This window comes from Erigeron canadensis, chromosome 3 (assembly GCF_010389155.1).
Source record: "Erigeron canadensis isolate Cc75 chromosome 3, C_canadensis_v1, whole genome shotgun sequence".
NCBI lineage: Eukaryota > Viridiplantae > Streptophyta > Magnoliopsida > Asterales > Asteraceae > Erigeron > Erigeron canadensis.
This window is the reverse complement of record NC_057763.1, coordinates 29,481,006-29,553,094: the sequence shown is the minus strand read 5'-3', so window position 1 is coordinate 29,553,094 and position 72,089 is coordinate 29,481,006. Positions and strand designations below refer to the sequence as shown.

The 72,089-nt window shown below is 32.8% G+C and overlaps 2 protein-coding genes and 2 long non-coding RNA genes across 5 annotated transcripts; 2 read left to right on the top strand and 2 right to left on the bottom strand.

The window, feature by feature from the left end:
• Positions 1 to 3,964: 3,964 nt before the first annotated feature.
• Positions 3,965 to 4,420, top strand: LOC122591867. Its single transcript, XM_043764096.1, has one exon. It carries the CDS (start codon positions 3,965 to 3,967, stop codon positions 4,418 to 4,420), a length of 456 nt encoding a protein of 151 aa, XP_043620031.1.
• A 12,224-nt stretch (positions 4,421 to 16,644) lies between these two features.
• On the top strand, positions 16,645 to 19,959 carry LOC122592813 (peptidyl-prolyl cis-trans isomerase CYP40-like). Of its 2 annotated transcripts, XM_043765126.1 has the most exons (10): positions 16,645 to 16,726; positions 16,834 to 17,020; positions 17,920 to 18,420; positions 18,528 to 18,615; positions 18,741 to 18,793; positions 18,907 to 19,011; positions 19,140 to 19,215; positions 19,309 to 19,346; positions 19,437 to 19,523; positions 19,601 to 19,959. In XM_043765126.1, exons 2-9 carry the CDS (start codon positions 16,850 to 16,852, stop codon positions 19,491 to 19,493), a joined length of 1,089 nt encoding a protein of 362 aa, XP_043621061.1. In that variant the 5' UTR covers positions 16,645 to 16,726; positions 16,834 to 16,849; the 3' UTR covers positions 19,494 to 19,523; positions 19,601 to 19,959. The 2 variants fall into 2 exon arrangements, with proteins under 2 accessions (XP_043621061.1, XP_043621062.1); XM_043765127.1 differs by lacking the exon at positions 16,645 to 16,726 and having other exon boundaries at positions 16,814 to 17,020.
• Positions 19,960 to 49,182: 29,223 nt separating this feature from the next.
• LOC122590575 lies at positions 49,183 to 62,404 on the bottom strand. The gene is made up of 3 exons (XR_006322538.1): positions 62,335 to 62,404; positions 49,625 to 49,680; positions 49,183 to 49,219 (listed from the first exon to the last, which is right to left on the bottom strand). It is a non-coding gene; the product is annotated as an uncharacterized LOC122590575 (long non-coding RNA).
• A 255-nt stretch (positions 62,405 to 62,659) lies between these two features.
• Positions 62,660 to 70,425, bottom strand: LOC122590648. Its single transcript, XR_006322571.1, has 4 exons — positions 70,291 to 70,425; positions 68,685 to 68,735; positions 63,722 to 63,809; positions 62,660 to 62,849 (listed from the first exon to the last, which is right to left on the bottom strand). It is a non-coding gene; the product is annotated as an uncharacterized LOC122590648 (long non-coding RNA).
• Between the last annotated feature and the right edge of the window lie 1,664 nt (positions 70,426 to 72,089).

The window sequence follows — 72,089 nt, the reverse complement described above, 5'->3', positions numbered from 1 at the left end:
ATTCTCAAATTTTCAACTCCAATTACTTATATTTACTTATAAAGAGTTATTAACACACTACAAATAATGTTGCATTTGTCCACAATTTTAAATTTTAATTAGTGTGAACAAATTAAAATTTTTGTCACGTTTTTATGTGTATAAAAATATGTAGAATTAAAGGTGTGTAGAAATTTTTTCACAATGTAACATGGACAAATGAGGTGTTACAAAATAATTATGAAAGTCCACACTAAAAGTGTGTATTTTTAATTTTGCACACTTTTTAATGTGGAGAAATTTCTACATATTTTTAATTATATATATTTTTACACACATAAAAGCGTGACAAAATTTTTAATTTGTTCACACTCACTAAAAGTGTGAACAAATGTAACATTATTTGTAGTGACATGAAGACTTCATAAATTTAAGTTTACGATCCAAAATCAAAAGGCTATTTGTCGTCATCCAATATGCTTACAAGTTCCGATTTTGATGTGATTATAAAAATTTAAGATGAATCCAAACTCTAATTAAACATATGTTATCTTTATCACTACTGTTTATTATAATTTAGATTCGATCATCGGCTTATTTTAACCACAATTTATTTCGTGCTCACAAAGCATGTAAGACACATATTTGAATTTCTTTATGATACAATATATATAGTTACCGTATATCGTATGAGTATTGAAACTGGTGAATGAATAAAACATGGTTCTAAGTGTTGTGGTTTATGATGATACCCTTTTAAACGAAATAAACCATATCCGTTCATTACCAACACACACGAGATAGTTTTGACGGTTTAACCGTAATCACAATTCATAACCCGCTATCATGTTGAGATACAGAGAAATTTATAAAAACTAATAACAATGTTTACATCGTGGTGTTCACTTAATTTCAAGCATTTAGTGAATAATAATCCGCGTGAAAAAGTTGTTCAGCATAATAGATAAAAGATGATGTATGTTTTCATACGGTTTATTATACAACTTTATAATTAATATAGAAATCGCCACATCAGCTTTTTTTTTTTTTGGAAAGGCAATTTTCATTCAACACCAACAAAAATTACAAATAAAGTTTTTGTAATATAACACGAGACGGGGTGCCCGCGCGATGCAGCGGTGATGGTGGTAACGACAAAGGTGTGGTTGCGGCAATTGTGGCGATGATGTGCGGCGGTAAGGGTTAATATGGTTATTTAAGGATTGGAGAATCTATGTTGTAGTTTATTTTATTAAGGGTATTATAGGTATATAGGTAAAGATGTTTAAATTAGTGAATAAATAAGAAGGGTAATATGGTCATTTCAGGTTCTTAATTACTTAAAGGGGAAGGACAGTTTGCTTTATATAGTAGTATAGATAATAATAATAATAATAATAATAATAATAATAATGATAAATAGATAAAAATAAAAAACAACAATGAATTTACACGACTTTAAAGCATCTCCAGTCATTCCACTCCTGGTTAAACTTAGAGGCTCGATTCGTTAGCCATAAGAAACCCAAAGCTTGAACATCTTGTACAATTTGTTGTGCCACATTAGCTAATTTGATTATTTTTTTCACGTAAAGTAATTGGAGGCATAGAATAAAGAACGAATTGCATTTTTGGTCCTTGTGGTATCACACATTTTGCAAGTTTGATACAAACATGTGTAAAGTCGCGAAACGCATCCATGTCATATCACACCTGTTGCATCCTTGGTCCAAAGGAGAATGCCATGAAGTGGATCCAGGTGAAGTATGAAGGAGTTATTCTCAACAAATCGGTACTTAAATGCATCTTTATGGTGTGTTGTCTTTGGGTGGTTAATCTTGAATTGGCGCATCAGAGATTGAACATTACTAATTATGATGTTATTAGTATTATTCAGAATCTGAGATACTGTTTCAACCAAAAAAGAAATAAAAAGAAATAAAAAATTAGGTAATATACAGGTTGTATGATGATGATGGATTGGTGTAAAGGGAATATATTTTATACTGCTGGTAATTTTTATTTTAGTAGTACCTAATAATTTTGTGTTCAAGATTTTCCAGGTATATGATTGATATAGATATGAGTGATGTAATATATATATAATATCTGTGTGTGTGTTTGATGATGATGAAGATGATGAGATATGTATTTTGTTATTGCGGAAATAGTCCTAGTTTATATGAAAAGACAGTATTACCCCTCACGTGAGGGGTACATGATGTATTTAATGGTAAAAATAGACGGAATGTTACTGTTGGATCAAAATTGCAACAGGTATAATATGACAGGGATGCGTTTCACGACTTTGCACATATTTGTATCAAACTTGTAAAAGGTGTGATAATACAGGGACCAAAAATGCAATTCGTTCTAGAATAAAAGATGATGGAGCAGCGTTCCTTTTCCTGCAAGAGCAAGAGGTCAGATGGACTGCCAACAATACATAGATTCCCCTTACTCTCCAGTCTTCCCCAAGATTCGGTAACATACAAATCTTCACCATTCTCCTTTTGACCTTTTCTTTTCCTTGAGAAAACATTAAACAGATGCAACTATTATAAACAAATTTTTCAACGGAAAAACATTGTTTAAATCCATATACAGTATTACTCAAAAGCATGTGGACTATTTCGATTGTTACGAATCTGTTGTTTTTTTTAACCCCCAACAAAATATTACTCCATTAACACGCTACCGAGACAATTGGCAAAAAAATACATTAAACATACATACAAAACACGCCAATAAAATCCCGGTTACAATATAATAAATCTACACCAAGCAAACTAGAAACACCTTTTCTTCATCTTAAGTGTGCGTATTGGATATTTGGCTTCAATATAAGATACTCCATTCCAATAAGAAAGGTTTAAAGACCTTGAATTTATTTATTCAAAGTGAAAACAATTGAGTCAAAAAAGTCAAGATCAAATTTATTTTTGATTGATTTCTTGTACCATTCCCTTTATCATGGTCAGTTTCAAAAGTATATAAATGAAACTTTTATTCAAACATCATGTGATTATGACTTATGAACAAAAGAAGGACATAAAAGTATCAAATAAGTCTCTATGTTTCTTCACTCCTCAATCATGATTTAACTTTTGTAGACTCCCAAAATACATTCATTTTTTTTTCTTTTAAATGCTATTCATTCATATAATAATGTCCCATAAAATGTCCTTTAGATGCCCCACTTCACTTCACCACATTTCATGGCCCTCTCTCATTTGATCCTTTACCTTGACCCCCACCCAAAATCCACACCTTCAATGTGAACTCTCCCTTGCAATTTCAGTTGCACAATTTTTCTATATTCATTCAAACCTTCTATTTTGGGAGTTCTTACTCACACAAATGTGAAGATTTCTTCAAATCACACTTTTTGCTAATAAAGTTTGCTCCACATTTCCTCTTCTTATTGAGAAAATTTACCCATTTAAAAACCCCTTCCAGGTTTCTTGATAGAACATAAATTCTTTTCTTTTTTGGAAATTTATACACACATTTCATGTGAAAGATTCTTCAAAACTCATTTCCTGTTTCTTGGTTCAGCTTAAAACTACTCTTCCTTTTGGGAATTTTAACACCCACACACTTACAAGCACTCAATGTGAAAGATTCTTGAAAAACCATTTCTTTTAGATGCCACTCATTGTGAAATTTTTGCATTTGGCTTCTTGAAAACCCAATTTGTGTTTCTTAATTCACCTCATAATTATCACATTTTTTACCGGGAATTTCACACCCATTGTCACATTTCTAATTTTGGTGTCTCTTAATCACACCAGCTTTCATTCTATTTCTAAAAAAACCCATTTTATATTTCCTAATTTTAGCCTAATCACCATCTCATTTTCAAGTTTTTGAACTTGGGTTGTTTTAAAATTATCTTATAAACATTCTTAGCAAACCAAGTTCACATTTTTAATTATCACTTGACAAAAAATTCTCATTACACAAATTTTGCAATTATATAACAATGTCATCAACGCCGGAAATGGACCCAACACAACAACCACCGCCATTCCCGCCGGTAATCCAAGAACAAGCTTACAGCCAACATTCGGGTCATGGGTCAGTTGGACCCGTAATAGGAGTACTAGCTGTAATCATGGTATTGGGTGCGGTTGCTATAATGATAGGCAGGCTATGTTCGGGCCGCCGAATAATGGGCCACATGCAATATGATTTTGAAGGATGGGTTGAGACTAAATGTTCCACTTGTATTGATGGAAGATTGGGCCCACCGGCACCAAGGGCTGTACCGGTGGTGGTGGTGGTGGAGAGAAGTGGAAGCAATGTTAGTGAAGTTGGTGTGGTGGCTGATCCGCCAGATAGTCTGGCAGATGATGGGCCGCCACACACGGAAGAAGTGTTACATGAACAAGAAGAAAAACAACCACATGAACAACAACAAAATTTACATGAGAATTGAGGTGTTTGGGTTTTGGTTTGGTTTGGTTCGGATCATACAAATGTCATACATTATTATTATTATTGTCTGATTTTTTAATGGAATTTTGTATGCGATTTATTTGAGTAAAGACCAATTCGATGTTAAGTTTTTCATTTAGTGCTAAAAACTTTATAATTTTGAACGAATATCTATAAAAGGAAATAACTAAAGTTGTGTGTGTTGTATGTAAGAAAATGTATTCAACCAATTAAAACCAGACAAGTGACACCTTTATATGATTGTCACATATCTTTTCTTACATACAATAAACATTGTTTAAAGTTGTTTACATACAATACACAAAACTTTAGTTATTTCTTACTATGGACATTCGTTCAAAAGTTGTTAAATTATTACAGGATACTTATCCCGAACTTTATTTATGTTACTCATGTTATACTTTGGAAATACCAGCAGAATCTTATTTGATAGGGATAGTTTCCAACTTTTTACATGTCCAACTTGGGTCTTTTTTTTTTCTTTTCAGAAACGTGAGAAATTCTTGTAAGTATTAGACTAAAAGTCAAAAAGGTAACTTCCTATATGGCTACATGTATGTTCATCGAATCTTATGATTATAAAATAGTTTTACGGGTTGGTATTAGTAAGTTGTTACATGTATAAAAATTACTCTAATATTTATAAATACATTAAAAAAACCCTTTTGAATTTTTATATAACAAAATATAAATTTTAATATACCTAAATAAATTATACTAACAGCCAAAACTATCATTAATGACGAGTTGTCATTAACAAATTCTTAAAAAATAAAAATCAAAAAATTACTAATTCCATCTGGGCTAAGATGTATGCAATTCAATCTCTACTAAAAGTAGAGACTAGAGAGACGATTTTGAGAAGACATGTGGCTATTTTACAAAAAAATGAGGATCTATGTTAAAGAAAAGAGGTTTTTACATTCAACTCAACTCATTTTTGACTTACTATTATTATCAGTTATTTCAAAATACATGCAGTTAGATGAACATACATTTGGACATATTAGATATTTTTTGTAATATATTGCTGGACACCTTAATTCTATTTTATTTAACTCGTCCATATTTAAATTTAAACAGCAAATATTAAATTGTAAATTTTTGTTATGCCACTAGATAGTTTCAAGGGTTTTTTTTTTTTTTTATTTAAATTATCAATGAATTTGATTCAAAAAAGTTATGTATCAACGTAAGTATTATAAACGGCACTTAATTTTATTGTCCAGCTAAATACCATATTTGACCCACTAGTAACATTTGGCCCAGCCCAAAACAAGTAGCGGTAAATCGGTTATCAAATTGCCAGATATGCATGATTTAGTAGAAGTTTTCTTGGATATATTTAGTTAATTTTGTTTAATCAAAATTCCAATAACATTAAATTTTGACTTCTATAAATATGTCAAGTTACAATTTTGCTCTCAACTTTGAGCCTTCTAAACTCGCAGAAATCTCACAAAATTCCAAAGAAAAACATCTCATCTTGTGATGTTTCTGTTACACAATAGAATATTTAATCACATAAATTGTCTATTGATACTAAAATTAACACAAAGGCTTTATGACTTTATCGGAATTAATTCATTGACCTCTTAATGTCTTCTGTTTATTTTCCTTTTATCACCTGACAATAAAAGCCATACCACGAAAACTCACAAAGAGTATTCAAAGTACACTTTAGATCATAGAAGAAATTAAGAAAAAGCAATTCGATATATGAAATTAGAGTTTTACCTCTTTAGAAGAAAAAAATGATAGACATATATAGCATTTGAGGTGATTTTTCATTCTATCACATAAACGGGTTCTTATTTCTAATAAAACACTCCAAAACCATATAGTATATAATATCCTTAACAAAACATTAAACAAAACATAAAAGGATATTATATATTATATAAAATAATTTCTTTATTTATAAATAAAAGATTAATAACTTTAAATAAGCATTTTGTGACCTATTTTTAATTAAAAATAATGTAAATTATTTATGATATCATAATTAAAATAAAGACCTTTTAAGTAAAATTATATACTTGTTACATTACATTTTTTCTAAAAATATTTTTAAAAGACAATTGTTTTTTATTTATTATAGCCATACATTGTGTGGTATAATATTTACGTTGTAGATGACTAATAGATGTTGTAGATTTATCAATAAGTCCATGAGTTGGTTGAAAAAGAAAACATATATCATTAGAGCCGTCTAAAAAAATTAATAGTAAGTTACATAATATTTACCATAATATATATATACTAGATTATTGTCCCGCGTAATACGCGAGAGACATATTAATGATATATTATGATATAAATCATCTATTACATTTACAATCAAAGTTAAAATATAAACTAATATTACAAATGTCTCTGTATAGTAAAAAACATAAAGTTTTATTGTATTAGATGATAGTTCGAAACTCAATATAACTAATGATTAAGAATATATTGAACATATATTTGGCTTATCCTTAAGCTATATAACTATATTAGGTTCACTTTTCACAATTTTGTCACGTAGTTTAATGCTTATGTGAATACATACAAATTTTATTGGAGTATAATATATATATATATATATATATATAGGGGAGGGAATATGAGGTTATTAAGCACCTAAGTTGGGTGAAAAACCTCTCACATACCTTTTTTAAACCATACAAATCATGGGGGGCAAACATTTATTCAAAATATTAAAATATTGGTATATGAAAGGTTTTTCACTCAAGTTGGGTACATAACAACTCCATACCCACTCTTCTCTCTCTCTCTCTCTATATATATATATATATATATATATTAAACAAATTATCATAAGGAAAAGTTAACAAAATTAAAATTAGTCTTATACAAAATATCATCACACCTATATCAATTCTCAATTAAAAAAAAATAAATACTTTTCATCTCAATTTAAAAGCACTAACTTTAAAACATTTTTTTCTTCTAGTTTCAACTTCAAAAAGACAAACTTATATGCTTTTACCTACTCAGTTAAAATCATAATTTGACTTTAATGTATAAGTTTTAGACAAATAAAAAGTTTAATATAAAAAATATAAGAAAAATAAAATTTAATATAAAACATATTTAGAAAACTTAAAAAATTCAAAGACATATCAATTGAACAAAACCAAAATCATATTTTTAAAAAAATCCATAACTAATAAAAAAAGTTTAGTTTAAAAAACTAAATAAAGAAAATAAAGATAAAGGGATTTTGAAGAAAAAAATATGAGGAAGATAAAGAAATATAAGATGAGTTATTTCATTTTATATATAAAAAAAAGTATATAAAAATTGTTTTTAATTTGATATTTATTTTTCTTTTTTATGTAGATACAAAATGTTTTTTTTAGGTAGATGAGTTTGAATCATCTAGTCTCATTTAATATCTTAATATCTATAATTTACTCCACATAGAACTTATGCCTAAGTGGCTCACCATTTTTACACATAGATCATACACTATAGTTTCTTCCTCGCTTTTGGCAAGGTTTGAACATGTGTCGTGTAGCCTTCATCTGTGTGCTCATGTGGTAACATGGTGGCGATACCAATTTATCTATGATCAATTGATATTTTTTTAGGTAAACGGATAGGAACTGTCTTATCTTTTGTACCATTTTATAGATAGAAAAATGTACTTTTCGATTACTTTCAATAGTATTTTAAATCAAAATCATTATGTTTAAATCTTGAATCAATATAAAATTAATAGTTTTTCCTGATAGTTATTTTTTTAAAACGACAAAATATGCATTTATCAAAGAACTTGATTATTGATTATATTCAGAATTATATAAAAACAAGCAATACATAATCACTATTATTAAGTGCTTAGTAACTGACCTAACTTTAATGATCAATCACGACTTTTGATTTCTTTAAATTAAATAATTAAACATGTGAGTAAATTATGTTATTTAAAAAATGAATACAATCAAAAAAATTAATTATTAGTTATATTTTAAAAAAAGTTTATACTTTTTTGTTTACTAATAACCAATTTACATTATTTAGATTCATAAAAAATAAATCTTACTATAATTATTTGAAAGTTGTATTAATTTACATATTTTTGTTTTTCATCATCAATTTATAATATTTATTTTAGTAGAGATATATTTTGACGTATCATCTTAAGTGTGAGGATTAATATTGCCTTTAATGAACTAAAAAATTTAAAGAATGTGATCTAGTGGCCATAAATTAATGTTAAAAATCATCAAATGGTAAAAGTTTACACTTTTTTGTTTTATATCAATTTACAATATTTAGATTTTCATAAAATAAATCTTACTATGATTTTCGAAAGTCGCATTCTTTACAATTTTTTTTTGTTTTTCTTCACCAATTTATAATTTTTTATTTTTCATCATTAATATTTGATTTACTTGAGATATATCTTGACTTATCATCTAAAGTGTGAGAATTAATATTGTCTTTAACAAATTAAAAAACTTAAAGAATGTGATTTAATGAACATAAATCAATGTTGAAAATCATCTAACACTCCTTAATATTTTAAGGATGATTTTAAGATATTACAATAAAAAAAAAAATTAAAAAATATATTGATATGTTTTAGATTTATACACTTTTTATTTGGTTTTACTTACATTTTTGCATTTAAAATTTTACATATTTAACAATTCGTCTTATCTTAAAAATGTCATAAACAACTCGTGTATTTGACACAGACATAAATCTACACCTTTTTGTTTTCAATTAATAATCTACATTTTTTGTTTTCTATTAGTAATTTACATCATCCATCACTAATATCTAATTTAAAAGACATTTAATTATAAAAACATTAATTTACATTTGTTTTTGTTTTCCATCAATAATATACATGTTTTTGTTTTCCATCATTAATTTACATTTTGCATCACTATTATTTAATTAAGAAATTAAAGAATGTAATCTAGTGGCTATAAATCAAAGTTGAAATTCATCAAATGGTTCTTATTTATTTAAAAATGATTTTAGGGCTCTGAGTAGATACCGCGATGAAAGATTTCAAAGCACTTGTTGAAATAAGGTTGCTCATTTATGTGTTTTTATTATTTTACATTATTATTACGGTACGTACGACATGGAAGATCAAAATAGAAACATTCCAAAGTTTATACTTATATTTTCTAAATATATATTAAAAAAAAAACCATAATTCATAATTAGAGATTTATATATGGACCTTTAGATTAAGTTCAACTTTTAATTAGAGTAATTAGATCAAATGATGATGTCATATTCTTTTTTTAAACTTTTTTAGATTTAATTTTACTTTAATAGATTTAAATGATTATTATTTTCTTATTTAAATTTGTAGACATTAATAATTAATGTTTTTAATGATATAATTATAAAAACTAATATTTTTATATTTTACATCATTTTTCATCTTTAAAATCATTTTTGGTTTTTTTTTTTTTTTGATAAAATTTTCTTTTTCAATGTAATACATTTTCATTAAATTATGTTTTTTATAGGATTTTTATCATATAAAGTAATAAAATATGGTTATAAGTATTTAGTTTTATATCATTAATTAATATTTTTTTATTTAATGTTTTGAAAACTGTACCGAATGTCAAACCGGTCTTTTTAATAAAGAATAAAAAAACAAATATGAAGTTTATAGTAAGCTATCACAATTATATATCAGAAAAATAATTGAATGAAAATTTTAATGATATTATGCATAACTTTAGATTAACGCAACATGCGATATATAGATTGATATTTAAATTTTAATAATTTAGTGGATAACTAAGTTATTCAAGCAAAACGTTAAAACACAAGTACAATGACAATGCAGATATATCAAAATAATTAAAGTTGATCTAATTGTTCTTAATTAAAGTTATTTTGACTGACCAAGTCTCTTTTTTTCCGGACTTTAACAGTAGACATCTTTATTTGTGTTTTATATTAATTGATCAAAGTTATATTAATAAAAATTATATTTAAAACTCAATCAATTCATATATGTTATATCAAGTTTTATATAACACAAACAAATAAAATATACGGTCAAAGTTGAAATAAAAAAACTAAAAAAGTAATAATAAAATATTTAATATGGAACGGAGAGAGTATTACCTAATTAATAAATAATTAATTTAAACTAAAATAATCAAAAGATTCATAAATTGAATAATTAATATTTCAACTTAATAATTAAATTATACACATGAATAAAGGAAGGAAGGAAAGTTGCCTACGACACATATATTTTTTATATTTATTTATATTTTATGATATAATTTTAAGGGGGTCTTTTGTCTAAAAGTATTAATATTGTCATTATATAAAGATGAAATAATTAAATTTGATCGAATGGTTCTTAATCAAAGTTGGAGTTCATCAAAAGGTTCCTATTTGTTTAAGGTTGAATTTAGGACCTTGTTATATATATATATATATATATATATATATATTATTTCTACCCGGGCGTTGCCCCGGGATAAAAACAAAACTATTGTGGCAAAAGTTAGAAAAACATTAAACCAAAAACAAATTTTGCGTGACAAAAGTTAGGAAAATAAAAGTTGTGGTCAAAAATAAGAAAATGAGACTTCAGTAGCAAAATTTAGAAACCAAAAGTTACATGGAAAAACCAAATAAAAGAAAATTTTCTAAGTAAGACTTAAAAAACAAAGTTATGTGAAAATGGTACAAAAGTTAAGAGACTTAAAGTTGAAAACAAAGTTTATCTGATAAAAGTTTAAAAAACAAAAGTTATGTGGTAAAAAGTAAAAAGAAAAATATAAAAGAAAACAAAAAAAAGTGGCTAAAAAAGTGGCTACGGCTGAGGAACAAAAATGACTAAATCTATATATATTACCAAAAAAACAAATAAAATTTATACAAGCTAAAAAAGTGGCTACGGCTGAGGAACAAAAATAAAAAAAGTCTCAGAATTAAAAGACCCTTGTTGAATATATATTATGAAACAAATGTTTTTTATTTAATAGAAATCGACATGATGTGTTTTTATTAACACTTAAAAATATACATGTGCTATTATAACTAATTTAAAAGTAATATATAGGAAGGATATATTTTGACTAATTATATAAAGTATAAGTATTAATATTGTCATTAATTAAAGATGAAATAATTAAATTTGATCTAATGATTATAAATCAAAGATAAAGTTTATCTAAAGGTTCCTATATATTTATGAATGAATTTAGAATCTTGTTATATATATATTGGTAGATTGGTAGATATATATATATACACAATAATTAAAAATGAATATTTTTAAATAATTTTATTACACTCTTGTAAGTATAACCCGGCCTTAGCTAAATACTAAGTAGTAATTACAGAGAATGATCATTTAACATTAAGATATATTCATATATATTATCTTAGTGATTAAGAAAAAGAAAGAAGGGGAACAATTTTTAGTATGGCAGACAGCAAATGCATGTGTAGTAAGTCATTGAAACGACCGCATTTGAAGCCGACGGGACTCTACCTCCGGTTTCTACAATGTTGGGTCTCATTTACCAAACTAAGATTTGGTGAAAACAATTCCACTAGCTTCCACATAAAAACATTAATAAAATAAAAACTAAATAAACAAAACCTAAAAGGAGATTTTTCCAAAAACTGAGGTAAAAGATCAGGTGTAATTAATTTATATCAACAATATCATTTAAAAATTATTTGATGTAATTCAGGATAAATAAACGAGTAATGATAGATCATCTTAATTGATCAACCTAATAATCCTCCTAATTATAGGATCAAGTCACATGAATAAATCAAAAGGGTGATGAAAAAAGATAATAAGTGGATTACACATGTCAAAGTGTTAAAATATTAGGAGGATTATTAGGTTAAAGTTTTAGGAGAATCAATCATTTTCCTAAATAAACAAACAGACTCTTAAAAACTACTTCAAAAAATTTATGGTTAAAAAACATATGTTTTCGTAGATTGTTTTATGTACCAAAGAAAATTAGAAGCTTGAAGTATTAAAATGATAAGCTCAAATTCGCATAAATTTGCGTAAGCCTTTTTAAGTTATACGTCAAACATACACTTGCTATTAGACAATTTGGCCCCAATCCTATTATTATATTAGGTTTTGATTTATTTGTCTAGTTCTTTTTAAAGCTAGAGGTTTTGTTTATTTGGCCAAACATTTAATTAAAAATATTAATTTGCTAGAAACTTTTGCCTTTTAAGAAGAAAACCATAGTCCAACGAGTAGATTTGTTGTTAGAAAATAGAGGTGAGTAAAACAACTGAAAAACGAGTATTTAGGAGCAATAAAGATCAGCATCATCTCACTTGTACATTGGTTATTACATGAAGTTGATATTTCGTGTAAGCAAAGACAATGTCAACATAGCAATATAGCAACTAGCAAGTTAAACAAAGGTAAACTAAATGATAATTAATGACCTATGGTTTTATGTAGTGACTCACCAAAGTTTTATAAATGGGGGTGGAGGTTAAATTCCTGATAAGCACACGTCTGGTTTTTTTCTAGAAACATCTACTCAACGTTAAAAGTAACAAGTTCGGTTAAGACAACTACTTAGGTCTAAGTAAGTTTTCACCTTTTATATGACAAGAGACAAGTTTCACTTTGTAAGTTGTGGTTTTAAATTAACTAATACAAGTTTCACTTTATTAAATTTATTTTCATAGTGTTGCATATATTTATGATTAAAAATAGATTAGAATGCCTAAAACAAAAAAAAAATGAGTAAAGTAAATTATCTTTTATACTATTTGCCCTTTACACTAAAGCAAAAGTAGCAAAACTCCAAGAAAGATTCATATTTTTATGCAAAAGATCAAACGAAAAAGTGAGCTTTTGGAGATGCAATCGCATAGGTTTGAGTTTCTCGAATTGGGAGCAATTAATATTCTAATTACTTGGTTTAGTATAGACTTTAACCTTTTAGGAGATAAACTAAAGCTTTTAGAATCACAAAGTGGTGAGTTCCTACAATGGTGAGTGTCACTATGCCATTGTCTTGCATTTCTCCCACTAACCTTAATTTTCATTCATCACCCATATTTATCTTTATTAGCCATCACTTTAGATTTAGATTTGTGGAACTCATTGAAACCAATCCAACATTAATTTTTCAGGGCTTATTAATACTCCCTCCGTCCGATATTAAGTGTCTTATTTTGATATTTTGAGTCTTTTTTTCAACTTTGACCGTTTGTTTGTGTTATATAACACTTGATATAACATATATAAATTGATTGAGTTTTAAACGTACTTTTCATTAATATAACTTTCATCAACTAATATATAACACAAACAAAGATATTTAAGGTCAAAGTCGGAGAAGACTTGATCAGTCAAAATAAGACAATTAAAATTGGACGAAGGGAGTACATTACAATAGTTATGTACTAATGTTTTAATAATTACTGCTTTGTAGTAGTCTTAACTCAACTATTGCAATTCATAAATATATATATTTAGGTTTTAGGTAAAATAAAACAACTATTAAAGTAAAACAAATAAAATAATAGGTTTTTCTTCAGTGATAATCACCGTGCATCATGAAAATCATCATACATCAATTGCTTCGTGAATCTTCGTGCATCAATTTAACCATGATCTAAGGGTCAAGATCTTGTCTTATTTGTTTTACCATAATACTTGTTTTACAATACCTAACCCCTATTTATTTAAACTTAGATATATAATACATATTACCATAGTTATTAAACTCTTATTAATACATTACAATAGTTATGTACTAATGTTTTAATAGTTATTGCTATATAATATATATTATCATAGCTGTTAAACTCTTATGAGTCGATTTACATAAAAAACAGTGTCGACTCGTTATGTGACTCGTTTGTGTCCAGACTTTTACGAGTCGTTGTGTGAATTTGGACTGAGTCACGAGTCGCAAACTTATATAATTATTGTAATTTGATAAATATGGTTATATATTACTCGTATATATTATACATATTTTCTAACATTATTTTGTATGTTATCTATAGAGTTTTGATTATTTTATTGCGAATTTGGAGATAAATTATAAGTTTATGTTTCAAAACTATTCAATATGTAATATTTTGGTAAATTTATTAAGATAATAAACTTATATTTTGCTTTTGAACACGTCACATACATAATATACTATATTATGTAATATTTAAAAAAGTTCTGACTCTTTTGCGTCAAATAAGTCAAAAAATCATGTTTTTGAGTCGAGTAAAAAGTTACGAGTCAACAACTATGCATATTACAAAAGTGTAATATATAAGAGCTTAGGTAATAAAATATATAAGTCGTGGCCTCGTGGGGGCTAGTGTGGTTTTTGGATCATTCAATTTATAGTTTGCAGGTGGCAAGATAATGGTTTTATATTTGTAATAAAGGCATCTAGCAAGTTGTCACCTTAACTTAAATCTTTATTTTTGTTCTTTTTGTAACAAATATAAAAAATTGTCCATACATATTACAATTTGTTCAATATGATATATGCTTTGAAGAAATAATAGATGGGCCTCATACCCTAATTATTTAGTTTAAAGTGTGCCCAAATATATAAGTGGACAAGATCAATAAATATGATAATAAAAAGATAAAATGTGTAATTTAAATGATTAGGCTTCTATTTTGGCTCAAAATTAAGCCTATTTATCATTTCTTTACTAGAACTCTCAATGTTGTGATCGAGGACATCTCGATTATAATTTTTTTGAAGGTTAAATTTGCAAATTTTCTTTTCAAATGAAAGCTTTCCATCGTCTAGACGAGCTTCATCGTAAAGTCACCGGTCATTGTTATCCTAACCATTGTTTATGACACTCTGCCACTCTGGTGTATATTGGTACAAGTTTTGGTAACCAACAACTAAATTTTAGTTCCGTCCTTCTAAATCAACCAAAATTAGATAACACATTTAAGTATTCGTTAAAAGAAATGTCTAAAACGTACATAAAGTAGATTAAACATTTTATAAGTTATAACATATAAATCCAATAAATTAACACTATATAATAAGTTCTATTATATAATAAACATAAAATCAGAGTGAAATTGGTGGAACAAGCAAGAAATAGTTACGATATTTCGAAGATGGTTTTTGTTATTTTTTGACCTTGCAAGCAGCATGTGATATATGGTCGTAGTAGTAGATGATATCAATGCTCTGCTTTCCTATTTTGTTTAAACACCATGATCGTGACTTGTCTTTGTTATACATTTAATGCTATATTTTATTTGATTTTTTCTTTAATAAATCAGTAATATTATCAAGGTTGTTATCATCGAGCTTTATTATAGTCCACTATTATTTAGCTACACTCAATTCTTTATACGTCATTGGCTATAGAAAAAGAATAAAATTGTTGATGGAAATTTACATGTAAATGATTTGCTTAAGAAAAAGCGACATTAAGTTTATCACTTTTTGGTTAATAGTTTCATCTTTTTATCAGAAAAGATTATTTATAAATCTATATATTAAAAAAATTACAAGTCGTTGTACAAGTCATTAATTATTTTTATAACAGATGATGATCTTATATATATATATATATATATACATATATGGAAAAAAGTCGTCTTCGAAACTAGAGCACACATGGGGATTGGACCCAGTCTTATGTACTTAGTTTTTAGTACTAATTGATACCGTCTCAATATGTACAACAACAAAAGGTTTTTTGGCTTAATGATTGAGAATTGATAATCATATTATAACTTTTGATCAATTTATCAATCTTGTGAATATCGTGTTTGTATAGTCTGTTATTAAAGTAGTATCAAATGGTACATGGATATTTATAGGTTCAAGTCTTGAAAATTTTTTTTCCATTCTTTTCTTCCCTTAATGATTAAGATGACTTTAATTAAAAACATAAGTTAATTATAGGTTCAAGTCTTGTGGACGAAAAATGCATAACTATCGAGTGCGGTGGTGTGTAGATATTTATGATTAGATACATATCAATTAAAATTTCACACTAACCATTGGATATATATTTCATTATGATGAAAGGGGTATAAATATGATTGTATATCACAAAGTTTTTGGGTATAAGTCTAGACACCCTACATTATGGACAGATAGTAGTCGATTGTAGATAAATTTGGGTCGCTGGTCATAAAACAAATATGATTGTATTGACAAATTAATGTGGAGAAAAGAATAAGTATTCAAAAATAGGGTGGAGAGACAACATAAAAAAAACTCAAGTGACAGAAGAAAAAAGTGGGCAATAGGAGACAAGAGTGTCACCCTGTCTCTATCTCTATGTGATTCCTCCAATTCATTCTTATTCATATTCATTCATATACTATATATATATATACCCAATGACCCATTATATATATCACTAACAGGGTGCCTTTGATATATATAGAAAGAAAGAGAGGGAGATGGGGAGAGAAAGATGTTATTTGGATATAAGTATAGGAGGAGATTTAGAAGGAAGAATAATAGTTGAACTATTTACTGATATTGTACCGAAAACTGCTCATAACTTCAGGGCACTTTGTAGTGGAGAGGAAGGTGTTAGCCCTGTCACAGGTGTTCCACTTCATTATAAGGTTAGTAACCTACCTACTGGCGCACTATAGCTACTAGTATATGTTTTGGACTATATATTCTATATCCATGTTGGTGGTAACTATATTTTTTACAGTCTTGGTAAGTTTTTGAATAGTCGATCTAATTCATTAATGCAAAAGAATGCTAGCATATAGTGTCAAGATAACTTTATTTATCAAATTAGGTGGTTCCATAACTTATTTTATGTTTCTTAATGTATTCAAATATAATCAAAAATATAAAGTATGTATCATATTTTAAATAATGTTGTTATCATGTGTATTAAACTACTACAATTTGACCATTTTATGTCTCGTGAATTGGTGGCATGATCGGATTTCTTATTACACGACAAGCTTATATGGTTGTCATGTCAGTATGAAGAACATATTGGATACATACTTAGATTCAGGAAAGTTGGATACATGCAGATATAGAATACCAAGTTTCAAAATATGATACATATAGTAGATTTTTGACTATAGTCTAATACATATAGAAAATTTCAAAAATAGATAGATATAGTTAGTAAAACGGGCCAAAACGAAATTATATTGCTATTCTGACAGTTGCAGCCCTTTGAATCAATATCCTGGTGGAGGAATTGTTGTTAGATATTAAAATCAACTTTTATTTGATGAGATAGTTATTGTTTATAATTATTGAATTGGCAAAGGTTTTACTTTTATGTCATGGTTGTAAATTTTGTTCCTCCTCCAATCTGGCTTGGATTATTTCATATTATATGTTTGGCTTCAAGTTTGGAAAGAAAGAAACTATTTACTGTACTTTTAAAAAAATAACATGTTGCGAATTCTAGTGGTATTTGTTTGTAAGATCTTATTAGGTTTCAGCCAGTCGTTGAAAGTTGTAGTGATACGCTGTTTGATGACTTCAGGGAGTTCGTTTTCACAGGCTCGTTAAAAGCTTTAAGATTGAAGGTGGTGATATATCCTGTGGAGATGGTACCGGTGGAGAATCTATCTACGGTTCAACTTTTGAAGATGAAAATTTTGAAATGAAACATGAAAGAAAAGGGATGTTATCGATGGTCAACTCTGGTCCGAATACTAATGGATCTCAGTTTCTTATCACCACGACCCGTGCCCCTCATTTAGATGGAAAAAATGTTGTATTTGGAAAGGTTGTTAAAGGTATGGGCGTTGTGAAGTCAATTGAGCATGTTGCTATTGATGATAACGATTGCCCGGTTCCAGAAGTTGTCATTGTAGATTGTGGAGAGATTAAAGAGGGTCAAGATGACGGAATTGGGAACTTTTTTAAGGATGGAGATATGTATCCCGATTGGCCTGCAGATCTTGATGACGCTCCTAATCAGCTCTTGTGGTGGTTAGATGCTGTAGATTTGATCAGGGCTTCTGGGAATGAAGCTTTCAAGGTAACTGTAACAAAATTGTCACATTTTTTTGTTAGATACAGAGAAATCTTCATTCTTTGAAGTTCATATATATGGGGTTACAATGTACTAATAATTGTTATTCGCAGAAACAAGATTATAAAATGGCGCTCAGAAAGTATAAGAAAGCTGTACGTTATCTGGATGTCTGCTGGGATAAAGAAGGAGTTGACGATGGTTGCTTAACATTTCCTTTAGCCATATCCTTTAGTTTTTGTTTATACAGATTTTACAATACCTTATCCACGATTTCGTGCCATTTGGACTGAGATCTTTGTTGTTCCATTCGTTAAAACTTGCAGATCGAAGTATTTCTATGGGAAAGAAAAAGGCGACAATATTCACAAACAGTTCTGTAAGTCCATAATCCTACATATTTATGCCCATTGATACAAATACTCATTTTCTCTACCATTAATGTTCACTCTTAGTTAATGATCCAAAATCCCTTTTTCTTCACTCCCTAAGGCTTGTAAACTGAAACTAGGGGATCCAAAGGGAGCATTAATTGACACAGAGTTTGCATTGCGTGACAGTGACAACAATGCAAAGGCTTGGTTTCGCCAAGGTCAGGTTGGTGATTCTATGATTAAAAGTGCCAACTCAAAGACTTCTATTTACTTGTTCTTAGTTATCATAATGGTTAAAATAAGCCTAAAAATGAGCTAATCGTCGCGAATTTCTTACACATGTTTATCCAGGCATATATGGCGCTCAATGAGGTGGATGCAGCATTAGAAAGTTTTAAGAAGGCAAAAGAGTTGGAGCCAAATGATGGTTAGACCCTCTTAGACTTCCTTTCACTAAGCAAAATTGAACGTTCATATCGTTGTTGTTAAGGAGATTAATTTTTGAAAAATCGACTTGCAGCTGGAATTAAAAGGGAGCTCCAGATAGCACTGAGAAGGGTATTTTTTACATTAAGCAAAAAGTTCTATCAACACATTCTTACTAAAAAACTGATGCTTAAATCAACAAATATAATGAAATCAATGCAGGTTGCTGATAGGGTTGAGAAAGAGAAGAAGGCATACTCCAGAATTTTCACCAAATAGTTTTCTTGGAGCCATTTTGTTATCAATGAGGTAAGTTCAGACTGGATAACAAGGGATTTCATATCTCAAACTAACAAATTATGATGCGTTTCTATGTTTATTCCCAGGGCTCATAAATTTTGTAAGATCCTTGCATAAGCGTCGAGCATTGTTACACAGGTTGTGAATTTTCATCTATACTTCCTACCAAGAGAGTACATTGAGCATACACATATAAAGATTCAAGATTTACCAACATATGCTTTCATATGCCAAGTGTTTTCGATCCTTCGTCAAAGATGTTAAGCTGATTGAGTGGAAGTGTGGAACCACTCATGTATCTGCGCTCTAATCCATCACTGATCACAAATCAATTCTGTCATATTTTCTTCAAACTTCATCGACTATTACAAACATGCCGTCTACTTATATCTGTTTTTTATGCTGAGGTTTTGTTATAGAAAATAACAAAAGTAACATTTGGAAACAAGGAGCCTCAAAACACTCAACTTCAGGTAAAGTTACATGTTTGTTGCAGAACAAGTTATAGAGAAAACGATCTAAAAGACCACATGACACATGAGATCTAAAAAAATTATACAGAAAACGATCTTCACTATTTAAGACCTCACATCAAGAAGTGCCTAAAAATACACATTCAGTTATTCAAGATAGATACTGTTAGGATTAATGCAAATTACAATACAACCTGGTTGAAATCTTGCATCATGAAACGCAATTAATTACCAGGCTTGGCATTAATGAATGTAAGACATTACCCAACCCGCCCGACTCGTCCATGTTGCCGCCTAATAGGCTAATAAACTGTTGCAGACAAAGACAAAGGTGACATTTTTATCTATTCCCCGTATGAAATGTCGATTTGGGTTTTGGTTTCATCTCTAACAGATTTCATGTACAGAACAGAAGAAACAAAAGTTCATATAGAGGAAATCCGTCAAGTGGGTTAATAGTCAAAGAAGATGTTTTCAAACATTTAAAAACTTCTCAATAATATTTATTCCAAATATTAGACGATTACTAAACAATATAAGTTTTGAACCTATATTTGGCACAACAATTGTGTAGAAACCTCAAGATTTTCAACCCTGGTCTGTTTTTCACGTACAAAAAATATATGTTTTTGACCCATTACCCAACCAACTGATCCGCCTATAAGTCCACCTCAAGCCCGAAGCATTACCTCTTTCTTTTCTTTCCACCTCCAGAAAACAAACAGGCATTTGAAGGTTAGCAAAGTCCCACCCAGGAAAATTGTATTCACATATATCTTTTAGAGAAAATAAATCCAAATAAAAGGAGTTTCATATCAAAGCAACATTGAAGTTCTCCTTAGACACATAGCCACATACCAAACTACCATCATTTATATATAACCTATGAAATAGGCTTGAGCAGATTTAGAAAAACCTACTACAAAGTACAAACCTTTTATGTCGCAACAACAATGGGTTTGGAGCAAAACTTGTTCTTGTGATCATTACGTCTTGCTTTCATCTTGATGTCCTAAATCAAGTATCAAATGAATCTATAAGCGGGCTCAAATAGTTAGAACATACATTTATACCGTGAGAAAGTAGCCATACCTGTGTTGAAATTGGTCGATCAGCATATAACAAGCCCATCTGCAGATTAATGTAGAAAAGCTTAACTAATTATTTGGTTATATGAATAATGCGAGACTTCTAGAGGACAAGTTTGGAAAAACAAAGTATATGATGTAAATCTAGTGGTGATATTTTCAACCCATTACTTCTATATATGCCGCTTTTAAGTTGTATTCTAGAATCGACCAAGTTGGTTTTTATTCTAAAATGACTTGTTTTCACCCATCCTAGTTTTGACCTTTACCCAACCTGCCCATCTTGTCACATTAAAAAAAAAAATAAACTTTTACAATCAGAAGCTGATAAAAAAAACTCTTACAAACTTCTCAGCATTTGGTCCTGATCAAATAGATCTTGTAATGTATAATTACCATTTGGCAAGATAAATGTGCAAACATTGGTACTTCGCACTGGGCTGCCAGTTCAAAAAGCTTCATGTTATTCCATGTCTCAAGAGCTGCTAAGTTTTACTTAAAGTTTTTTGCCACCAAAATTAGCAAATCCTAGTAATATACAAGACCTCTCCTGCAAGAATTAAGGGGGCGTTAAAATCACAAGTCACATAAAGTATAAACAAATGGTACAATTAATATATTTACACTTGTTCGTAGTCGTGAAGCTCAATGTTTTAAATAATATGCCAACCAATCCCTCATTAATCAAAAAACCAATATGTAGCTTACTTTTTTTAATTAATTTTTAGGCCTGCAACTTCGTGGTTGTAGCCTTCTTTCTTTTTCAAGACAAGGTGCAACCTTCTTTTTCCGTCGAGATAAAATGGTATGTGATAAAGCCTTAGATTGCACCAAAGTCCAAACCATGATCACAACTAAGAATTCTGCAACTAAATGATACTACGAATGATACTACGAATTAGTCATCCTACTGTACAATATTTTTAAACAAAAAAGGATATTCACAAGAGCATACCGACATAGCATCTGATTAAGTAACTGAAATACAAAAACTACTTACTGAAAAGACAAAACCTATAAGCTAATTTCTACAATGCATTTCTTCACTTATAGGTAATACAAACTGTATATATGCAGATACGAAAAGAAAAAAACCATGGGCAAGGAAGTCGCTTCCAATGACATTGGTACTAAGATATAAAACTCCCAAGGAAGTGCACCCAATGAACAAAAGATGCTTCTGTTTTCGATATAGCACCTTGAGCCCACACGACCATTGTCGGTTCACGACCAAGCTGATCATGAAACCAGACCCTCGCTTCTTCTAATTTCATCCCACCCTAAATATAATGTGAGGCTTGCTAAGTTCAGTTTGTAATGCGAAAACCCCCAAAGTAAATCCAAGTATACTTACATTTAATTTGATCAAATAATCTCGATATGTCCATTAAGTACTTGACATGCTCTCATGAGTAGGCTTAACCAACTTGAGTAACATCAACGGTCAAAGACAACAACATAAGTACATAACCCAAATAGAAAATCTATATGTCGTAGGTTACCACCCATGTCATATATACCTTGTTCTGTAATTGTTCCTGGAGAATGCAATTGTCTGCGGTCCTGATCAGCAGATTAGAATGTGTTCCCCAGGAAAAAGTGAGCCATTATTGTAATTAGTTACCACAATCATAAGTTGGCCGATGCTAAATACGATGACAATCCGCAAGTACAGAGATATCAAGAAAATCCTCAGTAGAGGTCCGATCTTGATACTTTTACTTATGGATGACTCACTTGGGTTTATGCTTTATCACAAATAAATCAAATTACAGAAGGATGACTCAGTTCAGTTAATGCTTTATCGCAAAGAATTTCAGTGTATTTTTACTGCCTTGTATATGATTTCAACACACTCACTGTTTGTAAACGAATTAAATAGTTGGACAAACGTGTTTCACAAATCACCCTTTTGGTGCCTTACCAAACCCACCCACTTTGCCACCATTAGTTACCGCAATCATAAATCAGCTTACATTCCCCAATACCAAGTAATACAATCGAACTGATATAGAGATATGATAAATTATTCAAAACCACACTGCAAGAACTGTTATGTATGGTAATACAGCAAAAAGATTTATAGCAATATAGTATGTACCTTTAGCTCAAACCCCTTTTCATCACATTAATCGCATCATTGCCTAATTTTCCTTCTTTTCCTTTTTGAGTTTCGTTCGTTTTCTGCAGTATCTGTGTTCAATTATCTCTCTATACTTGACTTAATTTTATGTTTCACTTTCAGGTTGATGCTTCCAATGGCGACGGGAGGAAAGAGCTTCTCTCGGAGTAATACCAGATCAAGTTCGTCTTCTACAATCATACATAATCGAAAAGCTCTTCCTGTTTCAAAACCGGTATATTTGTAGCTTCATATCTATATCTATATACTCTATATGCGGATCGAATTTATAGTTTATGTTGTGAATATTTGTACTTTCCGCTTATACTTTTGATAAAATTTCGCATCTATAAACTTTTGGAGGACAATATACAGTGGAAAAAACTTTTCTCTCTCCATTGTGGCGGGAAAGTTTGTTACGAAGATAACTGCCTTCGCCATTAATAAACCTTCATTCCTACCTTAATTCTACTCCATTTTTCTTCAATTTTCTTCTATTTCTCTGTTCCGATTTGCTATATTGTAGTATTTTTTTTTAATCGTTTTGATTGCGAAACCTTAGAATTTGGGATTTTTCGTTTTTAATGGCGAAAAGACGCACTTCTGCTAGGAAAACCAAAATTCCATTGAATTTAGGAGATTATATATTGAATAATAAGAAATTGACTCAGAATAATGATGAAAGTGATGGGAATTGCAATACTGTGGATAAGGATAAGGATGTTTCCAGCAATGGGAAGGTCAATAAGGATGATAATGTAGGAAAGAAGCTTAACAGTAGCATGGAAGCTGATGAAGATGGTGAAATGAAAGAAAAGGACATTCATGTGAATTTGGTAAGCACTGATTACTCTTCTGATAGCATTCTAAACTCTAACTATAGTGATGTTCATAAGGAGTATGGTGTGAATAGGTCTAGTATGAATATAACTGATGTCGAGGAAAATGTGAATATTGAGAAGGTTAGTAATTCTGGTATACATAATAATGGAAAGATTTCTTATGCTAAGATGGTTAATAATGGGAAAGAGATGGATAAAAATCTGTATTATGTGCCTACTGGTATTAATGAATTAGGAAAGGAAGTGGTAATTTTTGAAGAAGAATTAGTGCAGGAAGGTTGCAAGAAGTGGCAGTCAACTGCATGTGGTTTTTTTGTGGGATGTAGTATGTCCTTGAATGAATTGAGGTATAACTTGAGAAGAATGTGGGGTAAATATGGTTTAAGAGAGATATTCAAAGATAATAATGATATTTGTTATTTCAAGTTTAAGCATTTGGAGGGTATGAACAATGTAGTTGAGCAAAGCCCATGGATGGTCAAAGGTAAACCATTAGTTGTCCAGGAATGGAACCCCGATGTCAATGTGGAGAAAACTGAGCCTAGTAAGATCCCGATGTGGATCAAACTTGAGAATGTTCCACTTGAAGCTTGGAGTTTGAGAGGAATAAGTACCTTAGCTAGTAGATTGGGCAAGCCTAGTACGGTGTTTGTTTGACTCTTTGCTATTGATCATCATGCTTATAGTACGGTTTTTATTTTTGTTATAGATGTCAAGGAATGGAGTTGGAACCTCTAAACCGAGACCCCCGGAATCCGATGCACTTCGTTGTAGTAAGACTAATTACTATTTTAACTCTAATATACTAGTTCAAATATGGGTTGAAAATATCTGGGCCGTTTCCATATCATCATGGGCTAAGTTATTTAGAGTTTAAAAGTGAATTTGTTAAAGACAAAATAAAATATATATATATATATTTTTTTTTGTTTATTATAATTAGAAGTTTTTATAAAGATATTTATTTTTTATTCGACTACTATTTAAGGTAAAAGTTTTTTAGAAAAACTTTACTAGGATGAGATCCTTTCACCAAACCGTTGTTAGACTTTGGTTTTATATGGGCTTAACTATGCTGATATTTTTGATACACTTCTAAAGTTTGGGCCTGGATGGTTAAGTTTCTTTTTTTTGTTTTACATTTTTACATAGGCTTTATATGGGCTTAACTTATGTTGAATGTTATATATGCTGAATTTTATTTTTTGGGACTGAATCTTTAACTTATATAAAGATAATGATGATTTAATAAAAAAAAAATTGTTTGAATATATTTATCTTTTGTGAAAAATGAAATATCTATTTTTCATAAAACTACTGATTTGTTTGAAATTTTAGTTGGAACTTTATGTTTATAACTTAGTATAAGAGAATAACGATAGTTGACGTCGTATCGTGTGAGTTAATCCCTTTAGCTATTATTATAGTTATTGTTATTGTTTAAAAAAATTAAGCAACCTTTTAACAGTGATTATTGAGAAAGCCGTAAAAGCTGGTGGAACAAACCCATTGTGGAAAGGGGAGCATTTTCTCACATGGAAGGGGAGCAGAGGTGATTGGACCCTCTCATCTATTAAGTGTGACAACCTGAAGAAATATCAATTGCAAGGAATACAATGGTTACTAAAGTTACACCATGGTGATGATGGAGCAATATTCGCCGATGATATGGGTCTTGGCAAGACCAGACAAGTAATTAAATTTTTTTATTTGTAGATTTATAATTTTATTTTATATATTTAATATAATAAGAATTTATTATATTAAAATTTATTTATAATATTTTATTATTATTTTAATTATTTGTTTTATTAATACTTTTATTTATGATGGTAACTATTTATTTATAATATAGTATAAAATTAAAACTTATTTATATTAATCCATAAAACATGGTAAATTACTTAATAAATACTAACCAATTTTAATGTTTCCAACTTATAAATTAAAGTTACTTACTATTTAGTTATTTATTCTATTTTTAGTATATAAATAAACGTGGTTGAAATTTTTTTAAACATATTAGGTATTATACATATCTATAACACTTTTCGTCATCGCTATCCTCACGTTCGTGCGGGTAGCTCGCAAATTAAAACATTCTTTCACATTAGACTTATATTGCAATCAAATTAAATTGAAATCATTACTCAAGTTATAATAATTTAATAAAAATATAAAATAAACTTTTACATCTCAGATTAATATTGCTATATCTATTTATTATAAATTATAAATATAAAATAAGTAATAATCTTTTATTGTTATTTTTTTGAAATCTTTAACTTAATTTACCACAACTACATTTTTTTTTGTTTCAGATTGCTTGCTTTTTATCAGGATTATTTGAGACGAAATTGATTAAATGGGTACTCATCATTGTACCTAAACCATTGGTTAAGTCTTGGGTTGATGAACTAAAATTGTTTGAGCTGTCTACAAGAGAGTGAGTTCTTTTCTTATTTTATGATTTTATCCGTTTGTGCCTTTAAAAAAATTTAATTAGTTATTGTCTACTTTAATAGGTATAGTGGAAGTGGACCCAAGCGACAAAATGGGCTCGCTTGTATAAGAAAGGTAATTTTAAAGCTCTTATCATTTGCATTCTAATAGAAAAGCATTACATTAATGTTTTGTGCGCGAGAGTTGTTTGCAGGAGGGAGGAGTTTTAGTAGCAACGTACGGAGTTGATATGAAACCATTGGTTGGATGTAAATGGGAATATATATTTTATGATGAGGTAGCTTTTTTGACTTAAATGCTATAATTTATATTGTATGACAAAAGTTTTAAATAATTTGTTTTTCTAAAAAATGATATTTAGGGCCATGCGTTACGGAATATGACGGAAACGTATAAGAACTTGGATGAAATAAAGGGCGATCATAGAATAATTGTGTCGGGCACCCCATTACAAAACAGAACAAAGGTAGAAACATTTGAAAAATTTAAAACTTATTTTAGTTTTTATTTTTTTTTTCGATTTTTAAATATTAATCTATGTTTATGTAGGAACTGTTTGTTTTATTCGATTTTTGCCGAAATGGTCTTTTGGGTGCAAATATGGATGATTACAAGGCAAATTTTGATAAAGCCATCATTAAAGCAAATGGTGTCAATGCCAACAAGTTTGAAAAGCAATGCGGCCAAGAACGTGTAGAGGTTATATATATGTTCTTAAACAACTGTCACTCATTTTAGATATTATGGTTGGTTTTTAACTTTAATTAAATTTAACAAAATGCAGACATTAAATAAAAGGATTAAGCCATATTATTTGAGACGTGAGAAAGAACAAGCATTGGCCGATGAATTACCGCAAAAGACGGTCCTGGTTGTCTGGCTATCTCTAACAAAGCACCAGGTATTGTTTTTGTAAATTCTAGTCAAAAAACGTCTGGAAAGTAACGGCTTGATGACTCAAAAGTTGCTATAAATTTGGATGTCTTACTCTTACAAACGAGTCACGTTTTGAAAAAATCAAGTTTTTGAGTCGAATCAAAAGTTACGGGTCGGGTCAAAAAAATTACGAGTATAAGTGTTAATAATCATCTCTTTTGTATGAAGAGGCATCTGTACAAGCAAGCTATTGAATTGCACTCCAAGCGTAGTAAGAAGTCCCTTCCTGATATGAAGGTACTCTAGTTTGTTACTTTGTTTATCTACTTATATGTCTATGTACTTTGTCCCGAATTATATTTTGGTGAATAACCAAAATAGTTAATATTCAATATACTTTATAGATTAGTGTTTATTATTGAGTCAGGTATGGAGAAAATAAATAAAACAAAAAAAAAAAAACTTGAAAAAAACGGAATACCACCGAAACCGATTTCATAGTTTCTTATAAAATCTTGTTTAATGGCACGCGTTATAAATTTCATAGGTGTTGGAAAATAATTGTCACGATGCTCGCATGCTCAAAAGTCAACAAATGGAAGATCTCAATCTTATTGCATTTGACACCAATATTGAGAATTATGAGGGATCATCATGCAAACTGAGATTTATTAAGCATTTGTTGGTAAGATAATTGCCAAATAATGTACCTTATTAAATTGTCATAACCAAATACGAAAATTGGACCGAAACTAGTGGAACATGAAACAAAAGGAGATGGTTTGAACCCCTTGGGTGACTATGAATGTGAAGTCCGTTACGATCCGGGCCAAGCAACATTATGACTGATGTTTGGAGTGGGAAAGAGAAGGTCAAGGCGAGGCAAGCAAGGGTAATGAACCTCACGGTAGGGCAAAAGATGTGTGGCCGATCAGTTGAAAATCAAATGCAACCTACACCACCGGAGAACTTTGGTAATGAAGGATTAGACGATGTGGGGCAATAATTTGACCCAAAAGAAGGAAATGGGTCATATTGGGTTGAGAGGCTCTGGGTTTCCATTTCTGGGCAATCTAAGAACGTCCCTTGTGGATGAAGTTCCGGTTTCTATCATCTTCGATAGAGATGCCGGGATAACTCAAAATTTTAAAAAGCCTTTCGACAAGCTATGAGTAGTCATCTCGATATGAGTATGATACTTCATCATCAAACGGAGGGACAAGACGAAAGAACACTATGAACATGTTGAGAACGTGTACGTACTAATGACTTTAGTGGTAGTTTGGGAAATCACTTACCGTTGATTTAACTCCCTCACAATAATAGATATCATACTAGCGATAAAATGGCACCCGTTAAGACACCTTATGGTAGGAAGAATACTTCTGAAAAACAACAAGGATGAATTCTCAAATCAAGGGATTGCAACTAACCCGTGAACGACAAAAGAGGTATGTCGGGGTGAAGCGTAGACCATTGGAGTTACTCAAAAGCTCATGGCATTGCATATTTGTAAGTTTTACAAGTGTTCGGTGCCCCCCACTCTTCACGTGGGACCAAGTAGACAAAAGCTTAAACTTGTTGAAGAATCGATAAAACCCTAGATGTTAAAGTCGGGAAACTAAAGAATAAGCGACACACGGTTTCCTAAGTTAAATGGGATGCTAGATGTAGAGCCGAGTTCATTTGGGGGCGAGAGATTCCTACAAGATCTAAGTACTGACATTTGTTTGATGATTAGCGTTTTTTTAACGGGGGAATGATGTAACATCCGTCATTTTTGATCGTTTGACTTTCCGCTTAACTTCACCAATAACTTATATTATTAATGAGAACATTTCGTTTTGGGACATTATGATTGATGAGATGCTTGACGGGTCAAATTATCGACTCATTATGTGACACGATAACTAGCGATGATTTTATGAACTAGGAGTGTAGATGCGTCAACCCATGGTTATGACCCAAGACCCATGACCCAACTCTTACACCCTATCCTCCCTCCCATCCATTCATTCACCCACTCTTCTAATTCTCTCTACCTCCCTCCCAAGAACAAACACACTAACACTCATCTCCTTCTCCTTAGATTCTTGCATCAAAAATGGTTGTTTTAAGCTAAATTTCACAAGAATAGTTATCCTTATCATCTTCTAAACAACATATCAAAAATTTGGTTCTTTAAACTTAAGAAATCTTCCATTTCGGGTCAAATTCGAGATTGAGTACTTGGTGAAGATTTTGGTAAGTTTAACTCAACCCATAGTTATAATTTTATGTTTATTAACTTGTTTCTAGTTAATTTCAAGCAAATTCGGGTCACAAATCGGGTAAAAACGAATTAGGGTTCAATTTAGGGTTTTAGGTTGGATTGTCTTGGATTTGTGGAATGGAAAGAGTTTTGATGATGGGTTTTGTCTAAATTATGTTAGAAACATGTTTTGTAGCTTCAAAATGGTTCCAAAATGGTAAAAAAACGAGTTCGGATTGATTTTGATGTGAAAACCCGTTTTATGCAAGAACATGCCCAGGTGTGCCACATGCATGTATGCATGTGCCACATATTTTTCAAAAATCTGAAATGCTAAATATGTGTCACATGTAGTAATGCATGTGCCACAATTTTTGTGTAAAGCCCGAACAGAGTCAAATATGCGCCACATGCATGTATGCATGTGCCACATATTTGCCCAAAAATCTGAAAAGCTAGATACGTGCCACATGCATTTCCTACGTGCCACATATTTTCTAATTATGTATATATTTGTGTTCTAAAGTCTCTAATCCTTAGTTGCTTAACCCAAATTCATTCTTACATCTTAATGATCTATAACAAGGCGCGTGTAACGCTTGGATTCCTCCGTCAAAATTTAGTATCAAACCTCAACTCGTGTTCAACCAAAACCTTTATATCTTTAACCAAATGTACTAGGCATACTTTAAGATATAATGTGATGATAAGATGTTGATGTAATAGGTTTGTGATCGTTGTGCTCCTCACTCACCCGTTTAAGCTCATTCTAACGACATCTAAGGCTAAGGTGAGTTCCGTAGCTCCCTACTCAATTGAGATTCGGGCTGAAAAGTGTATACATACATGCTTGATTGCTTGATTGGCTTGAGTTACGATTGTCTTACTACTTGTTTGATTGCTTGAATTGTCGGTTTGTCGGTTTGATGGATTTCTTGATTGTTTAGATTGGTTTGGCATGATTGTAATGTTATGAACATATACGCATTGTTATACACGATTGGAGCGGTATACACGCAAGCACACCCTATTTGGTACTTTAGTGACATGGTTGACATACGTTTGATATGCATTATGACATGGACATACATACAATGCATGATTCGATATTGGCACTACTTGTGGCCATTCATTACACGTATTTACTATGCATCGTATACTCATATGTCAGTTGGTTGATTATACATTTGTTTATGATTATGAGATGTGGTTAGGATAGTTGTACATATATGGAAGACGATGATACATTTAATGAATTTGAGATTTGGTGGGAAGGCTGCGGGTGACCCTATATATAAGCATCAATGATTCCTTAAATGTAAAGTCGTATGAAATGTATGTGCATTGTGGTTTGGATGATTTGTGGGATGAGGGACTAATTTTCGCGCTTTACACGCAACTTATACATATTGTCGCGCTTTACACGCAACTATACATATTTTCGCACGTTACACGCAACTTATACATATTGTCGCGCTTTACACGCAACTATACATATTTTCGCGCTTTACACGCAACTTATACATATTTTCGCGCTTTACACGCAACTTATACATATTGTCGCGCTTTACACGCAACTATACATGTTTTCGCACGTTACACGCAACTTATACATATTGTCGCGCTTTACACGCAACTATACATGTTTTCGCGCTTTACACGCAACTTATACATATTGTCGCACTTTACACGCAACTATACATATTTTCGCGCTTTACACGCAACTTATACATATTGTTACGCTTTACACGCAACTATACATATTTTCGCGCTTTACACGCAACTACACATATGATCTATTTTGATATGACATTGTGACATGGTTGTTCTACATTGGATATCCGTCCCGGCATATGCATACACACAATACATGACTTGGATATTTTCACCACTTGTGCTCATCTTTTACACGTGACTATTTTGTGCCGTGTATCCTTGTTGTGATTTTACATTGTGACTATTGTCAATGGTTCCTTGTGAACCATTACTACGAACTCACCAACCTAGTGTTGACTTTGTTTAGTCCATTTTTCAGGTAATCAAGTGAATCCAAGATGTGATGGTTGATTGATGCATCTGCTAGAACTTGGGTTGGACTTACATGGATCCAAGATTCATTTGCCCCTTATTTTTGTATTATGCATTATGTACTTGTTTGTTGATGCTGGATTCACCGAATCCTTTTTATTCATATAGTTCATATTCTACGATAATTCCATGCTTACGCTATATCTTTTCGGTAATATTCTGAGCCTAGCTCGGGGTGTTACACTTCACTTATAGGTAATACAAACTGTATATATGCAGATACGAAGATTAGTGTTTATTATTGAGTTAGGTATGGAGATAATAAATAAAACAAAAAAAAAACAAACTTGAAAAAAACGGAATACCATCGAAATCGATTTCATAGTTTCTTATAAAATCTTGTTTAATGGCACGCGTTATAAATTTCATAGGTGTTGGAAAATATTTGTCACGATGCTCGCATGCTCAAAAGTCAACAAATGGAAGATCTCAATCTTATTGCATTTGACACCAATATTGAGAATTATGAGGGATCATCATGCAAACTGAGATTTATTAAACATTTGTTGGTAAGATAATTGCCAAATAATGTTACTTTGTTAATTGATATAGTATGGTTAGTAATATATTTTCAATTATTGCTAACAGAAGGATTTGATTCGTCAAGATCATTCTGTGTTGATATTTTCATCTTCTCTAAATATGCTGGATATAATTCAAGTATAATTATCATTATCATTAAATCTAAAAAGTAAATTTGGTTTGTGAAGTAAAGTTACTGTAACTATAAGTTTATATGTATAAAATACAAGTTATTGATGCTATACCAAGCATTCAGGTTAAAAAACTCTCTTTAATGTACAAATTCATATACATAAGTACATGATATGCATAAAGTACATGGCAACGGGCTGGGTATGGTCCGGGTTTACACGATCCCAGACCCGAACCCGATTACAAAACCCCGTCCCAAACCCGGACCCAGACCCGACGGGTCCCCATTTACTTGGTAACCGTCGGGTAACGGGTTTCCCCACGGGTAATCGGGTATCCGTTATAAAAAAATTCTTTCATGTTTTTTTTAATGCAAAACTTTGTTTCATAATTAACTAAATTAACATTATTAAACTTCATGACTTTTCTCAGCAAGTATGAAATTTATCTGTAACTAGTTGATTATGTACAAATACAATCATGTTGACTAAAACTATTAAACCCGTTAGTGTGACTTACCAAATAATATTTATTACAGAAGCTTGAAATCATTTCACTTATTTCATACCTTTTCAAATAATTAGAAATAAACATACTATTTTTATGATTATTATTATTATGTAGTTTAACATAAACAGGTCGGGTATACAGGTTGGGGGGGGGGGGGTTTTCGGGTATACGGGTCGGGTAAGCGGGTTTTAATCTAAAACCATCCTCGGATCCGAACCCGCAAAAAAATCTAAAATCATCTCCATACCCGTCCCTAGACCCGCGTACCTGAACCCGAACCCGGCCCAAAAATGTCGGGTTTTGGATTTCTCCGTCGGGTACGGATTTATTTGCCATCCCTAATTGTACAAGTTGGTAATAGTACTCGTAATAATCTAGAGTAAATTACATATTTCGTCCTTAAAGTTGACATTTTTTCACTTTTCGTCCTTTAAAATTGTAATTTTTTCTTTTAAGGAATGAAAAGTGAAAAAACGTGTATAACTTCTGGACGAAAAGTGTAACTTGCTCAATAATCTATAACGTATAGTCACGTGACAAGTAAGCTGTAATTTCATAAAAAGTGTGAGACCCTCTAGGTAATAATTAATTTCCCACACATCATTAATTAATCCATATATTTTGGTCCTACGTGTTTAGAGTTCCATAAAAAACTACAACTTGCTGCGAATTGACGGTGAGACGACGGATAGGAAGAGAAACGAGCTCGTGAAGGTAAATTTTATTTAATACTCGTATTTTTAGTTAATTAGGTTTGTTATATATATATATAATATATATATCATGACTTTTCATTCGTATGTATTTCAGAAATTTCAAGATGGTATCGAACCCACAGTCTTCTTGATATCATCAAGAGTTGGTGGTGCCGGTTTAACATTAACAAGAGCTGACCGAGTAATTATAGTTGAACCGGGTTGGAACCCAAGGTGAGTTCATTATTATCCTTCGATTAAAGTCTAAAGTCCTATCTTTTTTGCAAGTCATTGAAATTTTTAAATTTCTTTGCAGTGTGGAGACCCAAATCGCCGACAGGGCGTACCGCATTGGACAGAACAAAAATGTCATTGTGTATCGTCTTATGACATGTGAGACAATTGAAGATAATAAATACAAACAACAGGTAATAATATATTGAGTTCAGTTGATTTAAATTTATTCATTATTCCAAGATTTAAAATTAACCATTTCACGATGTCGTGTATTCAAAAAAAATTTAACCATGCTCCAATTTAAAATTATAAAAACTTGCAAATAGTTATTTAATCTTTACAATATAGGAAAAGTAATAATCATGGTAAAATCGTTTTTCACACTGTGGATCATATAAAAAGTTTTCAATCAAAATCATTGCTTTTGTTAAAATATAATATCTATTGTTTGAAAGTATAGTGAGAATTGAATGAAAAAAACTATAAAGTTAAGGGCTGTTGTAACTTCTAAATGGGTATAAAGGGTTTTATACAAAATGGGTGATAATTATATGATGAAAAAGCTGTGTGTTATCGGCTCCGCTTATGATAATAATTGTTTGGTTTGTTGATATCTAACTTTATATTTCATCCACCGAACATAAACTTTTGATATCTAACTTTTAACCATATTATTATTAAAAACCTTTGGATCTACATTAAAAATTACAAATACTTTTATATGAATGGCATAACCATGATTTTCAACCATATTATTGTTGAAATTTTGGATCTGCATTGAACTTTTCACAACATAATGAGAAGTTGTGTTATTAAAACCCCGAGCAATCCATCTTCACTCAAATATACACAAAAAGGCTATGTCTAGAATAGTACGTAGTTACATTTATAATGATGCGAGAGTGTTGCCTGTCGATTGCAGCGCTATTTGTGAGCTTACTTGAATAGCTGGTGACCCTCATTGCAGTAATTGCTATGATGACTGGTTTCTTTGCCTTTTCTACGGCTTCTCTGCCAAATCTTAACCTACTTGTTGCAATTTCTTTCCAAAGGGTAACTTGAACTGGTTCATCACTGTGTTGTTAGCACTTTTAGTATGTGTAGTATGACATAGAGAACAACAATAGTAACAACTTATGTGCTAAAAATCGTAAATTACGGAACAACAAATACCATAACTTATATCGTTGCTGAAATATTTAAAAAGTGTAACAAAAAAGTGAGTAGTCTAAACATTAGCTTCAAAACAAAGTGGAAATCGAAAAGGCTGTGTATTTACTTACAGGGTCATTGTGGCAATGCAGTTTGTATGTAAAGGTACATGGCTGGTTGGCACTTAATGTATGTAAAAGAGATAAGCGACTTATGAAACGCCACTACCTGATAGGAAGAGGGGGCAGCCCTCTGCCCAATCATCATCCAATTAGCTCCAACAGACGGGCATGGTTCTTTAGTCAAAGCAACTTCTTCACTTTCGTGTACCCATAGGACGTCAGCCTTTTGGGTCATATCTGATGGTCCATGGGTAACGATGGGTATTGTTTTACACATACCATATTAAGAATGCATCTTGGGCAATTCATTCAAAATGTATATAAAGTAATTGTATACTAAGTTTGAGCTCAAGGGTGAGCAACTGCTCTTTCGGATAAATGGATTCTAGATTTTTATTTTAACAAAATTAACATTACAAATCTTAAGTATGATGACCTCGTTTGTTTTTTATATCTACTTTGATTTATAATCAAACCAAGATACAGAGTAATAATTAAAAAGAACCATTTTAGAAAAAAACCCAAACCAAAATAAAAGAAAACCCCAGAGAGAAAATGAGAAATCATTCGCCCCCAAACCATAAGGGAGGACGGAGTGGTTAGGCATGGAACCGGTACCGGACCGGTACCGGTGTGAACACCACCCCGACCTATCGGTACCGGTAGGGAGGGGAGCACTTTGGGCACCACGGTGCCGGTCCCTGTGCCGCTCGATTTGACCGTTAGAAGGAAAAAAAAAAAAAGAGGGTGGCCCACTTCCAACGTCTCTCTCTCTTTCTCTTTTCTTCTTCTTTCATTTTTTTCTTCTTCTTCTTTCTGTTCTGTGCGCACGCCATCTCCTTTCTTCTTAATTTTTTTTTTTTCAATCTAAATCATCAATTTAAACCATCAAAAATGAATAGGGAGAAACAAAAAGAACCTAATTTCTCAAATCTTCCGAAAAAACGCAGAAACCCACCACCGCCAAACAATCGCGATGTTATGCCACCTCCTCCTTCGCAAAGAAACACGGCCGAAAATGTGTATACGCCACAACCCGTTGATGATTTATTGAGTGGAATGGATCCATTGTTTTTCGAATCCGTACAACAAATTAATACCGGGTTTATGAATTTCGCAAATGACAATCAAGCTGGGTTTTCGGGTTTCGCGGGTGGTTCATCATCACGCTTCACGAGTCAAAATCAACAGGTTCAAGAAGAAGAACAAGAAGGAGAAGAAGAAGAAGAAGAAGAAGAGGTCGAGGAGGAAGAAAAGGAAGCAATACCCGAGACCCAAGTCTCGGTTAAAGGTAAAAGAGAGTGTCGAAATTGGGGGAAGGATGAAGAGGCGTGTTTGGCAAATGCTTGGTTAAACGTTTCTGAGGATCCATACGTCGAAAACGCCCAAACGGCGGGTGCGTTTTGGAAGAAGGTGAAGTTTTAGTTGGACTCACACTTGAACCGTGAGTCGGGACGTACCCCTGAAATGTGTCGGTCGAAATGGAAGGATTTGAAGCATAAGGTGTCGGGTTTTTGTGGTATTTACAATGTGAAGAAAAGTAAGATGTCGAGTGGCCAAAGTGACGAGGATGTGTTTAAGGCGGCCGTGGCATTGTATATGCGGAAATACAATAACAAGTCCGGGTTTCCGCATGTAGAGGCGTGGCAGGTTTTGAGGAGAGGACCGAAATGGTCGGAGGTTCTTACTTTGGAGGGGATTTGTGAGGAGTCGGGTAGCAAAAGGGCAAGAACGGAAGGGTCTGTCCATGTACGTTCATCAGGGGAGTCGTCGGTCCATATTGACTTGAATGAGGACCACTTGGAGCAAGAAGGGGAGGGAGGGAACGACATAGATGATGCACCAGTACATCAGGCTAGACCCGTGCCACCCCGCCGTAAAGCTAAGGGTAAGCAGACTACTCTTTCCGCCTCTACTACATCTGAGGAGTTCTTGAAGATGGTCGCGGAGTTGAAATGCGACAATGAGGATAAAAAAACAAGCTCGGGAGGAGAAGATGCAGATGCAGAAGGCGATGATGGATAGCTATATGGCGGCGGAGGAGGCTAGGAGGAAACGGGAGGAGGAGATGACACGGATGGTCCAGAGTCAGCAGCGACAGAATGATATGGACTTTGTGATCAGGCCACACGATCACCTCAGCGGGCCGATGTTGGAGATGGTTTTGGCGCAGAAACGCGCCCTTTGTGAGCAGTACGGATGGCCGGCACCTTAGTTGTATGTTTATGTTGATTAAGTTTTATGATTTACTTGTTTTCGTATGTTTGAATAAGATTATGTGTTTTATTTGTGTTTTTAAGTTGTATTAGTTTTAGTTTATTAAATAAAATGTTTTCGGGGAGGGGAGGGGAGGGGAGGGGAGAGGTGGTGAAGTGCTCCTAGGTTTCGGGGAGGGGAGGGGAGGAGAAGAAAAATCAGGGAGGGGAGGGGAGGAGCGGGGAAGCTCTCCCCCCACCCTAATAAACCCTTAAAAAGTATGAGGGTTATTGAAAGTCGATCTCTTTTATAATCGATTACCAAGAAGAATAAGCAACAAAAAATCAAAGAATAGCTATTGGGATAAACAAATTATTCAAAAGGGATAAAGGCATGAGAATATACCCAACTATGGCAAAAAAGGCTATGTAATGTACCCTACTACTCGACTTGCTATTCAGTGTAACCAACTACGTTTTTTGGGTTATTCAACGCAAGCAACCGGATACACAACAAGTAACAGGTTACCACTTACATTTTTTATTTCTTTTTTATTAAAAAAATTCACGGCTAAGAAACTTCATTTGGAGAATCTGGTGATTGCCTTTTGCTATTTGCACAAACTTTATTTTCACTAATAACCACTGGCCTGTTTTTGAACTATTTCATCAAACTTTATTATATTGTTCTCTTGGACGTCAGGTTTTGCTATTTGCACGAACTTTATTTTCACTAATAACCATTGGCTGTTTTTGAACTATTTCATCAAACTTTATTAAATTGTTCTCGTGGTCGTCAGCTGACTTTGAATTGCTTCCATCATTAATATCAAGAATCATTGGTTCACTAACAGAAGTCTTTCCATACTGCTTTAATTCATTCATTTGTATATGTATTGGTTCATTTTCAAAGATTAGTGGTTCATTCCCTTGGATGGGCGAGTTATGTTGATCCGATCCATCAAGAAACCCTGACAGATTTTTTTATGCTTTTGTATGCTCATCAAATAATATATTTTCCTTCGGCTTCATTTCCATGTGGACAATTGAATTTTCCGGCGACATCGAATTTTCCGGCGAGTCTCAATCGGTTTCCGGTCAGGGTTTGTTCGTGGCTTGATTTCAAGTATTTTGGTGGTAATTTCGTGGTCTAATTCGAAGAAAACGAAGGTTTATCGGCGTTTGAAGTTTTCCGGCAAAGTTTTGTGCAGATTCCAGCCGTCTTGTTTTTCATATTTTCTCTAGACATTATCCATTTGTCGAGCTGATCGAAACTTGCATTTTGGTCAGGGTTTGTGCGGGATCAAATTTTGAGTCGATTGATGGTAGTTTCAAGTCTTAATTCGAAGAAACAACAAAGTTATCGCGATTTTAATTTTTCCGGCGAATTACCATTTTTCTGGCGAGTGTTGGACTAGTGAGGATGATGATGATAATGATGGAAATCGGATGAAAACCTATTGTAGCATGTTGCTTGCATTAAATAACCCAAAAAATGTAGTTGGTTACACTGAATAGCAAGTCGAGTAGTATGGTACGTTACATAGCCTTTTTGCCATAGTTTGGTACATTCTCATAGCTTTATTCCTATTCAAAAATATTAAAACCATCTTTTGAATAAATCAAAAACCATTGACACATTACCTAACAACAATCCTTGTATTCAGACTCCTGACAAGATAAAAACCCATACTTTATCAAACGCAAACGCTTGAAATCAAATCTTTTGATATTGAAGAATAAGATTGCCATAAGCCCATAATCAGAGAAATTCAGAAGTGTGAGGTAGTTGCCGCAGAGAGAGATAAAGAGAAAAACGATAATTTAAATGGATGGCATTGATGTTTTTTTTCTTTTTCTAAAGGTGAATTTCTCTCAAAATTTTGGATACATTGTCTTCATCGGATTCGCGTTAGAGAGTTTCCTCGAAGTACATATGCCTATTTCAAATAGCTGATAGAGGAAAACCTTATTAATCCGCCCAAAGACATGACAATAAATAGGGTTGAAGGAAACCTATGTATTTTTTACCGTTGGGGGAGGTGATCGTTTAAATATATATGTTGGTAGCCGACCGTTGTATAAAAGAAAAAAAAAAGAATTCCCTTATTTTTTTCCCCTATAAATACACTACTATTTTCCCAAACAAATCACAATTAAATATCTATACTTTTCCATACATCACACATTAAACTTTCACAATATATGGATCTAAGGAGAGGGGAAAATGTTGCTAGCGGCTCACGAGTACGGGGACGAGCCGCCTGTCGTCAACCGCAAAGACTACCACCGCCTCAATATCAACATAACACAAACTCATGATACTATATCCCCAATCCACTGACCACTCAACCGCAATACCATTACTCACATTCTCAACCGGCGTATCATCCTTCTCCCCCCTTGCGCAATGAATCCTAACCAATATGTTGTGTGAAGATGCAAACACTGTTGGACGCACAACTCGAGCATCAAAGGAATAAGAGCATGAGGAGTGATTGCAAGTTCTTCAACGCTCCACACGCACACATCATTGGTAAGAAAATGTTATCTGGATGCTTATCCAAAAACGCTCGATCGCGGACAAGTATGAATGAGAGTCTGATTAGTGATTTTTATATTGTCAATTTATCAACTTAGTTGTCGTTTAACTTGTTTAAGCATGTCTCGAACCTACTCTTATTTTGTTTGTTTAATTATGTAACGAACCTTGTTTTATTTTATTAGTTTATGTAATGAATGGTTTATGTCTTATTTATATTGTTTTGTTAAAAAATGTTTGAATAAATTAAATGAAAAAGAAAAAAAATGTTATGGAAGGATTGAAAAAATAAAGAATGTCAAAGAAAAAGGTTGAGAGGATTGAAGGATAAAACAAATTGAAGAGATTTGATTGATAAAATTTTGAAGGATTGAAAATTTAAAAGTAATGACTCCTTATTACCTTTTGAGCTAAAGCTCAAAAGAAAATAACATTAATGTTAGGTGAATAAGCTCTAAAGAGTTAAAATTTAAATAAATAATAAATAAATAGCCTTATCGAAATTGACAGACTTTTTAACAGTTAGCCCATTTTTAATAACAAAAACGAAAAACATATATCTTTCACATATACATGGAATCTCATTTAGTGATCATTGGTTATCAAAAACTCCTATTTGTCAGACGTAATCCTATTTAAAGCTCTTTATTTGAAAAAGAAAAATGATAAATCTTTCTAACCAAATAGCCTAATAATCCTTCTAATACATTAAGAAAGTGACATATGGTATCCACTAATTCTTTTTCTTAATCTTGACCCTTAATTTTTTCACATGTCCTTATCTCATAGTTAGAAAGACTAGTAGGCTATTTGGTTAGGAAGATTAATAATTTCTTTTTAAAAAATTACAATTTGTTCGTAAATCACCAATAACTTTGTCAATTAAAGCTCTTTATTTGAAAAATATTAAATAAAAAAACACCCGCCTATTTAAATTTACGCTTACCACAGCCATCCTATTTACAACATGAAATAAAAAATAAATAAATCACCAATAACAATAATAAAAATAATATATAAATAAAATGTATACAACTAAGCCCAAGATGTTCAAACTTCCACTCGTTACCAGAATTGGCCCATTGGCGAACCTCGATGACGTACCCGAGTCGCACCTCTAGCAATAGCTACATCAAAAAAAATCAGTTAGATAAAATACCACATTATAGGAGGTAGCGCAAAATAAAGTCCACTGAAGTACCGTACTAAGAATAAATTTATAGTTTTTTTTTTACATATTTAAATAAAAACATTATTGCCAAACACTACAACTATTGTTACTGGTTTATGGAAATAATGAATGCTATTTATCTATTTGGATATTAGCAACATGGTAATGATCGAACTAATGATGCTAAAAGCATATCATACATATATAGAAGTTGCAAAATCACCAAAGATTCAATTTGGAAGTCTCAACATTCATAAGCAAACCATGTTTCATACTTAAATATTGATAATAGGGGCCACTAAATTTCAGTTGATTTTATTTCAATGAACTTAACAAAATGTAAGGGTATTGCATTGCATGGATTGTTAAACAAGTGGCGCCACAGAAGAACATCGCCGCCAGGCCCGTCATCAAAATATAATATGGTGTGAGGTTAGTTTGAATGGTTCTACCACTCATTTCTTCCATAACTTTTTCTTTCTTTCTCCCTCTTCTTCTTCTTTTTTTTTTTCTTTTTTGTTATAGTATTTATAAGGTATAGTGTGTCGTGATTGGAGGGTTGCCAATGAAAAATCGGTTTGTGATATGAGTAAGGGGTAATTGGTTTTAAGTTAATGATGAAAAAAATAGTGAGTGATGGGATGCCAACACTTAATAACCATAATGCTAACAACTAATTAACGTTGGGTACTAAGTAATTCTAAATTTTTTTTCCTGAACATTAAATTTTTTTTTTTTATTGATATGAACTCTAGTGAGAACTTAGGAGAAGCATACAATGGTCAGAGAAACATATAAAGTAAGAATTATAAATTGAAACTATTCCATTGGAGCAAAATGGATAGTTTAGTTATGACATGAATGGTTAAGGTGAGCTGGGTTGATATGAAACTGCATTTTTCAAATATTTTGACTTTATTGTGTATAATTAACTCATCCAATATGATTACAATACTTATTATATACGTTATAGCAATACCATTTAGGAGGTTTCATATTCATAAGTATTAAAAGTACACTTTGGGACCACGAATATTCTCAAGAACAAACAAATAAGAATAAGATTTGAACAAATTACAGAATATGTATCTTTAACATGAAAAAGATAAAAAAAAAATCATTCTTGAAAGCACCCTCTTTATCAACTGATCTAATAACAATGACCATTTGTTCTTTCTTAATTCCTTTAATCACTCGATTCATCCACAATTATACAAAACTTAGAATCTCCAATTTCCTATCTCTTTTCTTTTTTTACCTTTTCAGGGAACGCATTTAAAACTTTTTTTTGGATTTCTGGTGAAGTGTACTTTGCATTTGCTGGAGCATTCTCAAATACAACACTTGTAAAAACAAAAATAACAATAGATCTTTAAGCAGAAAAAAAACAAGCAAATTTGATAACCGATAAACTAACCCAATTTTCCCTTAATTGTTAACCCTTATACCCTAATTAATAAAGATTCATCTTTGACAAACTATAATAGCACTATAGCAGATTAATAGTTAATTAGTAAATACAATTATAAAAGTAAGTAAATTTGTATATAAAGAGGAGTAGCCGAATTAGTACTAGAAGAATAAATATACCAAATGAGAAAATTTTGTGGTCTTGAATGGGTTATATTCTTTGCCTCAAATTTTGATTTGGAGGGAGGAGTAGTCGGAAGAGTACAAGACTAAAATGTCAAATAAAAATATAGGGTGGGTTGTTTCTTTTGAAATGTATGGATTATTTACTCGCAATAGAGGATCTAGTTTATATTGTCTTAACTGGGGTCTCGTTAAAGAGTCTTTTCACCCTCAATAAATAGTAGGAGCAAATACTCCCAACTAAACCGCTCAAAAAACGATATTTAATTAGGATAAAACTTTAATACTTTAATAGAAGGTATAGATTAGCATAATTAATTATGACAGAAAGTTTTTGTTTCAGTTTTTGTTGCATCAAATCCCGTTGTACGGCAACTCGAGCTCGAGTTCGACTCAATTGAGTCGAGCTATTATCGAGCTCAACCCCGAGCCCTAAATTCAAGCTCGAAATAATTATTGAGTCGAGCTCGAGCTTTACATAACTTGGCCCGAATACTTATCGAGCTTTTTGAGCTTTCAATATGTTGTGTATATGTTTGTATATATAGCACTTCAATAGTCAAGTTTGTCGAGCTTTTCGAGTTTTGAGTCGAGCTCGAGCCATATTTATAGACATAACAAGCCAAGCTCGAGCTGAGCTCGAGCCATATTCTAACTATAACGAGTCGAGCTCGAGCCTACACACTAAAAGCTCGTCGAGCTATTGAGTCGAGATCGAGCCTACCAATTTTATCACGAGCCGAGTTCGAGCCCTGTCGAGCTCAAGCTCAGCTCGGCTCAGCTCAGAGCTTGAGAACGATAACACCCCTGCTCTAGTTACGTTGAATTAATCTCCTATTGATTGTCAATATAAATGCTATTATCGCTATTTCAATTCAATTTGTTGCATCTTAATGTTCAAAAAAAAAATGGTTGCATCCAAGTACTAAAAACACGTGCAGAGCATAGTTAAAAAAATATGTTCGGAAAGTCACAAAAATCATAATTACACACATATCAACTTTTAACACCACATGCATCAAATGTTCTATTGACGACGTATTGTAAGATACTTAGATATGTGATATAGAGTGCTATGTGGTATGTTGCTACTCGTCTCTATTTTTAATTTTTGTCGGATGATACTCGGCAGATAAGTATGGTAAATCTTTTACACTCTCCGACTTTTGTCTCATTAAATCCCAGTTTCAAAAGTTCCCTGAACAAAAACTTCAGTTGTATAAAAGTTTGATGATACTGTATAGGCAAGTATCATTGACCTTACTGTTCGTGAACCCACTTTTCCGGTTGCTCCAGCAACAAAAATGACATTTCCGTCTTTTTCACCATCTTTTGATTTGTTTTCAGCAGGCTGCATACCAATTGTTGCTTCATGGAAACCAGCAGATAATTGTAATCTGGATAAATAAAGAGGGAGCGTGTAGCATATCTTTACCTATAAACTAAAACAGGATTTATATATATTCTTGAAACGACACGTGGCGTAATCTTTGATCAACACGTGTCCTTTAAATATATTTATTTTATTAAATTAATTTTTTTTTAATTGTATATAGATTCAATTTCCTTATTAAACTTAAAATTAAATTCAAACTCTTGGCTTATAGATATAAAACATATTTAAGTTAAATCCAAAACATTTAACTAAACATATATTAAATTTATCATTACTGTTTATTATAATTTAGTTTCTATCGTCGGTTTACATTAACCACAATTTATTTCATACTCATGAATCATGTATGTGACATATTCAAATTTCTTTATAATACAATCCATATAGTAACCGTACATTGTACGGACATTAGATTTAGTTCTGCTATATAACAAGATACTAATCTCTATCTCTACTACATTATAAACATTTGTTCCCGTCAAAATTTTTCAACTTTTCAACTAAATTTTTTAAAACTTTATAATGTCCCTATTATTTGTTCACTAATTTATATATAAATATATATATAGATATATATAGATCAAATGAGAAGGTATCTTAAGAAGAGAACGGAGAGAAGTTTCGTTTTTGTTTTTTTTAACTTCGTTTTTTGAACTTTTTTTTTTTTTTCCTTTTTCACTTTTTTCATTCTCTCTTTAATTAATCAATTTCATATAAAAATTTTAATTTTTTTTAAAAATATTCTTTTTTCAAATGGCGTAGCCCGTAAGCTATAGGCGCAACCTCTCAGACTATGGCGGAGCCATGATAGTTAAGGGTGAAGCCCGTTAGGTAGATCACCTCATCACCGATCACCCCTTATGACCTATCACCCTCTATGACCTATCACTCCCACCAGCTACCCCTTATTAATATCTTTAAGGGCGAAGCCCGTACCGTACCCTTACATATATAACACACTAAGTCGGGTTAGAATTTATTTTTATTTTTATAATTTTTAAATTTTTTTTTATGAATTGAGTTAATTAAAAAAAGAATGAAAAAAGTGAAAAAATAAAAAATATCAAAAAAACAAGCTAAAAAATAAAATAAAAAACGGACTTTTTCTTCCTTTTCTCCTTAAGAATCTTCTCTCTGGATCTCTACCCTATGTATATATATATATATATACCTAAAATAATTATAATACCTTTACAGGAAATCTCAGTCACTCATTTTCATTGGTCTCCTCAAATTTCAATCACTCATTTTTTTTTCTCTCTTCCATAAAATCATTTTATTTATCTAATTCATTTAAAATGTTTTATCTCAAAAACTATACATCGATAAAAGTTATATATACGTTCTTAAAATTTCATGTTCTTCCATTAGAGAGTTCATTTAATATACTTTCGCCGAATTTTTAAATCCGAGGGTGGAGCTCATACTGCTAAGACATCTAACTATCACACCCTATGACCTATCACCTCTTATCACACTTTATGACCTATCACCCCTATCATCTCACCGCCGCAACACACAAATACTTTCTCATTGTCTCAATAATAAAGATTCATTCTATAGGACCTTTTGTCTCAAGATGACTGACTCGGACATTATGAGTGTTATAAAGATTGACACACACTTTAGAGTCGTTTCCGCTAGGATATTAGACAAGCAACCAGTACAGCTGATAATACGAGTAATAAATAAGATGTGGCTCATCTCATTGTAAGTTTGGATAGTTTTTTGTAACTTATACTCATTTACTCGTATTTGAAATCAAGTAGATTTGCCATTTGGAATATATCCTGGTTCAATACCACCGGAGTCAAGGAGAAACCGAACTTTCTAAAAAGATTCCTTGGCCAAGGTGAAAGGGTTAGCGGGACTGCTTGGTGAGTTTGATTTCCAGAATGTCACAGGTACAGCAGTGGACCTTATCAAATGACCAATTGATAAAAATTGTTGGGTCAGGTGAAACACAACCATTTCATACACAAAATGATTTCACAAAGAGTTGCATCACAAGTGAAAATTGGAAAGACCAGGTTGTCAGATTATTGAGTACAATAATGGATGTACTGCGGGCTAGTTGGGGTCACGAGAAGTTCGAGCTTGTGGAAATTACCAAAATCGGCACATTTCAATTTTCAAGTATGCATAATAATAACCAGGTCGCCAGATTATTGAGTACAATTTACCAAAACGAACAACAAATACAATAAGAATAAGTCTATATCCAGAAATAAAATACTGTAATTTTTATCTTACTTTAAATTAATGTTACTGTTGGGTATATAGCTATTATTGTGTATCCAAAGCTCAAATGTTGCTAGTGTATATATGTGATTGTATTTTTGACGACATGGAACCTTATTCATAAGGTTAATTACCAAAAAATGATCCATATAAGAATATCAATTTTATTAGTAAGTAGTCCTACTTTTGCAAATGAAGACAACTGCCCCTCAATTTCCCCTTTTGTTCATCATCATCCAAAACAAAATAGCCATGAATTATTAAACGATATTCGTTGCCCAGTATGAGTAGTACTCAACACTCCAAAATCAATAACCGAACACATTATATAGTTAACACTAACTCTAGCATAGCGAATCACGTAACACAATGCCCGAAAATATAATAATAAAGGGTTTAGTGCGACGGAATGCAACTAACTATGCCCAAAAAGTTATAGTGTGCACGAACTAACGTTTTTGTTTATTGTATGCATAAACTTAGTAAAAATGTTTATATCATGTAACTTTTTGTAACCGACCAATCAAAACCTTACACGTGGCCTGTTGGGAAAAATTTTTTTTTGCACGTGGCAACTCATATGGGCTGCCACGTATACACATTGCATGATTTGAACTTTTTTACTAAGTTTATGCATACAATAAACAAAAATGTTAGTTCGTGCACACTATAACTTTTTGGGCATAGTTTTGTTTCATTCCGACGCACTAAACCCAATAATAAAACAATCTAAAAGATAACTTTAAATTCCAAAACCACATCTTATCAAACTTAACAACCCACATTGCAAAAGTTAAAGAAAACAAACAGCATTTGCATTAAATGATACAATAGTGTACTGTATATATAACTTGACAATATGCTTGACAATATTTGACTGAACAGTTCTTTTGGAACCAAAAGAAATACGAAGTTGGTTGTTGTAAGTTGTAACATATAACTTGGTGCTTTTGAATAAATATTTTTGTTGTAGAAATGCTACTGACTACTGGAGATTAAATAGACCGAAGCTCCATTAATGTTGGTTGGCTTCTGATCAAAAATAATATTGTAAGATTGTGTTTGTGCGTAAGACAGATAAAGGCGTTAAAATGTGATTACATATCCAATGTGTTAAATACCAGTATATACCGGCTGGTATTGCCAGTAATAACGATATTGAAGGATACTACGGTATTCAATACCGGGCGACATGTCTTGTATTTTTGCAGCACTATAGCCCGTATATTTATGATACTTTAATTTTATTTATTGTTATATGTAAATTCTAGGATTTATATTTTGTTATCAAATACTTATTTAGTAGATTGTAATTATATTTTGAATATTTACGTTAAATTTTGTAACAAATTTTATAGCTTTTGTATTACAAAAAATAAATGAAATAAATTGCCTCGACCAATATTTCTGATATTATTGAAAAAAAATCATCACACCGACCAAAATCCCGTGTGCATAACCACTTGTTTATGGTTACAAGGCCGTTGTAGCATCTCCTACATATTCTCTAATCTAGATATGGTGGGACTGGGACCAAGAGTTGACTTGGGCCAAAAGCTTTAGGTTGGGCTTAAGATGATTGATGGAACTATGGAAGTTTATTTATTTATTTTAGTTGATTAGTTGGGCCAGGTGAGTTGATGGCAGGCCTCAGCTCCTATTTTTTACTGTAACTCTGGCCTATTTAAACAAAATTTTTTTATAACTTGTTAAATTTTTTTATAATATCATATTTTCGTTATGTATCAAAAACCTATTCATTAACCCCATGATCTTCTATCTATTAGACTTAAAATTTATTTTTAAAAATTATATCTACCCACAAATTAAGAGATGTAAAACCCATACACATACACAAACACTTAGGGCACGTTTAGTTCGCGGAATGTTTTTGGAAGGAATGAAATCTTTCAAAGGAATTGGAATCTGAAGGAATGGAATTTGACTGAATGTTTTTGATTTTTTGAAGATTCAAGTGAGGGACGGAATGAGATTCCTTCCTCCATTCCCAAGGAATGGAGATTTTATCAAATGAGGGAATGTTAACATTCCAACGGAATGTGATTCCTCCATTTTTAACCAACCAAACACACTAAGAAATGCAATTCAATTCCAATTCCATCAGATTCTGTGAACCAAACGCGACCTTAGATGTAACTAATAAAACAAAATAAAAAATCAATATAGTAAATTTCAATTAATTGGTGAACATCGATGAAAATTCCTCATCTATATCTATCCCATTAATCATTCATGTCCATTTCATATTCAATATTCATCCACGGATATTATAATATTATTTGGATCGAAAGATACCTTTGAAATTCTAACCCAATATATCTTAGATTAAAAATAGTAGTTAACCTTTTGAGATACCGAAGTGTCACAAAAAAAATTTTATACCCCCACTGCGCCGCAGTGGAGTTGAGCACTCCTCACTGCGCTACAGTGGAAAGTCTCGGACCTACGCGAGAAAAACCCCACTGCGCCGCAGTAGGTTTGGACACACTCCCAGTGCGCCGTAGTGGGAGAAAAGGCATTTCCGAGCCGAGCGATTCCACTGCGCCGTAGTGGGCACCAAATCAGCAACCCTACTCATTTCGACACTTGATCAAACTTACAACCTTCAAATTTCAAAACGAATTTCTTAAAACTTACCAACAACTATATCGACACATTTTAAACATAATTACAACATCAACTTGTTTAAAATCTCATGAACACCAACAATAGGTCATTTACCCATTTTCATCCAAAATGCAACTACACAAACTTCCCAAAAGCTTTGCACTTGATCAATTACAGAAATTTAACGAAAGTATGACCTTCAAAACTAAATGTACCAAAAGCCATGAGGGGAGAGATTTCTAAGCCTCTAACCAAAAGATTGTCATTTATCCATGAATGACCTAAATACCTCCAAGTCTTGCAAAAATCTTTACTTCTAACATTTCAAGCTTTAATTCAACAACTAGTTTCTTCTTCCGGAACTACCTATAAAAGATAAACAACTAAAATATAAGCAAAGGCTTAGTGAATATACTTGCATATATTTATGAACACGAAGGAGGGCAAAGTGCAAGGACTATTACATGTAACCTATGACACCGTAATGCCACATTTACATGCTCACCTTGCACACTAAACGCTATACATGGATCCATATAAGCTAAACAACATAATCAATATCATCTATCGGGATTCTTAGGTCCCGAAGGTTCTTAGGCCTCACTAAATCAACTATCGGGATTCTTAGGCGTCGGAGGTTCTTAGGCCTCATAACAACTATGCCCCAAAATGGGCCTGCGCCAAATCAATTACCACATATGGATAAACAAACTTCAACATAATGTGGTCAATTAACCCAACGTATACATAAAGGTATGCAAGAATACTCACCTCCTCCGCAACTTGGACAATAACGCTAAAACGATAAAGCACAAACAAGCTTCAACCTATGATCATGTCATAAAAGTGCATAAGCTTACATTCACAACTTGACTTGCTCAACCTAGTCATACTTAATTACTAGCCTTTTCTAAACCCAAACCCAACCCATTTGTCATTGAGTCTCTTTTACTTTCAACAATAATACTAGGTAGCTCAATCTACCATCATCATTATTCAAAAACTAGTAAGAACTCAACTTTCTCATAAATTAAAATTATCACAAGAGGTTATCAATTTCATAATCAACCTAACACATAACTCAATGACAAACTAGGTTATCTAAGGAATTGGGGAAAATTAACCATAATTTTAAAATTCTAGCAAAACCCCCAAATTGGCTCACTCCAAGAACCCTAATTTTAAAAGAAAGATAAAAACTAAATTAGGGGAAATCAATACCTCAACAATGGAAGACAATAAATTAAGGTTTTCAATTCACAATTCCTTCCCCATTTTCTCTCAATTTTCGGCCACCACCACCAAAACCCACAAACCCCAATTTCTGAATTCTTGAATGAAGATTATATGATGGTGATGATTATTACTATAAATTCTTCCTTGAACTTGAGAGTATTTATCTTTGATTTTGAAAGAATGAGATGAAATGCATGAAAGGAGTGTGAAGAAGAAGTAATGGAAAGTGAGTCATAAGCCAAAATAGAGGGCTGACACTCTTTGGAGATGCCACGCCCCATCTCTCAAATTTGTGGGTATTTTACCCGCTATCCGCTAAAGTTCCAACTAAATTAACCCCTTAACTAAAAATAAAATGCTAGGAAATTAATTTAATGTCAAAACTATGAAAAGGGGTTAATTTCTTTTACCTTAAAACATTGGGGCGTTACCCAAGGCCATGTTTCTTTTCTTATTTTTTTTTCTTTTTCTTTTTAAACGCCAAGTGTTTTAGATGTTAATTATTCGTTCCAGCAATGATGTTAGATGTTCTTTTTTTTTTTTTAACTACCAACTTTTATATCTTAAACTAGTAGCACCCGTGCGATGCAGGGTTTGTTAATTTAAAAACATATTGGTTAAATAATGAAAGAATAAACATAACCCAATTTACTGACTCTGAGTTTTATTGATATAAAATATAATCACGGCATATATAAAGATTTAGGATTTTTAAAGAATGAGAAAAAATATAAAGAAGAAGGAATGATAATTTACTCTAATATACTCGTAATGATGAATGCATCAAAACTACTATTAAGATATAGCCATATAGGAAATTTGTTTTTTTGAACGGCAAAAAAATATATACTAATATAAATATAAGGACAACTTAGCAAGGTACTAGCTGCCCGAAAGTACAATTACACAAACAATCTAAAGATCAACAATCGAAATAACAAAAACTCATTAGACCACCAATAATGGATTTTTGATCCACTCGTCCCAGGATAGGATTTTCTTCTTCTGTCTGTGTCTGTACCAATGATAAGATGTACTGATGATCAAATCCTTTAGTGGGTTCGCCCTCTTTTTATAAGATTGAAATACAATCTCATTTATAAACTTCCAAAACTGCCACCAGATAGCAAAAACAACAGTTTCAATGACAGCCCTTTTAGAAGAATTTAGGTGGAGCTGATCAATTGCTTCCAAAAGCTCAAGAGGAGGAAGGTGGAATGGCAGAATAATGTCAAGCCATTTTGATATTGCGGTCCAAGTTACTTTAGCAATAATACACGTAGTAAAAGTGTGATGTATGTTCTCAACCCCTACGAAGCAAAGAGGACAAACGATAGATATATGGTTAATACCACGAAACCACTAGTTAAAGCGAGTAGGTAACCTATCTTTGAGCAATCTCCACACATGGATGTTGACCTTTCGGGGGGCAGTCTTGTTCCATCTAGTTGAAACAAAATGGCTATGGAGAGTCTGATGATCCAGGTGTTTACGCAACCCATTGACCGAAAAATAATCTACAGCACCACAGTTCCATTCCCATTTATCGGGGGTGTTAAAAATAGTGATCGGCATGATGTGGTCACAAAGTCTTCGAAGTTGATCAACCTCCTGACCATCACGTATTAACCTTCGCCAATTCCAACTAAAAGAAGCGCCATTCCATCTTTCTCCAACCAAAACATTTTTATCAATTTCAAGAGCATATAACCTTGGAAACTGTTGTGCAAGTGTGCTTTCATTAATCCAGATGTCACTCCAAAATTTTGTAGACATCCCGTTATCAATTTTCTTTTTAATCGCAGAAAATGGCACATAACCACCATCATTGAGTTCACGTGCCAACTCAACAATTTTTGACCAGGTACCAGGTCTCTTTTTCAAGCTCATCATGGCTCGATCACAACTATCATGGGGATATAAGTTTTTTATGATCTTGGCCCATAGCATGTTAGGATGATTATGAAATCTCCATATCCATTTATAAAGCAACGCCTGATTAAAGGATCGAAGACTGCTAAATCCAAGGCCACCTTTTTCTTTGCTAGCAATCACCAACTCCCACTTAATCCAATGAATGTTTTTGGCAGCCTCATCATCCCCCTAAAAGAATTTAGCACGCATGGTTTCAAGTTTATTACACACATTGTTAGGCATACGAAACATAGACAAATAATAAGTGGGGAGAGAATTTAGAACAGCAGAAATAAGAGTCGATCTACCTCCTACCGACAACAGTTTAGCTCTCCATTTAGACATTCTTTTATTAAACTTGTCGACCACAGGTTGCCAAGACACATACCGGTTCATGTTAGCGCCAATAGGAGTACCAAGGTATAAGAATGGAATTTTCTCCCCTTTACAACCCGCCAAGCTAGCAATTCTGGAGATTTCATTATCTGAGACACCAGTACCATAAAGCTTTGATTTCACCACGTTCATCTGAAGGCCTGAAGCTAGATAAAAACAATTAAAAATATCGATGATATTAATAAAGTTTGCTTGAGACCATTCACCAATAACCATCACATCATCTGCATGTTCAAATAAACATGGTTTGATTCAAGGGAAAATACTCACCAGATGATCCTGTGGAACCTGTAAAGGCATTAAACATGTTTGCCATTGATTTCGGGTTCCCAAAACAAGGTGATTGAGTTAGGATGAGATGGGTAATTCGGCTGTGATGTTATGCACGAATTTGAGAGGAGTAAACACACGAATTTGTGTGGGATTATGTGTGTGTGATTAACCTTAACTTAGGGTTAATTACCCTCTATTTATGATGAGAGTAATTACACTTACCACCCTTTAGTAATTACACATTGAACCCCTGTGGTGTTTAATATGTATACCATTAGTCCTCTTATTTACAATCACCTAATGGGAAACCCTATTCTACGTCTCTAAGAGTAAATACGCTCCTCATATATTTACCTAGACATAGGGATTTCATTATCGTCAATTATCATATCAAGAATGATACATGATCAGTGACGGTCACACTAACGTGGTTCCAACATTCTCCCACTTGACCGAGCGATCATTTATCTACGAGTATTTAAATAAGTTCCGGAATAATACTCATTTTGTTTTAAACTTAAATCATAGCCAATAAGTACAGTCGTAGAGAAGAACATCAACTCAGGACCCCCATTAGTCAAACTATGACTCAAATTTAAAACTAATAAGCAATGATCAATTGACTAAGACAAATTTTGTCACAATTATGTCAATACACCAATATGAGTACTCAAAGTGTAATTAATAGACAAACAAAATCTGAATAAGGAGGAAAATTTTTAAACAATAATACTAATGACCAAATAAGTACAATATGCTATTAAATTAAACTAAGTCTTTAGTAAGCCCCATCTTCAACATGTGTCCTACGAAGATATTAGGAGGAAGACCTTTGGTCATCGGATCCGCTAGCATGTCATTTGTACTTATGTACTCAATACAAAGAACATTTTCCTCGACCCGTTCGCGTACAAACAGATACTTTGTATCGAGATACAGCCCAACGCCAGTTGAACTGTTACTGTTCGAGAAAGTTACGGCAGCTGAGTTATCACAGTGTAGCTTCAATGGTCTAGAAATAGAGTTGACGACTTTGAGTCCACTGACCAGATTCCTAATTAACATCCCATGGCAAGTAGCATTATAAACGGCAATGTATTCAGCCATCATGGTAGACGTTGCAGTCAGTTTCTGCTTATGACTCCGCCAAGAGATAGGTCCACCAGCTAACATGAAAATATACCCAGAAGTAGATTTCTTATCTTCCTTGCTTTTGGCGAAGTCGGAATCGGAATAGCCTACTACTTCTAGATTGTCACTTCTTTTATACGTTAGTTTGTAGTCTTTGGTCCCTTGCAGATATCGTAGAACTTTCTTAGCCGCTTTCCAGTGTGCTAATCCAGGATTAGATAAGTAACGCCCTAGCATACCGGCAATATAAGCGATATCTGGACGAGTACAGACCTGAGCATACATAATGCTCCCAACTACTGATGAGTAAGGTATCATCCTCATTTGCTCCTTTTCAATCTCAGTGCTCGGACTTTGGAAAGTACCGAATACATCTCCTTTAACTACTGGAGCTACAGTGGGTGCGCAATGTTGCATGTTATAGCGTTCTAAAATCCACTCAATATAGGCCCTTTGAGAAAGACCTAAAATACCATTATGCCTATCCTGATGTATTTCGATACCTATAACATAAGAGGCATCACCGAGATCTTTCATGTCGAATTTCTGCGAAAGCATCCGCTTCGACTCATGCAACATATCCAAGTTATTACTTGCTAGTAGAATATCGTCTACATACAAAACAAGGATTATAAAGTTACTCCCACTGATCTTGAGATAGGTGCATTGATCCACTTGATTCTTTATGAAGTCTTGTTCTTTAATAACTTCATCAAACTTAAGGTACCACTGTCTCGATGCTTGCTTCAACCCATATATGGATTTCTTTAACTTGCAGACCATGTGCTCTTTACCTTTTGGAATGAATCCTTCAGGTTGCCACATGTATACGTCTTCTTCTAAGTCTCCATTTAAGAAAGTTGTTTTGACATCCATCTGATGTAACTCAAGATCAAAGTGAGCTACTAGTGCCATAACGATCCTTAAAGAGTCTTTACGAGACACGGGAGAAAAGGTCTCTTGATAATCGACTCCAGCCTTCTGAGTATAGCCTTTTGCAACCAATCTGGCCTTATAGCGTTCGACGTTTCCTTTGGGTCTAATTTGGTTTTGAAGATCCATTTGCAACCAACAGTTTTGGATCCTTCAGGAAGTTCAACCAATTCCCAAACGTCATTATGCTGCATGGAATTAAGCTCTTCAATCATGGCTTCATTCCACTGAGTGGCCTGATTGTCATTAATGGCTTCTTTATAGGAGGTGGGATCAATAAGCTTTCCAACATCCTCAACTTCAGTGAGATAAGTAACGAAGTCATCAAAATTAGTGGCCCTACGTGACCTTGATGATCTCCTGAGTTGGTTTTCGGGATTTTCGGAAGATTCTTCAGCATTAGTGGTCTCATGATTAACATTAGGAGGAGTTGGATCAGTGACATTCGAAGTTGGATCAGTGACATTCGGAGCAACGTTCTGTACAAGAGGAGTTATCGGAGGAGTAATAATAACCGACGAATCATTTCCCCCCGCTTCTTGTACTTCTTACAAATCGAAGTTATGATTTGTCGTGCTCCCACTGATCTCTGAGTTCTCTAGGAACGTGGCATGCTGTGTATCACTAATGCGAGTAGTGTGAGATGGACAGTAAAACCGATAACCTTTTGAGTTATCCGGATAACCAACAAAGAAACATGTAACAGTCTTAGGATCAAGTTTCTTTAAGTTAGGGTTATAGAATTTAGCTTCGACAGGACAACCCCATACTTTCATATATCTAAGACTCGGTTTCTTCCCTGTCCAAATCTCATGAGGAGTTTTAGGGACAGATTTAGAAGGAACTCTATTGAGTATATGAACGGTTGTTTTTAAGGCCTCAGTCCAAAGGAAAGTAGGTAAGTTAGTGTTAGCAAGCATACTTCTCACCATGTCCATTAGGGTTCTATTTCTTCTTTCAGCAACACCATTTTGTTGAGGAGAACCAGGCATGGTGTATTGGTTAATTATGCCATGATCCTTACAAAAGTCATGGATAGGACCAGCGGCTTGACCAACGTCAGTATGTCTACCATAATACTCACTTCCTCTATCTGATCTTACAACTTTTATTTTACGTTCAAGTTGGTTTTCAACCAAAGTTTTAAAATCAATAAAAGTTTGCAAGGGTTCAGACTTTTCCTTAATCAAATAAAGGTGCATATAACGTGAATAATCATCAATAAATGTAATAAATGAAGTATGTCCTGTAATGGAAGCGGGATAGGGGCCACTTATATCAGTATGAATTATTTCCAACAAGTTGAACTTCTGGTGGCTCCTTTCTTATTCCCTTTAGCCATTTTGCCTTTGAGGCATTGAATACATGTTTCAAAATCACTGAAGTCAAGAGATGGTAAGATTCCATCCTTTACGAGTCGTGTCATGCGATCTCGTGAGATGTGACCAAGACGTTTATGCCACAACATGGAGGAATTCTCTTGTTGCTTAAGTGATTTTGTCCTTGTTTTAGTTATTTCATCAACATTAAAAGATAACAAAGATTGTGAGAAATTATGATCTAGTTCTAATTTATACAACAATCCATCCAAGAAACCACGACCAAGCAATTCATTATTAAGAGTAATAGTAATCTTGCCGAAACCATGAATTATTACAAAACCTTCAATGTCTAGTCTAGAAATAGATACGAGGTTCCGAGTAATTTTCGGTACATATAAGGTATCTACTAGTCTAATACATTTTCCAGTGCTCATATGTAAAATATAAGTTCCCATGGCTTCGACATCTAAAAGATCACCACTTCTAACTCTAAGTTTTCTTTGGCCCTTTGGTAGCTTCTGGATTGTATGGAATCCCAGCATTGAGTTAGTCACATGAATCATAGAACCAGAGTCACCCCACCATGTATTAACAGGAACATCAGTAGTAAAAGAATCAAATATTACATAAAGTACGTTACCTTTCTTAGCTAGCCAATCCTTGAACTTAGGGCAATCTTTCTGAACATGCCCTTGAGTACGACAGAAATTACATTTGATGTTCAAGACATTAGAGCTAGAGGCAACTGCACCAGGACTGATCTTTGAAGCTTTCTTTCCAGTCTTGTTACTGTTGTTACCCTTCCTCTTCTTAGAATTAGCAGGGGTAGTAAGGTGAACAGCTTCAGGTTTCTCGAGCTTAAGGCGATCCTCTTCTTGTTGACACATTGCAATCAGTTCACTCATCTTTCATTTATCTTTCTAAGCATTATAGTTAATTTTGAAGGCATCAAATTGAGCAGGCAATGATGTCATTATGAAATGCACAAGAAAATTATCAGAGACTTCCATTTCGAGAGTCTTAAGCTTGTTCGCCATGTCACTCATTTTCATTATGTGTTCACGGACACCGCTACTTCCATCATATTTCAGAATAAGCATCTTTAGCATTAAGCTGCTTGCATGCGCTTTAGACGATCCCTTGAAGTAATCCTCAACAGATTTGAGGTAATCTTTGACTTTGTCAGACTCAGGGATAGCTCCTCGAAGACCAAGGGGAATAGAGCTCTTGACCGTCATAAGTGATAACTGATTCGCCTTGTCCCACTTCTCAAATGCTACTTTCTGTTCTGCAGTAGAGTTCGCAGTAATAGCAGCGGGTTCATCATTACGAATGGCATAGTGAAGGTCAAGGTACCCCAGAGTAAGATCTAATTGATCTTTCCAAGCAGTGTAGTTTGCACCGGTAAGTGGCTGAATGCCAAGAGTAGGTGCTACAGTGGAAATAAGGAGGATATAGATTTAAGATACAAGTAATAGAAGATTAATAAAGTAATGCCTAAAACTAAGGGCAATAAGATTATAGTGACACAATTAGCTATCTAAGGCAGACTAAGCAATATCTATAAAACTAATGGAACTAAAGTAATGCCTAAACTTAACTAAGGGCTAATAACAATGTTCCTTATAATAACATAATTAGATATCCAAGGCTTATTAAGTAATGTCTCTAAAAGTAATGGAACTAACGTAATGCCTAAATACGCAAGAGGCTAAAGTAATGTTCCTAAAAGTAATGAGACTAAGACCATTATACTAATGAAGCCAGTGATAGGTAACCTATTGTAAACACCAAAACAATAAGTTGACATAAGGCTCTACTTAGATTTACATCACCTTTGGGCAGAAGTAACTAATATCTAAGTACACATGAGCATTAGGGTCATGCGGCACAACACTTATCTTTTGACCTTTTGGCACAAAATTAAGAATCGTGTATCTTATGCATGAAAAATATTCCTTTTAGCACACAAAGTGTATTAAATCACCTTTGGGCAGAATCAATATACTTAGTGTTCATTATCCAAAAGGAAAAGAACGCACCATGAGAATCATATTTGACCTTTGGGCACAAATGATGAAACCATGTACATTAGTGCGAAGCTCCCACACATTACGGGGGTCCGGGGGCAGCGCCCCTGGGAGCGGGGTCCAAGGGGCAGAGCCCCTGGCCGACCAAAAATTTTTACCCTTAAAGTGCTATGGTAAAAATGTCTCAGAAAAAATAATTTTCGAAAAATAAGAGACAAATTTAGCCACAAAATTATAAGGTAAAATTAGTAAGCACGAGTTCATTCATCAGCTAAAAAATCATCTTTAGTTTAATACGAACTTAAGTTATAACTTGTGATAAAGTAAGCACGAAGTAGACCATAAGTTCGTGATGATGTAAGCACGAAGGTAACATAAGTCAACACGATGTTCGTGTGATGACTTCAGCACAAAGAACTCATAAGTCTACACGAAGTTCGTGATGACGTCAGCGTGAAGACAATCTGGTTCGTGTAATGACGTCAGCACGAAGTAGTAATGAGTTCGTGTGAAGATAATTGAGTTCGTGCGAAGATAGCTGACTTCGTGCGAAGACATGAGCGCGAAGGTGGTGCAGAAACTGTGATGACGTTAGCACGAAGTAGTTTTGAGTTCGTGATGAGGTCAGCACGAATTCGTGATGACTTCAGCACGAGTTTCTTCATTCTGCAGCTTCTAAGGTTCGCGTAAAACCCTCGAAACGAACCAAAAACATAACAGGACTTCGTAACACATCTCTGATACCACATGTTGGAATAAACATGGTTTGATTCAAGGGAAAATACTCACCAGATGATCCTGTGGAACCTTTAAAGGCATTAAACATGTTTTCCATTGATTTCGGGTTCCCAAAACAAGGTGATTGAGTTAGGATGAGATGGGTAATTCGGCTGTGATGTTATGCACGAATTTGAGAGGAGTAAACACACGAATTTGTGTGGGATTATGTGTGTGTGATTAACCTTAACTTAGGGTTAATTACCCTCTATTTATAATGAGAGTAATTACACTTACCACCCTTTAGTGATTACACATTGAACCCCTGTGGTGTTTAATATGTATACCATTAGTCCTCTTATTTACAATCACCTAATGGGAAACCCTATTCTACGTCTCTAAGAGTAAATACGCTCATCATATATTTACCTAGACATAGGGATTTCATTATCATCAATTATTATATCAGGAATGATACATGATCAGTGACGGTCACACTAACGTGGTTCCAACACTGCATATATCAAGTGGGATAAAACCTGTGTCTCCAATCGAAACTGCTTTGAATTTGCCAGCTGCTTTTGCATCTTCCATAGCTACATGGAAACCTTCCATTGCAATAATAAACAAGAATGGAGCAAGGGGGTCACCTTGACGTAAACCACGACCCAGAGGAAATTCCATAGTCGGGCTACCATTAACAAGAACAGACGACCGAGCAGAATTGAGGCATGTAGCAATCCAACCCATGCTTTTATTACCAAATCCCATAAACTTGAGGACTGAGAAAAGATACTCCCAACTCAAAGAATCATAGGCCTTTGCAATATCCACTTTGAAGAACATAGCTTTTTTCTTTTTAGATTTAAAGGAATTAATCACTTCATTCAAAATCATGGGGCCGTCAAGGATCTGCCGATCTTTAATGAAAGCTGATTGAACCGAATCAACCAACTCATCGATCACCATAGCAATTCTTGAAGCCAAGATTTTAGCAATAATCTTATATATAACGACAATGAGGCTAATGGGTCGAAAGTCACTGACCACCAAAGGAGAATTAACCTTTGGAATAACCGTGATGAAAGAAGAATTGCAGCCAACGGGGAAGACTCCTTTGTCAAAAAACTCAGTAATAGCAGCAACAAAATCATCCTGTAGAGTAGACCAGAACCTCTTTAAGAAGCCAAAAGTGAACCCATCTGGCCCCGGACCAGACGGTGTCCTTTATTTCTTGTATGGAGACCTCACATTCAATCATTTCCAACTGGGCTTGAGACAAGGACTTGAACCGATTACTTCTAGATTGGTATGAAATAGTATCTACTTTTTCAAACTTTTGTGAAAAATGTCTATAAAAAACATTCTTGACATCGTATGGATTATCAACCCATTGCCCATTGTCTTTAATTCCCCGAACCGATTTTTGTTTGCGTTTTTTATTGATGCCATGAAATTTTTTGGAATTTTCATCAGATTCCACACACCACTTTATACGAGATTTTTGCATTAAATCCTCTTTTTTCTTCTTCTCCAACCTGTGAATATTACGTAAGATGGAAGCACGTTGAACACCTAGTTGAGAATCGCCAACTCCACAATCAACAGCTTTGTCTACTTGAATCAACAGCTTTGCCATATAGGAATTAATATACAGTAACCGGAATTCAGTATGGTTGAAGATTTATCAAGCATAATATTCAAGATTTATCTATATTCGATGATCTTCCCACAAACAATGTGTTGACTTAACATTATTGGCTGGCACATTTAACATCATCCTAATTCAACTAGCATGAAGGCGCATCTAATCTGGGAAGATTACAATTAATTATGTGTAGGTTCGAAACTTTTTTTCTGTTTATAGATGAGTGGTTGTCAAAAATGGACAACATGGGGAAACAAAATATACATAATGTCTTAATGTTATTCTCTTTACAAGAAGGTATAAATATCCCTATAACATATAATATTTATTTTTATCATTATTTTTACTCTCTCATCAAAAAAACAACCCCTTATTATTTTAGGTAATTCTATATTTGAATTACCAGAATTACCCTTGACTTTTTATGTTTTGCCCCTAATGAATTATAATTTACACTCTAAATCTTTATTTTAATAATTAACACTTTAAGTTCTAATCTTTTAAAAATTTATCACAATTACATCAACCTACACCACTTGACATCGTCACCACCACTAATAGTACTATCACCGACACCAGTAGACCGCCTTCCCATCACTACCGCCACATTACCCGGTTACCATGTTCTAAAATAAATAAATTTCCTTAAAAGACATGTAGTTTTTTTTTTTAATAAGAAAATAACCCATACAAGTTTAATATTATAATTATGAGTTATGGCTGTGCAATATACGTACGTGTCGACCAAATTAAGTGCCAGCAATTAGTTTCACTTTATGAATAATCTATCTTCAATTCTTCAGTAGTTTCATTTTATCCATGACTAATCTTTTATCATTACTTATTATTAGAGTTATTATATACAATTATTACTTCCATTTTAATGATCTTTCCATTTCATTTTTTAAATTTCTGAAATCATCCTCATCAATTAAAGACATGAATCATTTGTTCGCATCTTAAATAAAACGTCTGAACGCACTATATTTAATTAAGGAAATTCTGCCCTCAAATTCAAATGGTTTACTGAAAAGATTTTATTTGTGAAATTCTTTTCTCGTGACTCGAACATGTAAAACTGGTCCTCATCAATAATGAATCCAGAAACCCACAATAATAATGATTATAGACAAATAATGATTACAGAAATTATCATCTTTCCAGAGTCCAGACTAATGTGTGTTCAATCATAATTAAGAAGAAAAAAGCAGCAAAAGTTGATACATAGTTTCATGAATCCTTAAGCCAATTGCATTGACTAAGTATAAAGTAAGGTGTAATTAAACCATTATTAGTCCAGAATATACTTACAAAGTTTTTTTTTTTTATAAAAAAGTCTATTAGGACCCTAGAGTTATATATAGAATGAAAACAGAAACAAGAAAACAACGACGGCTTTGAAGAAACAAAATCAAAGAAGACAGGAAAAAGAAAACTTAATTAATAAATGGAACGGTGGTGGCGGCTGAAATAAAAAAAGAGTTGTAGGGTTTCATTTAGAAGAAAAAAAGAAAGAGAAAGGAACTATACTTTTTATATTTGTCCTTTTTAGTCCTTTTCTTAGGTTTAAAATTCAATCCATTTATAAACTTTTATTGGGGATTATGATTTCATGTGAATTGATACATTTTTTAGTAAATAATGACGTTTTGTTGGTATGATAGTTGACTTATTTGCCTTAGCTTAGATTCAATCCATTTCTATAATTTAGTACTCCCTCAGTCCTAAAATTGTTGTAAAAAAATGTATTTAGCTTTATGTTTCTATTGTATTGTATGTATATATTTATTGATGTGTCATATGTGTCACACGGCATCAAAAGTATATGAAAAAATGTATTTGTAAGTTGGATTAAAGTTGATAACAGTTTCAAACACTTACCTTTTGAGAAACTAGCTTTGTTTCCGGTGTGTGGCGGTTTGTGGAGTTTTTCCGGCATTTTTGTCTTTGTGATGGTGGTGGTGGTGGAGGTGAAGTAAGAGAACGGAAAAGATGGTGTTTGGTAATATGGATATAGAAAAAGATGGCATTCTGTAAATATGTATCGGCTAAATTGATGGATATGCAGTTGAATCAACTGTTATTAACTGCCTGAGATTAACTGACTTAGTTGTTTGGTTCTGACTAGGAAGTGAATTTGTAACACCCCACCAAGGCGGAATCATGGGGTATCACAAGAAAAGCACAGCACGACATGGAAATTATGTAGAGTAAGTCTAAATGCATAAAAAGGATCAAGTAATCCATACAAACCATTCAATAATGCAAGTATCCGGATCACACATAAGCATAACCCCTAATTCGGGAAATGAATCACGGATCCAAGAAGTCCAAGTCCAAGTTTAGCATGATCAAACAATCAACCATCCAATACGTCTATGAGCTAACCTGTTCACCTGAAAAGTGTACTAACATGCGTCAACATAAAGTTTGTGAGTTTGTAGGGGCAAGTAATAGGAAACAAGTATGTCAGGATAACAACCGTTAACGATATATGAGGATTAGGACACCTAATCACGTCCATGGAACCCTAAAAGGTTTCACGTTATCACAAATCAATACAAGTCAACGTTAACGTTCAATAATCGTCCATACATATATATTATCGTCTAATAATCGTCCATACATATAATATCGACCAATAATCGTCCACATATATAATATCGTCCAATAATTATCCATATGCAGGTTATACAACCCGAATCCACGGTTATGATCATGTCGGGTGTGGATTCGTCAATCCACCGTTCACGTCCACGTCCACGTCCATATATATATAGAATAAACTTCTTAACAAAATATTGTTATAATGTGGTAATGATCATACCGGGTGTGGATTCGTCAATCCACCGTTCACGTCCACGTCCATATATATATATGGATATATATATGTATATATATATATCAATGTATATAATATAACGTCCAATAGTATGCAATAACGACTTTCATCACATATACACATCCATTAACACGTATCACAAAGTATCATCCTACATCACATATAGCGTCCATTAACACGTATCACAACATAACGTCCTACACCACATATAACGTCCATTAACAAGCACCACAACATAATGTCTCGAATCATATCATAATGTATCTAGTTAACGACCACAACATGTATTCATAACAAAAGCAAAATCTACCAAGTGATAAGTCAATACGTCCATAGAACAATCAATCAATCAGTCAGTCAACGATCAAACAAGTTTGTACACTTTTCAGCCCGAATCTCAATTGAGTAGGGGGTTACGAAACTCACCTTGAGCGGCTACAACAAGTTAACATCACGCTAAGAATGTCCAACGGTCATCAAGGGTCCACAACCAAACTTCAACAACGATCACAACCTACTTTACAATATCAAAATATCACAAAGGCATCCCAACGGTAAGGTCTAAGTAGTTAAACTACGCCACAATTTCCAAGGGTGATCCAAGAATGCTTAAACCATATTGAAGAGTTTTAGTTAAATACGATCTAATGACTTAATTAGTACCAAAATTAGACATAAAAATCAAAGTGTTTATGAATGTGTTTAATCAATTTTGTTGACCTTAAAATGATGATATAAGACTAATAAACAAGTTTTGGATCATTGAAAGTTGAACGATAACCGAACAAAAAACTTGAGGAAATGACAGAAAAAGTGTGGCCGCTCGCACGGTCGGCCGTGTGAGCGTCTGCAGTTTAGGATAACTGGGCATGTTCTTAATAATAGCACGACCACAAGCAGGAGCGACTTTCTGAGCGGCCGTGCTCGACCTGAACGGATTTTTGACACAAAATTTGCTCATTTAGAAGTGAAATCAAAGCTCAATCTTTTAGCACAACTTATTACAAGCATAAATAACGACTCAAAACCAAAACCCACTCCCTAAATCAAAAACCCTCTTTTGAAACCCTAAGTTAACTAGTTATTAACAAAACTCAAAGATTTAGCCATTAATCAACAAGATCTAGCTATGGGTTACCTTTAACAACGTAAATTAAACATTTTAAGAGTGAAATCACTTACCAATTCGTCCTACAAGTATAAAATCCGAATTTGGAGCTAGGAGGAGGATGAACACTTTGAATACTTGAAATTCTTGGATTTTGATGACATTATTATTAGGGTTATTAATTAGTGACAATTGAATGTTAAGAACACAAGATTTTGTGTTTTGAATAGATGAATTTAAGGTGCTAGAAGATGAAGAAGAGATGGAGAAGTGAATGAGAGGAAAAAAGAGAGATGTATGGAAATAAGTGAGTGGTGTGGGTGTGGGATGGGGTTGGACTGGCCTAGGGTTCCCAAGTGGGGGTTCTCGCTCCGCTAATTCCGACCAATAGCTATTCGTTAATCATTTAAACGCCAAAACGAAACCGTAAACACATTTAAGTTAAACGTTATGTTAAAACATGTCAAAACGTTCAATAAATCATATACATTCATGAAATCGTCCTCACTTAATTACGTTTAGTTACAAGTCAATTAAGGTCAAAAGTCACGAATGTTACAGCTCTCAATTCTATTATTTTGAATTAATATCATATAATGGGGCTCTTTTTTTTGGGAGGATCAACAACAAAAGCAGAATATATGTAGCACCACATTCTATATCATCGAATTCAATGTACAAATCCTTTTCTATTTATCCTGATTTGTCGGACATAGTTTTCTTTACAGATTCTGATAAAGTTGGTTTTCTTGGAGTGGACCTTAATTATAATGTGGAATGCTTTTTTATTTACAAGCAGCTACAATGATTGGATGCTCATACTCTCATTGTTGTTTGGTATGCTCTTTTGTAGTTAGCAAGTGAATTAAGTTATTACTTTGTATGTGTGTTGCTTGATTATTGTTGTTTTACCTGATCATTTCCCCCCCTTAATTTCTATGGTTTGTATTCCCTTACAATAAGTCAGACGTTTGAATGACATATGAGTTGCAAGGACACTTTTGAGCCGTTTAAAATCAAGATATCTGTAGTATAAATTCGGTTTAAAGAGAATCGTATGAGTTTGTAGAGATGGCTTCTGTTAAAAATCGTCAACTCTCTAAGCCTATGCACAAAGACTCAATTTCAAAGCCAACAAAAAAAATGTTGTCAAGATAGAATATCGCAAGTTAAGTGCAGCATGTTGCAGGAAAGCCCGTTAACATACATGCTGCAACATTCAGGGGGGTAGGATGTGGTAGCATGGTGTTAGAAAATATTTAAATCAAAAAAATGGCAGAATTAGAGGAATCGGGGAAAAAAAAAATTGGTACCACTTTTTAATACTGAGAAGGGTTTTTTTTCAGGATGAACATTGGATCCTTTTGATTCTTAGATGCTAAATTCATGTTTGGATGTAAATGTGTACGTAGATGACAGTAAATTTACTGATTTAGTGTATGAATTGGTGAAGCTGTCAAATGTATTAGTTAGTTATGTCAGTATTTTTTATTTTTTATTTTTTGAACATTTGATATATTGAAAAGCTAGCAAGATGCTAGAATTACAATACAAGGAATAGAAGAAAAGAAGATACATTGCGTGAAGAATGTCAGTATTAGTTTAGAAATTAACTTACTTTAATATATTTATAGAGATTTGGTTTAAGAACTACTACATAGACAGTTACCAGTTTTATAAATCATTTTTTCAGTCGTCGGTTGTTTGACTCCTATAGTCATTTAAATTTGTTTTATGATATTTTATTGCGTTTTGCAAATGTATATAGACTTGGTTTGTATTATGAGATTAAAAGGAATATATCAGGTTTTTTACAACTTTCTTGTGTTTATCTTGCTACAAGGACTATAGATGCTGCTGCGGGTATGGAAGCTCTTCAGGTAGAGGGCATCATTTTTCTTATAAGCAATTTATGCATTTAACACTACTATATTAGTTGGTCATCATGAACACTCTTTTTTCACTTATATGTAAATACCACCTATTGGCACCAGATCATAGGAGATGGTTACGTGAAAGGTGATATGACAACATTATAGAAATTGATGATGTGGAGGGTGAAAATGATAATGATATTGGTGTTGAAGGCAACAACAATGTCGGCATGGTGGAAAGCGATGCAGAATCTAATGTCACGGAGGAAAGTAATCTACCAGCTGATGTCGACTTCCATGGTCTATCTAACATATGGAATGAAATGACCGCTGGATTAGAGTTGTCAAGAGTATAAATAATGTCTTATATATATCTTACCGGCAGGCATGCTCACCACCAAAGAAAAGTAGTTACAATGGTCTGTGGAATGGGTTATCAATCTAAATCAATCTTCTATTGGAAATAATTCATTAACATGAGAGTAGTAAACTGATGAACTGGTGTTCTGTTTCTTTGCAGGATATGGATCGACCATCATCTAATGAAAATGTGATCAAAGACGTAGAGGAATTTGATCATACTTTTATCTTGAGACACGATATTGGCTATTTTTGTCATGTTTGTGGAATAATTAAAGGTGTATCGAATCCATAATTGAGTTCGAGAATCCCAAGGTCTGCTTTTCCCATGCATCCTTCTCTTTCTGTGCCTTTTTCTTTATGGTCTAAGATTTTTTTTCTTTCTAAATAAGCTTCAGTTTGAATCTGTTAAGTTGACACTTGAAAGTTGGCATTGATGAGTTTGTCAATGAAAATGTTTCACACTTTCACGTGGACAAAGGAAATGTAACACAAAATATTCTAATTGGAGTAGGTCAAAAGAAATGTAAAATAGACTATATTTTCTATGATATTATTGTTGCAGTTCTTGATTTTTTGACCCCTAAGATCATTAGTTCATTTAAAGTTGAAAGAAAAATCATTGCAACTACCTTCACACCAACCCAGTACATAACGTTATCACCATCAGCACCTCTTCAAAGGAATTTTTTGCGAGGAGATTACTCGAAAGGTATAATTGGAAAAAGAGTTTTAGGGGATCGAGACTATTGTAGCTCATTATAGTGGTTCATGGTAGTTTGGTTATTATAAGCTTCCATCTAAAGAGTAGTAGTAGTGGTGACTTGGTAAGAATCTGGGTTTGTAACTTTCACATAAAACTCATTCATGTAATATTGTGTCAAACTGAGATAAAGACTGGGTTTTTATTACCCATTTTCCCTACCTGTTAGCCACCAAGTTGTTGACCCTCTAACCAGTGAACCGTAAACAACTGACTAGCCCAACAACCGTGACTACGTGACATTGATTATGCCAGTTTGCTGATATGGAGCTTGAAAATGAGTTGTCTGAGACTCCGAGGCAAGAGAAAGAAATGGAACTACGCAAACAAAAATAAAGGATGTATCTCATGTTGTGCATGGTTATGTAAGCCAATTGGAAGTTAGTGCAAAAAACAGCCCTGCTAGTGATTCAAGGGTTCACAAAATGGCGATGCTGAAGTGTTTAAGGATGCAAAAAACACTATGAAATCTGATGTGGCATCCTCAAAAACTTTTGCACATGGCTGTTACAAAGATGTTTGATTCAGAACGGTTATTCACATTATTACTATTTGTAAACCGTGTTCTCTCCCTCCCTCTCTTTTTCTCTCTCTGTCTAAAATCTGTAATCCAGCTTCTCCAAATTATTCTGGAATCGGTCGTGGAACTATCAAATACATCAAAACCGAATTAGGTTTTGCATTTGTGGTAATATATATTTTTAATTTCTGAATGAATTTCTTTTGCTTAGATCATTATAAATTTATAGTTATAGTTATATCATCGCTTTTTGGCTTGTATTCAAATATTTATGTAGTTTTGAATTTGAACCCAAACTGATCAGATTCAGACTTTTGTTACTCACAGAACTAGACATACTTTAGATTTTTTTGCAAGTTAATTTCTTAGCCATGGTATGCACTAATTTTTCTTATATAATCCACTTTTACTTTGTTATCTCTTTGATGTCATACTTAAATTTGTTGTCAAACAGTTAAAGTTTCAGTTTTCACATCACTTAAAGAACTATGTTCGACGATTGATGAAGGATTAAAAGACGTGGATAAATCTAACAAACATGTTGATATATCAGCATTTATTATAATTTGGTTTTTACCCGTAGTTGTTTTGTTCTGTGTCACCGAAGGTGATCGATTGTATTTCCATAGTCAAGATTGCCCAGGCACGTCATTTTTTCTCATTTTCTGATATAATTCAATTTTACGATGTTTGTAGAGAACATGCATGGTGTGTTATGCCATTTACAAAAAAAAAAAAAAAAAAAAAACGTGATAAATAAGTACTTCACTGGTAGCACAAGACTTCCTCAGAAAGATTTAAGTTGGAATTGCATTCTGGTCCATCCCCAATTGTCGTCAAGTAAAAAGAAAACAAACATCATGTAAGCTTATGGCATTCTATTCAATCATACAATACAAAAAGAAAATTGTTTTGGATATGTTAATATTTCTTACCCGGGTTCTTCTGCTTGTTGACGAGGTGGGGATGGACCATATCAACATCTATCTTTTGGGTAAACCAAATTTATATCATCTTTTGCTACATTGAAAGGGTATACAACCTCTTTAAAGGCCTTAGTATGGTATTTAACATCTAAATAAGCTTTGGTACAAGAAGTCGTCACAACATCCTTACCATCATGCGTTACAATAACAATATCACCAACTAATAACGCATACTCTGGACCCTTGTTTGTCTGCAAGTTTTCAAACCCAAGTGAAACATTTAAAACCATACCCGATTTCAAGATGCTTTTATTGGACCCTGTAAGGTTTAGTCCTGATTCACATAACTCAAGACCTATTCCAGTACCTGCAGATTTTTTCAAATTTATAAACTCAGGAGCATATTCCTTGACAACTGTGCATGCAGCATTGTAAACATCACTGGCCTTGTTGCCAGGCTTTACTGCACTAATGGCATGTTTATGGGCTTTGAGCAGAACCTGATACGCTTTCATTTGTTGTGGATTTGGATCAATCAAAATGCTTCTGCATGCACAGTTGTCAAGGAATATGCTCCTGAGTTGTTTATAAATTTGAAAAAATCTGCAGGTACTGGAATAGGTCTTGAGTTATGTGAATCAGGACTAAACCTTACAGGGTCCAATAAAAGCATCTTGAAATCAGGTATGGTTTTAAATGTTTCACTTGGGTTTGAAAACTTGCAGACAAACAAGGGTCCAGAGTATGCGTTATTAGTTGGTGATATTGTCATTGTAATGCATGATGGTAAGAATGTTGTGACGACTTCTTGTACCAAAGCTTATTTAGATGTTAAATACCATACTAAGGCCTTTAAAGAGGTTGTATACCCTTTCAATGTAGCAAAAGATGATATAAATTTGGTTTACCCAAAAGATAGATGTTGATATGGTCCATCCCCAATTGTCGTCAAGTAAAAATTAGAGTAATTATTTATCAACCAATTAAACCCCCCATAGCACATAGTGCCTATGCTTACAGCATATATATTCATCCAAAAACATATACCTTGTAAAATCATTCATCGTTGTATCCTATATTAATTTAATATTATGATTAAAAAAAAATAATAATAAATCATCTTTTCACATCTGAAGTATTTTATCAACAAATAAAACTTCTACAATTTACATTATTTTAATTGAAACCCTAACGCATTCAAATACAAGCAAAATCGTGATCTCAGAAATTTTTTTAAAAAAAGATGTTCGGATTTCGTTAATCGTAACTAATTTACTCAGATTAATTAATAATTATCAACACTAAAATTACCGTCGATTTTTACAGTAACAAATCCAAATAAATTCTTCAATATTATATACAATATATATATATATATACAACCAATCGTAGATCTGAAATCCTAATCCAGAAAAAGTGTACCAAAATCGAAAATAAGGGTTACCTGATTGATAAAAGCGATCAGAAACATACGCCGGAAAACGGACGGAGACGGTGGTTACGGTGTGTGTTTTTAGTGTTTGTGTATGTGTGTGTGGCGGGGCCCGGGTAAATGAAAATGAAGTGGGTATGTTTTTGGCTTAATATCGCACACGCTTATGTTAATTTTGAAAAGCTCTTTTTTTCTTTTGCTTTTTCCTTCCAAAACTAACTGATTAACTCGAATTTTACAAACAATTATATATCACTGTTATTTATGTTCGTTTAGTAATAAAAGAGTTTAGGATTGAAAATGAAATAAGAAAATAAAGTTGGAATATAGAAGTGTAATATTAAAAGAAGTTTTTAAAATAAAATATAACATGTTGAAGATAGTTTGAGAAATAATGTTAGCTTGACAAGTATAAAAAAATTTTCAATAAATATTTCTAAAAGCAATGTTGTTTTATTTAAGGGAATATAAGACAAACAGTGCTATCGGATGAAATAAAGGAAGAACAACTTTATTTATTCAATCGATTCACTTAGTCGATGAATAATAAAATCAAGAAGAAGAAACTGAACTATTCAATCAATTCTCTTAGTCGATGAACAGTAGAAACCCAAACCCTAATTCTAACAAATTAGGATATTCTGAAACAATCGGATCTAGAAATTGTAACGATGATCAAAGAATCATAAGCCGTTTAACAATACCAGATCAAAGAGCAAAATCCTCAAATATTAGTGAAACCCTAAATCGGAGATCCAGAACCCTAGAATTTATTATTTAACAAAATTAATTCGATTATTCTTCTAAACAACCTGGCTCTAATACCATGAACAAAAACTCGAATCCAGAATTAATCTCAATTAATTCAATTATAATCCAAAAATCTAATCAATCTAAATTGATTATATGAAACAATAATAACAAATATCCACCACTGCTATTCAGGTATGGATTCACTCAACTACAATATTGAGTGTTCTATTACAATCTTGATTGTAAATCTAAAGAATATATCTAAATGAATGAATCTCAAGAGAGAGAAGCAGAATCGATACAGAATTATATTTCAAGTTTTTAACCCTAATCAGGTTATAACCAGCTATATATACTAGGGAAACTTTCAAGAAAGTCACAAATGACCCCTGCACTTTTCTCTTTTCTTCTTATACAGCTTTAGACCTTCTATATGAAAAACTTGCACTCTTAGTCCAGAAAATTTACACTTGAAGTCCAGAATCCTTTAAGTTGTATCTTGATCATCTTATACACCTGAAATAAGCTAATCATGCAATAAGCAACAATCTTATTTGAGAATAGGATTATATTTCTCAACAAAAACATTATCAGCTGTTATTCTTATTAATTTCATGATGCACGATATCACAAATTTTGTTGGTTCAAGCCGTACGCGCTTTTGAAATTACATAATATATGTGTAGTCACTTCATATATTTGATCTAGCATTATTCAGAGTTAAAAAATTTAATTTACTTCTCTTTTTCAGTTTCTTCCTGAAACGTTTCTTCCTGAAACGTTTCTTCCTGCTAAATGTATTTTCCTGCAAACATATAGGAGGTTCCATTTTTGTAAGGTCAAAAAAAATTTAAGACATTTGATACACCAAAAGCATAATTATCATAGGCTCACATAGATTTTCAGCTAGAGAAACTGGTACAACAAGATCACCATTTGACTGATTGTAACAAGGCCTGCCTGACCGCCTTGGGCAGTACAATCCACCCTGTCAAGAAATCTACAACGGATGTAGCAAATTCTGCCCGCAATCAGTTGCAAAGCATCAACAGAGAATA

What these genes read in the sequence shown, in the direction of transcription:
- LOC122591867 (XM_043764096.1), top strand. Translation starts at nt 3,965, where the DNA reads ATGTCATCAACGCCGGAAATGGACCCAACACAACAACCACCGCCATTC.
- LOC122592813 (XM_043765126.1), top strand. Translation starts at nt 16,850, where the DNA reads ATGGGGAGAGAAAGATGTTATTTGGATATAAGTATAGGAGGAGATTTA. An exon ending in CTGGGAATGAAGCTTTCAAG is followed by an intron (nt 18,421 to 18,527) that starts GTAACTGTAACA and finishes TGTTATTCGCAG; the next exon opens with AAACAAGATTATAAAATGGC. An exon ending in AGAGTTGGAGCCAAATGATG is followed by an intron (nt 19,216 to 19,308) that starts GTTAGACCCTCT and finishes ATCGACTTGCAG; the next exon opens with CTGGAATTAAAAGGGAGCTC.